Source organism: Panicum hallii, chromosome 3 (genome assembly GCF_002211085.1).
Source record: "Panicum hallii strain FIL2 chromosome 3, PHallii_v3.1, whole genome shotgun sequence".
NCBI classification, from domain to species: domain Eukaryota; kingdom Viridiplantae; phylum Streptophyta; class Magnoliopsida; order Poales; family Poaceae; genus Panicum; species Panicum hallii.
In genome coordinates, this window is record NC_038044.1 from 28169245 (window position 1) to 28240799 (window position 71555).

General features: G+C 46.4%; 2 protein-coding genes across 9 annotated transcripts; one reads left to right on the forward strand and one right to left on the reverse strand.

Annotated features, from left to right (window-relative positions):
* The first annotated feature begins 27308 nt into the window (after positions 1 to 27308).
* LOC112883851 (protein NRT1/ PTR FAMILY 2.3-like) lies at positions 27309 to 38827 on the forward strand. Of its 2 annotated transcripts, XM_025949105.1 has the most exons (4): positions 27470 to 27556; positions 27627 to 28241; positions 28357 to 28925; positions 37865 to 38827. In XM_025949105.1, exons 2-4 carry the CDS (start codon positions 27891 to 27893, stop codon positions 38673 to 38675), a joined length of 1731 nt encoding a protein of 576 aa, XP_025804890.1. In that variant the 5' UTR covers positions 27470 to 27556; positions 27627 to 27890; the 3' UTR covers positions 38676 to 38827. The 2 variants fall into 2 exon arrangements, with proteins under 2 accessions (XP_025804889.1, XP_025804890.1); XM_025949104.1 differs by having other exon boundaries at positions 27309 to 28241.
* On the reverse strand, positions 37811 to 50416 carry LOC112883850 (TOM1-like protein 6). Of its 7 annotated transcripts, none has more exons than XM_025949097.1 (10): positions 50119 to 50406; positions 43092 to 43170; positions 42918 to 43016; positions 42150 to 42263; positions 41558 to 41727; positions 41386 to 41467; positions 40954 to 41039; positions 40013 to 40273; positions 39129 to 39925; positions 37811 to 38645 (listed from the first exon to the last, which is right to left on the reverse strand). In XM_025949097.1, the coding sequence occupies exons 1-9, from the start codon at positions 50217 to 50219 to the stop codon at positions 39148 to 39150; spliced, it is 1770 nt and encodes a 589-aa protein (XP_025804882.1). In that variant the 5' UTR covers positions 50220 to 50406; the 3' UTR covers positions 37811 to 38645; positions 39129 to 39147. The 7 variants fall into 7 exon arrangements, with proteins under 7 accessions (XP_025804882.1, XP_025804885.1, XP_025804881.1 ...); XM_025949100.1 differs by lacking the exon at positions 37811 to 38645 and adding an exon at positions 46689 to 46971 and having other exon boundaries at positions 38959 to 39925; positions 50119 to 50404; XM_025949096.1 differs by lacking the exon at positions 37811 to 38645 and having other exon boundaries at positions 38959 to 39925.
* Between the last annotated feature and the right edge of the window lie 21139 nt (positions 50417 to 71555).

A 71555-nucleotide genomic window follows, 5' to 3' on the forward strand; every position in this document is an offset into this window, starting at 1 on the left:
GACTAGTACACGTACACAAATCGGCTCAGCCGATGTTCACTAATTAGCTAATTTTGCTAAAGCATGGATCGGATATGCCGATACGCACGCGATCGGCTAGATACACCGATACTCACACAGATTAGTTAAGACATAGCTGCTTTAGGAAACACCCCTCTGCTAAAATAATCGATACCTTCGTCGATCAATTAGGAAGTCGATGCACCTATCAATCGGCTACACGGGCCAAAGTACACAACCCTAGATCAGTAAGATAGCACAGTCGACACGCCTTTGTTAGGCACAACCAAGGCACATCAATTGGCTAAACCTGATGCACCCTCATCGACTAAGGCAAGCCAATGCACCAACCAATCAGCTAAACAAAAACATGCTGATAACTAGATCCAATCAGCAAGATCCTTCCTTGTTCTATCCTTGAAGCACTGTACCTTTGACATTCCTATCCATATCAGCCAATTTGACCCCAGGTGAACTCAAATCGGCTAATCTCTTATGCTCATATACAGAGACCGCTCCTGCCGATTTCTCTTCCAAATAGAAATCAGCAGATTTCCTAAAACTGTGTAGATAGCTCCCTTCTTTACCAATTATGTCGGCTGAACCCCTGTTGTTTCCAATCGGCTCTGTTGTAATCTTCAACAAATAGCTGATTTTAGTTAGTTGTCCACCTCAAGCTCTATCCAAGTTTAGTTTCAGGTCTTTTTGGTTGTTATATAAGTAATATGTTAAATGAGTGTTGGCTTGCAACTTTATCGTGCATTAAGATAGTTTTATGTGCACACTTTGAATGTAATGTTGCATTGCATGTAGATACGACTACTTCCGCAAACGGTACCTACAAGATCTCCCAGGAGTCTGCAGAGGATGTTTCTGAAGATCAAATGAACGTCACCAAGGGATTATCTGAAACCCCGAACCAAAGTTCGGAAGATAATAATACTAACATCACTGACTCCAGCCCCACCAGTAAAGGCAAGCCCCGGTGCATAACCCAGTATTTTAAATTACTACATTTATGCAATCTTATACGTAAATAGTATATCTTGCATTAAGTCTAGGAGTTGAAATGGAACCTTAGATGCATAAATCCTAGGAACCTATGTATTGTGCCTGAGTCCATATCGAATAGAAGCTCTGCTAATAGGACCGGTAGAAGTCGAGTGATTTCCTGTCACTCGCGCGATATAGGAATTTATTGCTTACAATCCTGCAATCACTATAAGGATGATGGACGGGGTTACGTGCAGTATCATGGAAAGGAATGATACCCCGTCTGTGTTGATGAATTTGGTTAAGGTCACAGTGTGTGGTAGTGGCAGTTAAGCATTTGAAAGTACTAGCCACATGCCGTGAAATATGGTAAGCGGTAAGCCTAATAACCAATCGGCCCGGGAAGTGGACTCGTCCCCCACCACTCGACTTTTATTTTATGTTTACATGTACCGACGTGTGGGAGTATGTTCTGCAGAGCAGACGGGAATATGATCATACAGTCGCGCTGTAGACGTATGTCCTGCACATTGGATGTGCGTATGGTCTTACAGTCGCTTGTGGTGGCATTGTTCCACGACCCGGAATGAAAGGCAAATGGTTGCTTCAGAACGACCTGTTGGTGTTTCAAGCGTGTGAGTTAGGTTTACCTTGCAAGGGTTAAAATTCGATTCAGAATCGTCCGTTTCTCACGGAGATTTAGACTGCTTAATACTTCTGCCACATAGAGTAACAAGCACCATCTTATGATGAGTAATACTGAGGTATGATTTAAAAAGACTCTACCTTGCTTGAGTAGTTATAGGTGCTTACCTAGAATGGTTAAAGGAACTAGAATCTGAAAGCTAAAATATAAATTTAAGGACCTACTTTTTATTGCTTTTCAGCTAAGACAAAACCTAAAACCTCATTAAAGCCTTCATGGTCTAGTTATGGGCTAAGTATACCTAATCCCAAGTGGGAGTACGTTCCGACGTGTCCCCCACCACTCGTCCCCCATCCAAATACATTTTGCAAAAACAACCCTAGTTTTTTCGTAATTATAAAAATACCTCTTATACTTGCATTTAAGTTTTTAACAGCTTCACATAAACACACAGAAGCTTTACACTAACAAGCACATACTTCACACTAACAAATAATATGCCTAGCTTACGAGTACTTGAACTGTCACATATTGTCACACCCGATTTACAAGGACATAAACCGAGCAATCATACATGCGCTAGGATCAAGTCACGCATATATACAATAGAATTATCAAGATATCACAACACATATCACAAAATAAAAGCGTATAAATTGTGAATGAATTCTTTATTTCAACCGAATCAAGAATCGGTTCAAGGAGTGCGGAAGCGTAAAATAAATACATGAAGAACAGGGCGCCACAGGGATGTCGGCTGGGAGACAAACGCCTAGAAGTTGTCGAGTCCGCTGATGTCGTCTTCCACGCCGCCTGGTACTGAGCAGCAGTCGAAGATATCCCAAAGGGAACAGAAGAGTAGAGAAGGCAAGTGTGAGTACACAACTTGTACTCAACAAGTATAACATGAATTATGAGGCTCTATGGTTAGCTGACTCAACTGCATTAGCTTTTAATCTGGGCAAATTTTATTAAAGCTATTTACTACAAGTGGATGAATTACCATAACCCAAATTACTGAAATAATTAATTTAAATTACTCATGAGTCTACTGAAATCCAAGCCAAACCACCAAAATAAACCCCACTAATCAGACGGAGGATTTGGGCCGCTCATGACCGTGAGCACGGCTAGTATACCAGTTTTACACTCTCGAGAGATTGCACATCTTTACCCACAAGTCGTGAGCTACGCTAGTTGTTCATCACACTTCTTTAGGTGAGATGACTAGCAAGCGCACTACGAGACCGTTACAGAGGACCACTTTAGTAAGATGTAACCACTAAGGTTTCTAGATCGGCGACACTGGGGCCCACCTCACGGGGGTACAAGCACACAACACAGACCAAGCCGGAGGAGCAGGGACCATTGAAGCTTACCACCCCTCTTGCCTCGCAGGTAAGTTACTCCCAAACCAAAATGCCCTAATTAGTAAGTCAAGACCGTCCCATTCCAGTCTTGTGGTTGCGCGGTTGTCCTAGGTTGTCGCTCTATGAACCGGTCCTTATGGAGAATGGCCAACCAAGCACTAAGCACCGTGCTGGCCCCTAAACCATGTCTCTATAAAAACATATTTTAACGAGACGTGAGCCGCTCAAGCACACAGCACAGAGGGCCACTCTCAGGATCAAGTTGCACATACCATTAATCAAATTTAATTAAAAAGGACCATAATGTGTGAGAGCGCAGCACCTAGCACAACTTAACCAAAATGCAACCCAAGGTATTTATATATAAAGGATAAAAGTGGCTAGGAAATCCTACAGTATTAAAATGCAGTATGAAATTGTATTTAAAAGTGATAGGATGTTCATGTTATACTTGCCTTCCTCAAACTCTCTTGGCTGCTACTCAAACGCGTCTGAAGAAGGTGGCTCCTGGTACTCCTCTGGTGGCTCAACGTCTACTCACGATCGCAACACCAAAACATGGTCCACACATGCACATATATGCAAACAGCAGAAAAAGATAAAAAATAGTACAAAAATACAATAAAACAGCACACAAAACTGAGCTAAAGCTATTCTACACGTTACAACGGTCGCGTGGGCGGGAAAACTACTCAAAACGGAGCTAAGACGCGAAAACTAGGGCTAAAACAAGGTCTAGGGTTTAACTGCGAGAAAACTGAAGTTTCCCGGGGGTTCTGCAAAAAAACTAGGAACTTAAACATAATTAAAGGGCAGATCTAGGGTCTAACATGCAAAAGCACTGGGGTTGGATGGCGGGTTCCAAAATCTAGAAAGTTCAGGGGCTTCGGTGTAAACACCAGGGCCTAACTGGAATTACTTTTGAACTAACGTGGACTGCGGGTTGATTTCAAGGAAACTCAGGGGCTCTTCAGCAAAACCGCACGGTTGAAGCGGTACCTTCTGATCTCGGCCGTCAGATCTGGATCGGACGGTTCGGACCCGATCTGGATCGGACGGTCCGATCTGGCAGCGGGAGGGGGGAGGGTTCGGACGGTCCGATCTGAACGATGGAATCTGGTCCGCTGGATCTGGATCTAACGGTTAGGATTTGATGAGAGATGAATCGGTACGCTTGGATCTGATCCGTTGGATCCTGATCTCACGGCTCAGATTGAAAGGGTACGCGATCTAATCTTGATCGCGGGCTCTGGATCGGACGGCTCGGGTCAGTTGGGCGCGCAGGGTGGCGGCGCTGTAACGCCGGCGACCAAATCCCGTGGTGGCGCGGCTCGGGGTTCGCCGGACTTCACCGTAAACGGTGCTCCGGGGGTCAAATCAAACGGGGCTTGGGTCTGTCGTGATCAGCGTGACACGCGTGATCCACCTAGGGCACTTGCGGGCCTCGGGGGTGCTCGAGGTTGCGCGCGCGGCGGCAGAGGCGGGTCTGTGCGGCTGCGCTTGCTGGCGTGTGGTGTTCCGGTTGCAGGAATGGGCTAAGGCCTACAACATCTAGCGCAAAAGAACCAGGGGGAAGACGTGATGCTCACCGAGGACTTGGTTCGGGTGGAGCTGCAGCGCAGGGTGGTCGACGACGAGGTCCGAGCGGCGGGTCGGCGTGGAGCTTGTGGAGGGGTCGATGTAGGGCGTCTTCGGGCTTTTGATCCCCACGGGCAGGTTCAGCGCCAAGCTGGGAAGCCAGGGAAGCGATCAGCATGGCCGGAGGAACGCTAGTGGTGAGGATTTATGACGGCGGACCGACTCACCTGCGGCAGCTTCCGGGCGGAATTCCGGTGAGGCACGGGTCGGGGACTCGATTGCAGGGCTCGAGAAGCTTCCCGGTGGTGAGGTGGAGCTATTGCGGGGCTTGGCCGAGGCTGGGGTGCAGCGGGGCAGCCGGTCCACGGTGGAGCAGGGAGCTTAGGGCGGCGGAGGCAACTGGCAGTGGCTTAGGGTTTGGGGCGGCGGCCACAGGGTAGGGGATATGGGTGCAGGGGGTTGGGGATCCTATTTGTGGAGCGGTGGGGTATCCTCGGCGTGCGGGCCCGGCGCCGAGGCTCGCCGGAGATCTCGGGCGGCTGTTGCGCGTCGGGGAAGAAGGAGAAGAGGGGGAAAGGGTGCTGACGAGCGGGGCCAAGCGGTTAGAGGGAGAGAGAGAGCGCGCGGGCCAAGCTGGGCTGAGCGCGGGGAGGAGGAGATGGGCGAGCGGAAGCGGATTGGGCCGGCACGAGGGAAGGAAAGTGGGCCGCGGGGGAAAAAAAGAAGGGGTTGCGGGTTGGGCTGCTGGGCCAGCTGGGGCTGGTTTCCGGTTTTGTATTTTCTAGGTTTTCCAATTCCTTTTCTATTTCTTTTCCTAGTTTTCAAACTCAAATCTATTTGAATTTAACAAATTTGAATTCAAACCCCTATGCACTCAACCAAATAAAATTTATGCACCAGCATGAATGCACAAACATGTTGAACTAAAATAAAATTTTAATTCTTTGTGAATTAAATTATAATTAAATGCAAGCTAAATAAAGAAAAGCCTTAGAAACTTTATGAAAGCCAATTAAATTTAGTATAAAGTAAGAAATTTATATTAGGGTGTTACACATATATATATAAAGAGAAGTACTTTGTACCCAACGCATTGAGTTGGTTGAATAGCCGATGTACAACCATCAACTTTAGAATCTTAATACAGATACATGCAGGTTTATCTTACAAGGAATGACTACAAGGAAGTCTACTGAAGGAACTCATCAATGGTGGCGATGGCCTCAAGACAGACGCGATCAGCTTCAGCAATCACTGTTTCATTATCCTTGTCCTCTCCCGACACCACCTGCCTACTCAAAGCGCTCAGCTCTGTGAGTTCTATCTTCAGTTGGGCAGTCAAGTCTTCTGCTTCTCGTTCGGAGCTGGCAATAAGGTTCTTCTCTTCCTGGATGCGCTGCTCGGTTGCCCAGATCTTAGCCTTGAGGTCCTCTATTTCCTTCTCCAGAAGTTCAAGCCTTTGAGAGTGCACAGATGTATCAGTCTTAGCATCCAGAGTCACTTTCTTCTCATTAAGCAATTGGCACGTCTCGGCAATGTCGGCCTTCAAGGGGGCTTGAGAGCGACGAGCTTCAATCCTTCGCCGAGCCTGTTCTACCCTAGCCCGAAAGAAAGGGAGGTGCCCGGTTGGCCAGAGCTTGATCTGAAGGACTTTCGGAAGTTGAGACTTGATCTCCTCAATAATCTGCCTCACTGCGTCGGAATCCTGGACCAAGGCATCAATCGGAGCTGACAGAAGGCCCTTCATGCGGAGAAATTGGCTGGCAACACCGGTCGAATCTTGCTAATAATCATTGACTTCTAGTATGGTCAAGCTGACGGATGCAGGGTCGAATGAAAGTAACTCCAAGAGGTTCAAACCCTAAAAGAAGACATAAGATTAGTACAGCGCAGGGAAAAGAAGATGCAAATGATTCGATGATAAAACATACCTATTCTGGAGGAGGAGTAATGACTGGTGAAGTGACAATTAGCTCTTGCAGACACACCCTCTTTGGAGGAGCAGTGATAGCCGATGAAGCGATGATCAGCTCCTGAGGATGCACCCTTTCTGGAGGAGGAGTGACAGCCGATGAAGTGACGATCGGCTCTTGCAGGCGCGCCTCTTCTAGAGGAGGACTGATAGCCAACGAGGTGACAATCAGCTCCTGCAGAGAAGGACCAACATCCGACGCGGCAACAATCAGCTCCTGCAGACCCTGAAGGCCGACCGAAGCATCAACTAGCGTTGTGGGGTTCTCTGGAGTCTTCAGGATGGGATCCTGAAGGTTGACTAAGGCATTGACCATCGTCAAAGGATCCTCTAGGGCCTCCAGAGTTGGGTCTTCTTGGCGTGCGGGCTCTTCCCCACTAGAAATATCTACGACATCAGCTTGCAAGAAAGGAAAGAGAAATCAAGTCAAAATATACATGTTCAGAGGATTAATTATAAGAGGGGCGATCTAAACCTGACTTGCGATCAGAGCTTCTTGAGTGGTGGAAGATGGCCCAGCTTCCTTCCGAATTTTCCTGACAATCATCTTCCGCGCCTTAGTTTGGGCTCGGGGGGCAGCAATATCAGAGGACCGCTTCCACTTGGGAGCTTATTTCGCTGAGCCAGGCTGGATCCGCATAATGGCCTTTGACAGGGGAGGTGCATTTCTGCCAAAAAGGACCACGGGGGACAATCAGTGAAAACTGGAAGGTGGAGCCATCATCGTTCCTGGGCTCCGGACCATCTTCCTGCTGCAGAAAGAGCAAATGGAATCAAAGAAGGAATTAAGCGAAGTCAGGAGGAAAACATTGAATTGATGGTAATACCTCTTCCTCAGGGGCTTCATACTCAGCGTGAATCTGCTGCAGCATCGGCCCCAGGGCTTTCCGGAAGACATGAGTCTTCCACATCGACCACTAGTTCTCGAAGTCGATGACCAAAGAGGTGAACGATAGGTCAACAGGGATTGGGATGAGAAGATCTGAAAATAGGCTGTAGCATCTTTGGGTGGTGATGACGTCAGGTAGATCGGCTCTGTTTGTTGGCAAATGATGATGGAAGAAGTGAGGAGGAACTTGCCCGAGGCCAAACTATCGGGCTGCTATGACCGGCTAATAGAACTCATATCCTGCCTTGATGATCCGGTTGGAGGTGCTCATGTCGACTGGAAGGAGGCAAGGGCAAATTATGACAGAATACAGATGCCGAGTGCCATCATCATCAGCAAAATCAGCCAATCTGAAGGTGATTGGGTTCTCAAAAATTTCAAAATCAGTGTAGGGAAGGAAGATAGGGTTGTTCAGGCCCTGTAGAAAATCCTAAACCAGTTTGAAGCATTTGAGGGATTCAACTTGCCGCCAGGAAGGCTATACAAAGCCTGGCCGAAGCTGGTACACCTGATCCGCCTCCCACTCTGATCTGGAAAGGAGTTATCGGCCAAAATAGGGAAGTTTGGGATGAAGTCCTAAAAGTATAGGTGAGCCCACAATTGGATGAACCACCAGGGACCACCGGTCCTAAGTTTCTTCTGGGAAAGTAGGCTCAAGGACATTAGGTGGAGGTATCTATAGACTTCCCCAAGGAACAACTTACCAAGGCCAATAGTGTTACCTTTGGCCAGTTCGTATGCTAGGGGGAGATAATTCTTGGTTGGGGTAAGGGAAGGACCGCAAAATAAGAAGTGTTCCAACCAAAGATTTAGGAAGGCTGTGTGTTCCCTCTCAGTCATAGGGACTTTGGTTTTTAGGTGCTGGTTCAGGTATGCACCCCAGTTTGTGCACGCTGTTTTGGAGGACAACTTGAAGGGGACTTCGGACAGTCTATAGGTAGAGGGGCAGGATGACGAGATGTCCAAACCAGTTATCATCACTAAATCTAGGAGGGTTGGAGTCATCAGCCCATGACCAAATAGGAAGCAGTTCAAGGCATCGGACCAAAAGCAGCCGATGGTTTTCAGAAGGTTCTCGTTCTTCTCAAGAGGGGATAGAGACAGAGACAGAGCATCGGCTATCCCTATGGTCTCCCATGTGGGCTGGTAGGTCTTTGCTACTCTGTTATACCAAGTCACCCAGCCCTCGGGAGGATTTAGCCTAGCACGTAGGCTGTCGGCCCAGGAATCTAAATCTATGTTTTGGCTCACGAACGGAATTTGATTGGCCTCGCAAGAAATCAGATCTACGGGTTTCTCGTAAGAACGAGGCCCGAGACAAAAAGAATTGGGGGAAGAAGGATACGGCAAGAGAATATCTGAAACCTGAAGAATTCATAAAAGCCAAATAACCGGAGAAAGATCATTTAATGGTGCAAGGGATCTAGTAATTGCTGCATTAAATTAGCAAAGGTCGGAGTTTTACCTTCAGACCAAGGACACCCACATCGGCATTCAAAGATCCCGCCATTGCAAATCCCAAAGATCGAGAACCTAGGAACTAGATCTAGGTTTGGTGGCACAAGTTTGAGTTTGTGCTCTAAGGCTTTGGTCCAGGTCTTTGCGGTTAGGGTTTATGAGCAAAGGATTTTGGAGAATAACTTGGATTTGGAGAATCTTCGAAGATCTGTTTTGGGGAGGTTCCGAATTTAAGCGAAAATGGAATTGATTTGAGAATCGACTTAAGATCCGGATCGGCACTTTAAGGAAAGGAACCGATGCATTGCCATCGGCTCCCAGGAGATCGTCTTCTTGACAAGTTACAGTTAAAATAAAGGATTTTATTTATAAAGGGGAAGTGAGTACAAAAGGGGAGCCGATTGCTCCTAGAGCCGATCTATCGGCTTAATTCTACGATCTACCACCAGTAGGTACCGGAGACCCTGCGGCACTTGATCGGAGGAGCCATGCTGGCATCACTATCATCGTCGCTGCCGTCATCGTCGCCGCTGTCGCTACTGAAGCCGCTACTGTCTTCGTCCTCTTCATCGTCATCGTCGTCATCATTATCCTCTGACGATCTGCCAAGACAGTAGCCTCTTGCCACCGAGTCTTCCTCCTTGATGAGGAATCAACTTCTTCCTCCGAGGAGAAGAAGTCCTCCTCCCAGGATGTGTCATCCTCATCATCTTCATCCAGCTCCCCGCCGAGGAGAAGCTGGAGGTCTTCACCATCGGTCAGGGATTCATCGTCCTCTGACCAGGTCTGGAAGTCCCACTCCTCTACATCCCAATGCAGAGGAGCGCAGGCCTCATAAGCGGCTATAGGGTCATATTCTGGAGTAGCTTCTCGGGTGGACTCGGACTCGAAGGAAATGCCGGACGAAGCAGAGGAAGAAGAAGAAGCCATTACGAGAGAAGGAAAGTTGTAACAGGTGCGGTTGCTAATGGCTGAAGGAAGGGGATGAGAGAAAGAAAACTACCGGGGGCAAGTTTAAAAAGATGGAGTGGAATATGAATTGGCACCGCGACGGTTTCCAAGGAGTTTGATGCGGAGCAGTCATATCCCCTGGAAGTTGAAGAGGCACCCTGTACGGATTTTGAAAGTCGAAGAGGCGAGGTGATGAAAAAGAGAAATGGTTTTGGAATAATTATTGCCGAAACCAGGGGGCATGTGTTATCACCATAATTTAGCTGGGCCAGAAAGATGGGCCATGAAGTAGGATGGACTCAAAAGATAATCGTAGTGGGCTTGCGAATCGGCCCCTGCGCGGACGTTTGAGGCCAGGGTTGGCCATGTATCTAGATAGGTATGTGTGTTTAAATAGTTTAGATAGAGATAGCCAAGATTCGTGTCGTGGTCAGTTAGGATTGGTTAGGGAAGGCAAGTCTCCGGACTATAAATATGTACCTTGGATTATGAATAAACAACAATCAGTCATTCACAACAACTCTCGACGCATCGCCACCCCTGTTCTAGGGTTTCTCGGGTAACTCGCGTGATCGGGGCAGCATCGTTACTGCCTATCTACCTTTGTGTTTCTCATACTAAAGCGTCGTTGATGGCGAGTAACACTAGTTATCTTGGCGTTTATAGAGTAGCATCGGCTCTTCCATGCTTTATTTCGTGCATCATTTGTTACCTGTAAACGTTTAGCTGTCCTCGTGCCCGATCTCGGGTGTAAGGGTAGCACCTTGCTCTGTTCTTATTTAGTAGATCCAATCTGTTATGGTTAATCTTTGTTTATCGAAGATTTAGTTTAATATCTGCATGATTAGGCCCTTCAAATAGGTTGAATGTTCCGGCAGTACGCTTGGTGCTTTGTATCAACTTAAAGAGGGATCGTTCCAGAAATCGGCTCTCTGTTGGTTTTTAGGCCTCTGTTTTGTTATTCTATTACCTTTCGTATCTGTTAGGCTGAATCATGTGTAGGATGTTCCGGTTATGCAGTGAAGTTTTAACTATCATAGATTAGGTTAGCTAATTGATTACATAGCAAGTTTTATATTTACCATCGGATATGCGTATTTTATTCAAATACTTAGATCCGATCTGATGTTAGATACAATCGGCTCTTTATAGCCGATATCGGGAGTCACCCGATAAGCCGATCACGGCTCGGACTAATGTTTACATGTGTCTCTGCATGCAGAAAACTAACATAGATCACTTCTACACCTTCCTGATCAGGTATAAGGTCAGGTGGCACGCCTAGCAACCCAGACGCCAAGTCGTGTGCCGGATCTCGAGCCGTTGACCGAGGGACCGGGACCCACCAGCAGTTCCGGGAGCCTCCCGGCTCCTCGTGTTGCCTGTCCCTGCTCGCCGGTGAGTTTTGACCGACAACACAAACCTAGTATGTTCATTATTTTGCATGTAAATGTATCTTTTGGAAAGAAAAATATTAAATTTTCTAAGTTTTTCATCCACATGGTCCACATAAATAGAACTGTAGCAATTACACAAGATAAATGGCTCATAAAATTATGATATATATCAACATAAGCTTAGTGTTTGGCAATTCTGATTATTTTCAGCCGATTCTCTAAGGTGAGAGGTAAGATGTCTGAAGTGTCCCCGAGACTGACAATATCTCATTTTTTTTACTAAATACAAGGAGATGTCAATAATTTTTTTATTTTTTATCCTGAATAGATATACAATATATTTACAAGAAATTAAAATAAAAATTAACAGCCAATCCGTACATCAACTTTGCACTAATGGTCCATTAACATATCTAAAATCTAATGAATCTTTACAGCACCAATAAAATGCAATAATCGTATCACAGTATTAATTGTATTGTCTATTCAGGGAGGAGCAGCTAGGTTGTGTCGGTGTTCAGGAGATGAGCAAGCACAGCAGGGTCGGGTGAGAGCATCCGGGCGGGGTGGCGCCGGGGCTGGCGGGGCGTCGACGGGCCGGGGGGGGGGGGGACGTGGCGACGCCGGGGCAGGGTGGTGCGGGGCAGCGCTGGGGCTGGCAGGGTGGGGCGGGGGGGTGACGGACCAGGGCAGGGCGGGCCAGGGCGGGGTAGGGCGGCGGCGGGGCGGGGCGGGGCGGTGTTGGGGCGGCGGGGCGACGCCGGGGTGGGGCGGCGACCGACCGGGGCTGGGCGGGGTGGGAGGCGCGGGTGGGACGGGGGACGGGAGTCGGACAGGAGGGGGGAATAAAAGTGAACCTTTTTTTATAACTAGTGGCAGGTGGGTAATTTTTTAACCCAAGAGCCACTAAAAGTAGGGGAAAGATGTTTTTGCATTTGTACTATGGTGAAAGCTGTTTTTTAGCAAAAGTACTTAGGGCATTTAAACCATGGTTGGCTTTTGGCTTTTGCAAAAGCAAAAGAAGGTTTAAAGACCAACCAAACACACCCTAAATCTAAGACAAGTAGAAATGTTAGCATCTATTCTTTCCATTCTAAAATGTAGGTCGTTTTAACTTTTCTAAATTCCTAGACATATATTATATTTACGGACTTAGCAAATACTATGAATCTAAGAAGGTTAAAAGGATCTACATTTTTGAACGGAGGGAATAGCTACACTACAGGAAAACGACGAACTTCCGAGGGCCGTAGTTAACTTCCGACGGCCGAGTAGAAGCACCGTCGGAAGCTTCTTAACTTCCGACGGTTTACTACGCGGCCGTCGGAAGTTAGGGGCACGCCGTTAGGGCTCGCGTTATCTCTCGTGCCCTTCTCTTTTTTCCCCAATTCTCGTCACCTCCCGCGCCGCCGCCCGCCGCCCGTCCCCGCCGCCGCCTCCGCCCCACGCCGCCGGCTCCGCCCCGGGCCGCGCGCCCGCCCGCCTCCCGCGCCCGCGTCCGCCCCGGGCCGCCGCGCCGCCCCCCGTCCGCGCCCGCCTCCGCCCCCGGGCCGCGCGGCCGCCCGGCCTCCCGCGCCGCCGCCCGTCCGCGCCGGCCCCCGCGCCACGCCGCCCCCGGCCGGGCCGCCCGCCTCCCGCGCCGCGCCGGGCCGCCCGCCGCGCCGCCGCCGCGCCGCACCACGCTGCCCCGCGCCCGCCCGTCCGCGCCACCGCCCTGCCGCATTGCCGCCCGTTCGCGCCGCCGTCCGTGCCGCCCGCCGCCCGTTCCCGCCGCCGCGCCGCTGTCCGTGCCGCCCGCCGCTCGTTCCCGCCACCGCCCCGCCGCGCCGCCGCCCGTTCCCGCCGCCGCACCGCCGTCCGTGCTGCGCTGCCGTCCCCGCTGCCGTCCCCGCCGCGCCGCCGTCCGTGCTATGCCGCCGCCCGTTCCCGCCGCAGCGCCGCTGTCCGTGCTGCGCCGCCGCTCGTTGCCGCCACCGCCCGGCCGTGCCGCCGCCCGTTCCCGCCGCCGCGCCGCCGTCCGTGCTGCGCTGCCGTCCCCGCCGCCGTCCGTGCCGCGCTGCCGCCCGTCCCCGCCGCCGCCCGGCCCCCCTGCCGCCCGGCCCCCCGCTGCCCGGCCGCTCCGCCCGGCCCGTCGCCGCCCGACTCCCCGCCGTCCAGGTTAGTGCAGCACCGTCGGAAGTTAAATAAAATATTATATTTGATATGCATATTATAGTGATTAAACACTAGTTTAGTAATTAAAGCTTTATAATTTTGATATATCTAATTTAAAATTAATCGTTTAAGATAATTATATTCTAACTTTGCAATTATTTAACTTAAAGTATGGGTGAGGATCGACGATGGATGTACGAAGATTGGCCTAATTTGTCAGAAAAATGGATAGCTAATACGGAGGAATTTGTTAAGCGTGCTTTTGCTATGTCAAAGAATGGAAATGATGTGAGATGCCCATGTAGCCGTTGTCGTATTTGCCATTGTCAAACTAGGAAAGTTTTGTCTTCACATCTGATAAAGTATGGTTTCATGCCTAACTATGAGGTGTGGGTGTATCACGGTGAAGCTTTAGCTCCTCAGAATGCACCAGAAGTCCCAATACCATTAGAAGTGGCAACATCACCACAAGTTCTAAGTAATGATAATGGAGAGTATGATAGAATGGATGAGATGCTTCGTGATTTAGGGGAAGATATGGAGCTCCCATCCGAGACTGAGGATCCACCCACGTCGGAGGCTAAAAAATTTTTCGAGCTCCTTAAAGCTTCAGAAGAGCCGTTGCACGAGCACACAAAAGTGACTGTCCTTGCTTTCGTGTCTCGAATCATGGCTATTAAGTCCAAATTCACATTATCTCACAATTGTTACAATATGATCTTGAATTTGATTGGTGATATACTTCCGGCAAATCACAAGATGCCTAAAGATGTCTACCAGTCAAGGAAATTATTGTCTGGGCTTGGTATGGACTACAAAAAGATTGATGTTTGTCCAAATAACTGTATGCTGTTTTGGAAAAATGATATAGATTTGAAGAAGTGTCGAAAGTGTCAAGAATCGAGGTTCGTGGAGGTTGTAAATGAAGATGGTGAAAAGGTGACTACAGAGATAGCACAAAAGCAACTTCGCTACATGCCTCTTATGCCTAGGTTGAAGCGGTTGTTTTTATCAAAGAATACTGCTAAGCACATGAGATGGCATAAAGAGAGGGTGCGTGCAAACCCAGAGTTGATGGTGCACCCGTCTGATACTGATGCATGGAAAGCTTTAGATGATTTTGATCCAACTTTTGCTAGTGATGCGAGAAATGTTCGGCTTGGTTTGGTGACAGATGGTTTCTCACCTTTTAATATGACTGCATCATCATATTCTTGTTGGCCGGTATTTGCTATTCCGTACAACCTTCCACCACATCTTTGCATGAAATATGATTATATGTTCCTGTGTCTTGTAATTCCTGGTCCGGAACATCCTGGAACACGACTTCATGTGATGATGCAACCTTTAATCGATGATCTAGATAAGTTGTGGCAAGGTGTTGAGGCATATGACTGTTACAAGAAACAAAGATTTACCCTTCGAGCTGCATTTCTATGGTCGATCCATGATTTCCCGGCATATGGTATATTTGCTGGCTGGAGCTGTCATGGACTTTTAACCTGTCCGATCTGTGGTAAAGATACGGACTGTTTCCGCCTTGAGTTCGGTGGTAAGATATGTTACTTTGATTGCCACAGACGCTTTTTGCCAGAGAATCATCCATTCAGATTTCAGAGGAACGCTTTCAGGAAGGATACTATTGTCACGAAGGGGCCACCGAAGCGTATGAGTGGAACAGAGATTCTAGCTATGTTGAAAGATTTAAAGATGAATACAGATGGAAATGGATATGTTGGTTTTGGAACTGAGCACAACTGGACTCATATATGTGGATTATGGGACCTTCCTTACGTCAAATCGCTGATTCTAATGCACAATATCGATTTGATGCACCAGGAACGTAATGTTGGTGAAAGCATTATAAGTACATGCATGGAATTCACTGATAGAACAAAAGACAATGTAAAGGCCAGAAAGGACTTGGCACAGATTTGTAATCGACCGTCCCTAGAGTTGACTGAAAGTGGTGGTAAGCCACGGGCTGCTTTTTGTCTGAAATCCAAACAGAAAAAAGAGGTAATGAAGTGGTTGAAGAATTTGAAGTTCCCCGATGGTTATGCGGCAGGTTTTAGGAGGGCTGTGAATTTGAAGACCGGCAAAATAAATGGGTTGAAGAGTCATGATTACCATATAATTATGGAGAGACTTCTTCCTGTTATGTTTCGCGGATTTGTACATGATGATGTGTGGAAAGTGTTGGCTGAGTTAAGCTACTTCTATCGGCAACTTTGTGCTAAAGAAATCAAGAAAGAGATGATGGAGAAGTTGCAGAAAGAGATACCAATACTTTTATGCAAGTTGGAAAAAGTTTTTCCTCCAGGCTTTTTCAATCCAATGCAACATCTACTTGTCCACCTTCCATATGAAGCTAAGATAGCTGGTCCGGTCCAGTATAGGTGGATGTATCATATTGAAAGAGCGTTAAAAAAGCTTAGTGCAATGGTTGGCAATAAAGGAAGAGTTGAAGGATGCATTGCGGAAGAATTTAAGTACAAAGAGATATCATCCTTCACTAGTGTATACTTTGCAGAGGAACACAATGTGAATGCACCTAAGTTGCGTTACCATGTAGATGAAGAAGTTCGATGCAGTGATCTTTCAATTTTCGAGTGCAAGGGAAAGACCGTTGGAGCCTCTACAAGATGTGACCCTGATCGTGAACAAAATTTATCTGCTTTGCTCTACATGTATGCTAATATTGATGAGATGGCTCCATATTTCAAGTAAGATTAAATTTTTACTTAATTTATGTTGTTAGTTATTGTGGCCGATATCTCATCCGTTTACTTCACAAACAGGGAATTTGAATTGCACACTTGGTCATCTAGGCGTAAATTTTCTTCGAAGCAATATGAAAACATGCTTCGATATGGTAGAGATGGGAAGCCAAATTTTCTTAATTGGTTCCGAGATTACGTAAGAATTTATAATTTCTGTGATATTTTCTTACTATGTTTCAAATATCTAATTGAGTCATATAATTGACAGTGCGACAGAATACCCCACATACACAAGGATTTATGTCAGATGTCGCTTGGTACAGTAACTGTTAGAAGCTATGGTCGGTATGATATCAATGGATTTCGGTTTCGTTCGACAAAATTTGAATCTACTCATCCTTTAGTAGCCACAACAAATACTGGAGTTGTTTGTACGACAAAGGATGATCGGGAAAGGAGGATTAATTATTATGGAATTGTTAAGGACATACTTGTTTACGACTTCACGGGACCGAACAATCTTCAAGTAGTGTTCTTCCAATGTGATTGGTTTGATCCCTATCACGGCACTCGAGAAAATCAATTCGGTATGGTAGAAGTACGACACGAGAACAGAACACGTGCGTGTAACGAATTTGTGCTCGCTCACCAAGTCGATCAGGTGTATTATATGTCTTACCCATGCAGGGATCTAAAAGACTGGTGGGTAGTGTACAAGGTCAATCCTCGTGAACGGATACACATCGCTGACGATCAGGTGTATTATCAAAAAAATTTGCAAGAAGGGTTTGAAGAGATTTATCAAGAAGATGAACTCCCGAGCTCTTTCAACATAGATACAGAGTTGTTGCCAGATGCATTAGTGGGAGATCAAAATGATGTAGACGTTCCTCCAAAAAGAAAACGAGTGTCAAGGAAGAAAAAAGTTACTTGGCGTCCTTCGAAGCGTACAAAACAACTTGATCCTGATTTTGAATATGATTGATAAGTAAATACCTTATGTTTCCTTTATTTTATATGTACTATTAATTATACTTGTATTGATGTACTAACTTCTTTTTGTTAACAGGATGTCAAAAAGGATAAAAAACCTAGCAAAGAGTTTCGTAAAAAGCACTAAGCTATCCAAGAGACAAGATGACGATCTGTTTGCGGGCACTTCTGCGAGAGCTTCAAGGCGTAGACAATTGCTGGAACACTTACCTCCAGAGATGCAGGGGCAGATTGCGTTCCAGAGAGATGAGGTATATATGTAATGTTTATATGTTTATTCTAATTTTGAGATTCAATATAATTACTGCAATATGTTATGTATTTTGTAGAGTGAAGAGGAGACGGAAGAGGAGACAAGTAGCAAGGAGTCGGACGAGGCGGGCCCGGAGAATGACTTAGGTGGTTGGGATAGATGGTCCGAAGGATCTGCTGGTGGAGGGTCGGCAGGTCAAGGGTCAAGAGTTGGTGGGTCAAGAGCTGGAGAGACTAGTGCTGGTGATGGGGGTACAGGAGCTGGTGATGAAGGGGCAGGAGCTGGAGAGGCTGGGGCTGGGGCTGGAGGGTCAGAAGCTGGAGGATCTGGAGGGCAGGGTCGGACACGTAGGCGGCGGTCGAAGATTGGTTGGATTCCGCCGCCTAAACCTCCACGAGAAGAAGAAAAGTGCGTGATCACACCGAATGGAGATGGGTGAGTATATTTTTTCTATATTTTAGTACGTAATCCTTATTCCGAAATGATTCTAATTGTTTTATATACTTGTAGGTCTTGGTTTGAGCCTAATTTCCCAGGTGTTGGTCATCTAAGACAGGTGAACAAAATTCTAGGTAACATATGCCGTATGCTTTGGCCTGGAATGGTAGAACTTGTATCTGGTGAACGGATCCCTGCTACATCTTGGAATCATTATAGATATGGTGTCAACATAACGTTCGGCAATACCCAAAAGGCAGTTTGGGCTGAGTTTTGGGTACGATTGCTCTTATGTATTGATTTAATTTTCTACATACGATGGCTACTGATTGTGTAAAATTTTTGCAGAAATACTACAAGTTGCCTGAGGAGGGAGCTTATGATGATCATGCCAGACGTGTGTTCCACCATAACGCACACATTGTGGTTAGAGATATGATTTCTTATGCCAGAATTCAGGTTGTCGCTTCTTATCTGGAACGGACTCAAGGGATGCGATTTGACAAGAAACGGGATGCTGGGAAATATTACTTGACTGAGGAGCAATACCGCGAGGTAAACTGTTAAAAGTTGCAATTAGTATGATTCTGTTTGTTACCTTGAAACGAAACATTGTTGTGCAGGAAATGATTCCGTGGATGGCCACACGTGAGGAGGCTTATCATGCCTTATGTCACTATTGGACCATGGATGAGTTTAAAAGCATTTCCCAGAGAAATAGAGGAAATCGTGGAACTGAGTCCTATCACACCTACGGAGATGATGGGCACTTCCGATTGGCCAAACGCATTGTAAGTGAACTCTTTAAAATGAATTCTATTAATTTCATTTATCAATGCATGCTTCTTTAGTTTTTTGTTGTATGTATAGGAAGTTCGCACTGGTGTAGCGCCGAGTGATATTCAGGTCTACCTTGAAGGTCATAGAGGACGTGATCCTACAAATCCAGATCAGTTATGCTCTCAGGCGGCTACAGAGCGTCTGGTATATCTAAATTTACCAAATTAGCACTATCGAGTTATCATGAAACCTCTTATGTAATTGTGTGATTTTGTTCTTTGAAGGCGGCATATGGTGACCAAATGATTGCTCGCCATGGAGAGGGTTATGATTGGAGAAACGCGCCTATTGATCCTGAGGCCGTTTACAGTAGTGGTGGTGGAAAACCTCATGGCCGGTTAGATTTCTTTAAATTTCAATCTAATTTTATAATTTAAGCGAAAATACATATTTCGAATTTGCTATATGTGGTCAATATTTGTAGGTATCCATTATTCGACAAAGTCATTGACTCGACTCAGGTGCCGTCGCGTCAAAGAACGGGATCGTTGCGGTCAGCAAGGCATAGCACAAGTAGTGGCGACGACAGCGCGGAGGTTGTAAGGCTGCGTGAAAGAGTAAGACAACAGGAGCTACAGCAGCAATGGTTCCAAGCTCAACTTGCACAACAGAATGCAATACTGCAGGTAAATCTTAATTGTTACAACTTAGGTTAAGCTACATTCTTGCTGACAAATTTGATCTTTCAGCAAATAGCGACGCAACAGAATATACAAGTGCCACCACTGGTACCTCCACCTTTTGCACAGGCCGGTTGGCCATCAGCTTCACCTCAGGTATGATAGTCAACGATTCAAATGTTAGTTCATAGTCATTGCAAAATATAGTCACTCTAAATAAATATTATCCAATTAGTTATCTTTCAAACTAATCTTGTCCATTTATCTTTTATAGCCTTTTCACACCCCACCACCTAACCTAGCGGCACCGGGAGACTCACACGTTGATCCAACATCAAATTGGGCGGATCAATTCATTGGAAGTGGCGGATCAATTCAACCAGGTGATGGAGGCGGCCAAACTTAAGTGAAACATTATTGTTCTATGAATTTGTTCCATATGATACTTGTATGAAGTTTGTGAATTTTGATTATGAACATCTGAAGTTTATGTATGTGGATATATGAATTGTGTAGTTGCGTGCAATTTTTGATTGTGAATTATAATTGTGGATTAAATCTGATTATATATAATGCTTGTGGTTGGTTTGTGGATGAAATTTGATTATATATATTGATTGTGGTTGGTTCTAGATTGGTTTTAGGGTTTGAAGTTGATCTGTTTGCTGGGATAAGCTTAACTTCCGACGGTTTCTCTATGCCCGTCGGAAGTTAAACCCCTCAAACTTCCGACGGCCACGTAAAACCGTCGGAAGTTAACAGACGGACGTCAGCTGCCGTTTGCCGGGCTAACTTCCGACGGTTTTCCGTGGCCGTCGGAAGTTTATTAACTTCCGACGGTGTTGATCTATGCCGTCGGAAGTCTAAAACTTCCGACGATTTTTTTCCGTCCAACTAACTTCCGACGGCCTTGGGCTAAACCGTCGGAAGTTAAATAACTTCCGACGGTTTAGCTGTAACTTCCGACGGTTTAGCCGTCGGAAGTTTCGGTTTTTCCTGTAGTGCTAGTTACAGTGGAAAGCTATAAGACAAACAAAACTGCATTGTAATAGTCAATTAGTCTCTTACTATCAGTAAAACCACGGCCCATGTCATCACCCACGATTCATCGTAGCTTCCTGAACCTCGCTGCACTGATCACCGACGGCGACGTCGTCATCGCCGGGGACGGGTTGCTAGCCCGGCCGTGGCGCGTCTGCACGGTGCGGCAGGTGACCTAGGGACATCAAGACGAGACGGTGCTCTCTCCGCATCCTGCCGCCCTGAAGTGCGGCCATCTTACTCAGCGTCCTACCTCTACCTGAGCACGTCCCTCATTGGCAGAGTCCGGCGCGTCACGGCGTGGCTGCCGGACAACATGAACGCATCCAAGCTGGAGAACCTCTACTGGCTGCTCACCGTGCTGCAGCCGTCAACTTCGGGTACTGCACTACGTGTTGTGTGCGTGGTTGTACAAGTACAAGAAGTAACTGAAGATGCCAAGACCAGGGGTAGGCATCGCTCTCTGTGCTCTAGCCAGTTACTTGGTGTATGCTAGCGCTGTGGGGTATGCTAAACAAACACTACCAGAAACGGGGAGATTCCTGTCGGCTTCCAAAAAACTGTCAGGAAATCAGAGGAACTCCTATCGCAGCGGGTAAACCGACAGGAATTAAGATGCACATTCCTGTCAGTGTCAATCCTACCGACGGGAATGACTAAAATCGTCAGAAATCGTCGAGGCAATCCTGACGGCCACAACAAACCGACAGGAATTCAGGAAACACGGGGGCAAAACTCAGCACGCCAAAACCTAAGCTGGGCGGACTATTCTCCCGTGCCCAGCCCGACTGGGCCCCGGTCCAGTTTGTCCTAAAACCCTAAACACTCACTCTTTTGCCACCCCACCCCCGTACTCAGCCGCCCCCGCACTCAACGGCCGGCCGGAGGCCCATGCGGGGCGCCGGCCTGAAGCCCCCCACGCTCCGCACGGCGCCGACACCTCCCGACCGCGCGGCCGGTTCCTCCCGTCCAGCACCGCCGGCCTCTCGAGTGCAGCGCCGCCGTCTCCTCCAGTCCACGCTGCCGGCCTCCCGTCCAGCGCTACAAGCCACAGGAAACCTCCTCGCTTCCCACGCACCCATCCCCCACCGGCGGCCCTCTTGTCCAGCGGCGCCGGTCAAATTGAACCACACTTTTGCTCCACAAGCCATCCGCTGCAGGTGTTGAAGGGCAATGATTTGTGCCTCCCATTCATTGCTTTAACTTAATCTTTTATGGTTTGGTTGGCTTTTAGGTTTCGTGAAAATTATTTAGGAGAATATTAATGTAGATCTAGTGAGCCACTAAAATGTTCTTCAGATTGACCTCATGTTTAGTTTATTGAGATCTTTATTTAGGATGCAGTACCGTTCCGAAAACAGTATAATGGTCTAATGAGAGAGGTTCCTGTGCCAAATTCTTGCTTGATTGCGGTGTGTTGCCACTTTGATGTTCTCATGAACTCTGTCTATTTTGATAAGAGGTGCAAGGGGAGATCCACAAGGCCTAGGAAGGACGTCTCCTTCAGCTACTGTCTGCACCACATAGAAGCCTGCCCCTGCTGTCTGCACTCTCAGGTGAAACATTATGGCAGTTGCTTTGTGAATTCAACAATTACTTGTTCTTGGCCTTATATCTACTTCTGCAACATTGTGGCAATGAAGGATTACTCACCAAGCAGGAATATGGCATGTATAACCTGCTTTTTTTCTTTAAAATAAGCGTCAAGTTTCTTGATCTGCTGGGCATATAGCATTTATGCAATAGTCCCAATATGTTGGTTGTCTTGTATTTACTCTTTTCCCATGCGGTTAACTGATCTAATATTAAGCCACACCTTTCCCAAACTGAACATTTGTTCTACAAACACAGGACAAGTTGGAGCTATCCGTGTGGGATCCTCAGGGTCTGCCATAATTTGGAACCAGGACCGTGTCCATATATCTCAAAGCAGGTAAAATCAGATTGCTTTCACCACAAAACATGGCTATTTTGTTCAATTAAATTTCCATGCTTTTAGTGTTGCTCTTTGTTGTTAAATCTTTATGCATAGCGCATACTAAATGTTTGGGAAATAGTAATTGCCAATTTGTTTTGCTGCCTCCATAAGGTTGGCAATAGTAGTATTAAACCACTAATTGTAAATTTTTGTTATTGGTAACAATGAAACTAAATTATGGCTGAAAGATTGATGTATAGTGGTTGGAAGCGTGGTAGACCAACCTGTGATTGGTAGACCAAGTAGTGGGAATGGCTTGGCTCATGGCCGTGTGCCAATAGCAAATGGCGCTATAAGGAAATGTGATATGAAAGAAAGTGCGAGGGCATCCAATTCCACAAGGCGATCAAGCTCGGGGTCTTACCAATATCTTGTGAGGCGGAATGCACACTTGGAGAAGGGCTATCAGATTGGACTTGTTTTGATGAAACAAATGCTGGTAATTGAGTCAGTTCAACATATTTTGTAGTCACCTTATAATTCTTCGAAGCATTTCCTAATCACTATATATGTTGTAGGATTTTTATGCCAAGCTGAACATGCCAGTACCAGAAGAAATCGCCACCATTCTGCAAGAAGCAAATATATGTGCACAATCAAGTGAGCAGGTGTACTACCTTACCATGCACTTTTATGATCATGTTCTGTTTATGTTTTGGCATATGATCCCTGCATATCTCAGAGCATCTGACTTGGAATAAATGGTATTATAAATGTTGGGTTAGCAGTTTATGTCAATCACTAGTGAAAGATTTTTCAAACCGATTGGGTATTGCTTCAGTTCTGCAAAATTCCACAACTGACCTGACCTGCCGAATTTTTCAGACCTATTGCATAGTACTGTTTTAATTCTGCTCTATTACAAAACTAACCTGATGTCATGTTGACCTATTCTCATTGTGTGCTGGATTTGTATCTCCCTTTTGATTCCTATCACCTTGCAGGTTACTCAGTCATCACATGCTGAAAATGGTGGTTCTGCCAATGGCAATGGCACTGCAGACAACAGTTCTCCTGGCAGGAACCACGGCAATGACGCTTCTGGCAGTGGCAACTGTGACAATGAAGATGACCCTAATCTGGAATGAAGAAATGGGGAAGGGTACAGCGTACATCTTTTGTGAAGGCTAACCTTTTGTGCAATAGTTAGTAACATGTAGCTAGCTAGAGAGTGAAAAGGCCTCTCTATTTGCTAGCAGTACAGCTGCTGTACTTCCTGCTTTTGTGTAGTTGACATCCTGTGTAGTTGACTCATGACTGTGATCGTGACTTGCTACTGGTACAAGTGTTGGAGTTGGACATGCGGGATATGCATGCTGCTGTGTAAAGTCCTAGCTAGACGTGGTGGACATTTGGATGTCTTAATTTATGTGATCTGGTAGTGCTAATTGAAATGTGGTGACCTATATATGTGATTCATGTGTACTGTGACATGTTGGATGCATAAGTGTTATGGTGTGAACATCTAAATTAAATTGGTAGTACATTTATATACTAAATGCGGCATTGTTTTCGTCCTGACGGCCTAAGCCGTCAGGAACACAAACCATCAGTTCCTGTCGGTTTGTGCCATTTTAGCCTGACGGCTTTGTCGTCGGGGAAATCTGAGAATTCCTGTCGGCATTTCCTGACGGTGTTAGTGCCAGGATCAGGAGTTGACTGGTCAGACCATCACAGTCAGGAGTTTCCCTGTCGGCCGGGCGACAGGAGTTGGGAGGTTTTCCTGACCGGCGTTCCTTGTCGGCTGATTCCTGACGGTTGGCCGACAGGAAATACATTCCTGATGGTTTTCGGGCGTCAGAAATCACCCCTGTTCTGATAGTGAAATGTTTTGTGTAATGAAGCTGCTATGGAGTGCAGCTATGTAATAACACTGCTAGATTTGATAGAATTGCTTAGGGTTGATTTGAGTGGCCGAGGGTGTTGCATTTACTATATGTTTTCCATGCCAATTGCCGACGGTATTTAAGTGTCACTACATCATTTCCCTTTTGGATCCTTGGAATTGAATTCCATTCTAATAATCATAATTTATATATAAATTAATTAAGCTAATATAGTTGTATGTATAATATATTATATATTGTTATTGACCATATGAGAGAGATAGTTCTACACTACACTTCTGTTACAGGGAAGCGAATCGAAGAGTGTGCTATAAATTGTACATTAGAAATATAACATGAGGATCTATAGAATCAATTTCCATCTCCCACCCTATGAATTTAAGATAAGCCTACTCTATTAAGTAGATTCCAATTAATTCAAACAGGGTCTGAGTGAATATCATTTGGCTCTGAAGAATCACCGACCAACATAATCTGACGAGGTGCATAAATAAAGAAGACTCCCGTCGGCCACCTGCAAACCACCTCTCAGTAATTGTGCCAATTCTTGTAGTGTAAGATAGTGAGAGGAAGGCATTGATCTGTTCTTGCATCTTTTTTTTGGGAGAAAAATCTGTTTCTTGCATCTTGGAGTATATACTCAGCCGGCCCATCTGACAGTAGCGATAATGTGATGAAGGGGTATGCATAGATGGGCGGCCCAAATTTGATGATGGGTTGACGAGTTCCAGTGGCCCGGCAGCCCGTTGCTGCTTAGTGTCAGATGTAATCAATCACAATTGTGCTGCAAATCGCTGACACAGAGATGCAAACGCATACTTACATGTCTATTATCTTCTTGTTCGACTCTATGTACCTACTCTTTTTTACATAGTAAAACTAAAACGACCGATATTTTGAAATGGAGGGGCTACCAAGTTGATGTCGCTTGAGATAGTAAGATACGAATAGTTAGCATGCGACAGGCGGCACACTACCACCCACCACCAAGCAGCATCATAGACATCCAGTGAACTTCAAAGGCTTCTGGTTAGAAGGGGGCGATCTCGCCCCACCGCCAGCTCCCCCACTCTAGGTAACCTCCGGCCGTTGCTGCCGCCGCCGGCCGGGTGGTGGCGGTGGCCCACGGCTGCGCTGAAGCCGGCCCAGACGGCCCTTCCCTCCCTTCCCTCCCTCCCCCCGCCTCCCTCCCACTAGCCTCCTAACCTAGATCATGGTCGCCGCCGGCCGTCGGGGTCAGATCCGGCCTCCACCTTGCTGGATTCGGGGTCCCCCAACCCGGATCTAGCCGACCTCCCACCCCTGGCCGGCGCTGCTCCTGGTGGCTCCGGTGGGCGTGGGAGCGTGGCCACTCCACCGCCTTCCCAGGGCGGGCCGTCTCTCATGTGCGCTCCTGGTGGCTCTAGCGTGGTCGCGCCGCCGCCGCCGCTTGGGCGAGGCGGGCCATCCTCTCACGTTCGCTCCTGGTGGCTGTGCTGGCGAGGGTGGGCATGGGCGTATGCCTGCTGTCGCCGCCTTTTGCCCCGGGGCGGGCCGTCATCCCCGAACGAAGCATGGAGCTGGCGCTCCTTCCTTTGCCTTGGGTTGCCGGGGGGCCGGCGCTCCCACAGCTCGATTGCCGGCCTCCGGCCCTCTAGCCTTCCGTCGCCCCTCCTCCGCTGGCATCTGGGCACTCGGCATCTGCCTAGTGCTGGTTGCCCCTTTCCGGTGGCCTTCGGGGTACCGGCTATCGGGCTCGCATGCGCTATGGTGGCGTTGTTCGTCCCAGTGGTGGCGCTCTAGTGGTGCCTAGTGGTTCCTTCGGCTCTGGGAGGGAATGGGTGAAGGCAAAAGCCTTGAGCCTGCTTGCGGGCCAATGACAATGATGCTCTCGGGACCATTTACCTTCTTGAAGGCGTCATTCTTTCCCCCTCTTCCCTCCTTCCCGGTGAGCCTTCCGGCAGAAAGCCCTGACCATGTTAGTCGGACAGCGACAGTGTCGTGGTGTCGCTCCCTCCCTTGAGGCGTTGTCTTGGAAGGTCAGCTGCTCATGTCGTTCGTGGAATCATTGTCGTGCAGTTGCCCCTTGACGTGGGTCCCGGCAGTGGTCGTCCACTCTCCTTAGAGAGTTTCTGCTTCTACGCCTGTCTTTGCTTTGTTTCGTCCGCATCTTCTGAGTTGCGCTGGTCGTCGTCTAGCGGATGCTTTACCACCTCTCTCTTTGCTGGCGGATACTTTGCCGCCATTATGCTCTGAGGATGCTTTGCTGCCGCTGTCGTGTTGGTTGATGATCGTTTCGGGTGGATGCTTTGCCGCCTTGGTTGTATTGATCGGGTGGATGCTTTGCCACCTTTGATGAGTTGTAGACCTTTGCACCCTTGATGTTGTTGTATCTTTTAGCAGGCTCAGTTGTGTGATCGTGTCTAGATTTCTAGGTCCGTGTGAGTCTCCTCCCTATGAGTTGTAGACCTTCACACCCTTGATGTTGTTGTATCTTTTAGCAGGCTCAGTTGTGTGGTCGTGTCTAGGTTTCTAGGTCCGTGTGAGTCTCCTCCCTCGCTGTTCTTGATGTTCTTGTTGGTGTTGGATCGCCTGCCATTTGCTTGGTGGTACTCAGCTTCCGTCTTAATAGCGTCTATCTATTAAGATTTGTAATGGTCGTATTGCTTTTTTTAAAATGAAATACATGCTTAGGCACGTTCGCGAAAAAAAGAAGGGGTCTTTGAGCATGTCCTCTCAGGCAAGTTCGCGAAAAAAAGAGTCCTTGAGGATGTTCTCTCCCTTGTTGTTCTCTCTGGCTTGTCGCTAATCCTAAAGCAGACCAACCCAAGTGTGCCACCATGTCATGTTCCAGGTTCAAGATCCCTCCAACTAATATCTGGGACATTTCTCGGGCAGTTCAAGCACTGAACTCACAACCTAGGGCGTCAAGACCTCCAATTAGTATCAGGGACATTCAATTCAGACATATTTTGAAGCAGATTCTAGACCCTTAGCATTGCCTTCCTTCTATTAAGTAGTATGTTTTGTCTCCCTTGTGAAATTTCAGCTATGAATTCCATCTATTCCACTTTCAATCAACAAACTTAGGGCATTTTGGATCAGCTATATATTATATAAATATTATGGATAGGATTCTAAAAAGTTAGATATTAAAAATCTAGGTGTATTATCTGGTACTAGCTGGATGGAGCCAGATTATACGGTCATAGGAATCTGTTGTTGGATTCTTATTATCTACACAATATTTTGGGCTATTTGGATGAGCTAGAGTTTTTTTCCTTTTTGTTGGTTTTGATAGTCTATAGCTAATCCAAACATTGCCTAAGAGATCTTTTGCATGCGTTCGTCGCTTGCGGATAAATGCTACCTGTTTGAAAGCAATCTTTCTTCAGGCGGTCGGCGGTCGCGGTCTCGCGATCATAGCAAAGCAATGGTAACGACCCTGACTGATCAGCACCATGCAACATTCTTGTCCGAGCTCTGGTGATGACAGATAAGTACAGCCACCCTGCAGCAGCGGGTCCAAGAAATTAGGCTGAATGCCTGAGCTGAACGTGCTTCGAAAGGGATAGGTGGGCCATTCCCAACGTTTACAACTCGTCTTGTCGTCTTCAGTAAACCACAATGGCACTGTCCCTCGCACTAAGGGTCTTGACTTCCGCGCCCATGCTCCTATATAGAATTAGAGTTCAGCCATTTGCTGTTACAACTTGCAAGTACCGATCGAGCAGCTAATAGCTAGCACTCCTAGGAGATACAGCCGCAGAATGGAAGCGAACGGGTCGCAACATCCTCTGCCCAGCCGTAACCTCAGCGCCGATGTGGATCACGAGTCCCTGCAGCCGCAGCCCAGTGGTGCCAGGAGCAAGGGGGGATGGATCACCTTCCCCTTCCTCGCAGTGGCGATGCTCGGGCTGGGGGTGGCGAGGGGTGGCGCGACGAGCAACTTTGTTGTCTACCTCGTGAAGAAGTACAACGTGCCTCGCGTCGACGCGGCGCAGATCTCCAGCATCGCCCTCGGATGCCTCAGCTTGGCCCCTGTCGGCGGCGCCATCGTCGCCGACGCCTTCTTTGGCTGCTACCCTGTCGTCGCCGTGTCCATGGTTTTCTCTGTCCTGGTCAGTACGGCACTTGTAACTTCTTATCTTCCTGCTTGTACCAATGGTCAATGGATACGCATACCGAACATGGCATCTAATGAGCTTTGGTCAATCAACAACTGCGCACGCGCAGGCCTTGGTCATGTTCACCCTCACGGCGAGCCTGCACGACCTCCGTCCGGCGGCGTGCCATCCCGGCGCCGGCCCGTGCGAGCCGACCTCGACCGGGCAGATGGCGGCGCTGTACGCCGCGGTGTTCATGCTGTGCGTCAGCGCGGGGGGCGCCCGGTTCAACCAGGCGACCCTGGGCGCGAGCCAGTTCGACGCCGCGGCGGACCGCGACGTGCTCTTCAACTGGTACTTCGTCTTCTTCTACGCCTCCTCCGTGGTCGGCTCCACCGCCATCGTCTACGTCCAGGACAACGTGTCGTGGGCGCTCGGCTACGCCATCTCCGGAGCCGCCAGCTTCGCGGGGCTCGCCGCGCTGCTCGCCGGCACGCCGTACTACCGACGGCCCGGCGCGCGGGGCAGCCCGTTCACGGGGCTCGCGAGGGTGGCCCTCGCCGCGGCCAGGAAATGGAAAGTCAACTTGGCGACGTCAGAGGAGCTGAGGTTTTACCACGGACGACGGAGCAGTGCCGGTGACAAGGACGGCGACGTCAGCGGCGCTACTAGCCTTGCTGCTCCAAGCAACAGCTTCAGGTAAGAAAACGATGCCCTTCCACACGCCTTTCATATTCAGTGTAGTAAGGTCAAGCGTCATGGTTCATCAAAAAAAAAAGCAAAATTTTGACAAAATTTGTCTTTGACCCGGTGCGGTCTCCTCCCACAGCACGGTCCCACCTTGCAGTGGCACGAGGGTGTCAAAGATGTCAGCAACAAGCCACACAAAATATCTGGCAGTATCAACTTATTATACATTGGACATACATATGAGTGAAGGTAGTGCACGTTACTAGAATCAGTGACCAGAGAAAACGGAGGAATGATGTTAGCGTCATTCATATCGGTAGATTTGATAATCTGGTATCGTTGTCCGATAGATTTGAACAAACTTTGTTCCAAGATCACGTTTGAGGAAATGTCAGAGGAATTACTCCATCAGACCCAAACTTGCAGGGCAAATTAAACATGAAGAAACATATTTTAGTCATGATCAATCCTCATGGTACTTTGCACATTGTAAGTCGTATTGATATATATATATATGTATAATTTGCGATCTTGGTGGCCTTGGGCTTAGAGTGCATAGAGGTAATATCAGATCGGTTGTGGACAATGACACATAGAGTAAGGTTCGCTGCTTATGAGTACAGTGAGGTGGCCACCCTACCTACTCACCCGCGAGTACTAGTATCTCTTAATTAGGATATGTCTACCGAGTTCTGGTACCTAACCCTATGAACATCGACAAGAATAAAGACGTCGCTTTCAATTGTTGCGGTTATCTACATGTGCTGATCAGCCTCCCCTACTGGGTTGAATTGAAAGGATAGCACAGTCAGCACATGTAGAAACCCAACGAGCATCGTCCACAGCCAACGATTCGATCCTCAATTTCCCGACGTCTCTCAGCGCTCCTCTGTCTCTTTTGATTCTTAACTCTGAACCCCTAGCGTTGCATGGGCAACTACTCTCTTTTAGGACTACGCCACTATTCTCCTAAACTAGAGTGCGGCTTCACCGGATGTGGAATCTCAGTGGCCCCGTGCACCGCTTGATGGAGGAGACGAGAATGCAGGTGCACGTGCCAGCAGCTCGCTTAGCCAGCGAAGTTGATGAAGATCATGCTGCTATTTGTTCTTTAAATTTGAGGTACTCGTTGTCGGAATAAATGAGAGTTTCGGTTTTAATGTAATCCGAAGATAAATCATGACTATGACGATAATTGCGTACAGAAAACGAATAGATCTAAACATGCTCATAATATAATTTAAGATAAAATATTGCAGCAGCAAGATCAACCCTAACCAGATCATAATAGGTATGAAAGGTATATTTAAGGACAGAAAACCGTACGTTTCTTGTGTAACTGGAATAACCAGGCAAAGATGACGACGGCGACGATCAGCACCTCTGCGCGCTTGACGACGCCGAGTCGCGCCCCACTGACGAGGAGGTAGACGAGCCGTGGTGACGAGGACGTAGAGGACGGCGATGTGGAAGCGTTCGAGCAGTCGCGTGGAGCGCTTCCCAAAAATCTTATTCGCCCTCTCCCAGGGCAGAATCGCTGAGGATGAGATTCCGAAGATCTGCTCTCCTGATCGCCGGTGCACGCCAACGAACGGGATGAAGTAGCGTACGCGGCGGCGCAACAGGCAGGTTGAGGCGTATTGTGCGTTGTAGGTTCTGTCTCTTTTTCTTCTATGTCGGCACCCGTGCGTATTTATAAGGAGAACCGCTAGGGTTTTTGGCGTCCCAAAAACCTAGCCGGTTACGAGTCCCAAAAATTCCGCGCGTGAAATCCGTAACAGATTCAAAGTGGAAAAAGCAAGCCGGCGAGGAACAATCGGCTTTCAGCCGATTTCGGGACCTTTCACGCGCACGTTGCGCGCCCTTCGCTCGAGACCGGAGAACAGATCGGCTCTTTACCGGAGAGCCGGTCATGGGGAACAATCAGCTCTTTAAACTGATCGGCAAAAAGAAGCCGCATGCCCGCAAGGTTTGGACCCAGATTTTGGCGGACCATTCACGCGCACGTCGCGTGCGCGCGCCCTTCGCCCGAAGCCCGGCGAGGCGAGGCGAGCAAGCGCGCGCGTGTGTTCTTCCTTCTTCCTCTCACCCACACTTGCAAGAGCATGGAGAGCATCCAACTTTTTAAGTTAGGTTCCCTCCACCTCCACTAGCAAGGTGGGACTAACTTGTTGCCAAGCACCTATGCACTAATGGGCCTTTGAAATTTTATAGGAATTATTTGGAATTACATGGCTAGGCCAAATATTCCAATAATCCTCCACCAGATGTCAAAGTCTCATTATGACTTTGCCTCAACCCACTGTTGTTTGATATAACAGTATTTCAATGGAGACTGTTAAGTTGAACTTCCATCTAGAACAGCAAATTACACTTATTCACAACTTGAACAATGGACTAAGCCTTGAATTGCAAGTTTTGTGCAAATAAGTTTCACTTACAGTTAAACTGATACTTGACCTCCAGTAGGCTACTTCGCGGTTGGAGCATATAGGTCATACTCCCTGGTCTCTTCATGAGCTTAATAGAGATCACCCGAATCTCACAGACTGCGACCGTTCAACAGTCGGGCTCATATAGGTGTATTCTTTCAAGAACGTTCTGCAGAATAATGTCTTTGCTAATTAAAGCCAACAGAATACATTAAGACCAATACCAACCTGCCATGCAGTAATCGAGAGTATTGCGTCCTTCTCGAGTGAGTATAAAAGGTTACTCTCAGGCTAACCTCTAGCTTGTTCTTCCTAGATCCTAATTCACGGGATCTCCGATCACATAGGTTGGGTTACCACTAGGGAATAGCTTATACAGGTCTCAAACCCATTTCCTTGGATGCATTGTCTATCACATTACGTGACAGCCCCTTGGTGAACGGATCAGCCAGATTTTTCTCAGTGTGGACATAACCACAGTGATAACTCCGGAGTTTCTCATTTTTCTGATTGATTTTAACCGTCTCTTGATATATCTTGAAGACTTCATATTGTCCTTTGAACTGTCTACTTCGACAATCACCGGTTGATTGTCACAGTTCAGCATTATTGCCGGCAATAGTTTCTCAACAATAGGCAAGTCCATCAAGAGCTCACGAAGCCAATCGGCTTCCACTGTAGCTGTATCTAGTGCTGTGAGTTCTGCCTCCATAGTAGACCTCGTCAGGATCGTCTGTTTGCATGATCTCCATGAAACAGCGGCACCGCCAAGAGTGAAAATATATCCACTAGTGGCATACAGCTCATCTAGATCCAATATCCAATTAGCATCACTGTATCCTTCCAGTACTGCAGGAAAACCGGAATAGTGAATCCCGTATTCCATAGTACCCACTAAGTAGTGCATTATGCGTTCAAGCACACGCCAATGATCATCTTCCGGATTACTAGTAAACCGGCTCAATTTGCTAACAGCAAAAGAGATGTCAGGCCTCGTTACACTCGCAAGATACATTAGTGAGCCAATCATCTGTGAATATCTCAATTGGTCTCTGCCAATTCTTTTGTTCTTTCGAAGGATCAAGCTCAGATCATAGGGAGTTGGACTAGATTTGCTATCCTTATAGCCAAACTGATTCAATATTTTCTCCACATAATGGGATTGTGAAAGGGTAATCCCATTCTCTCCCTTGATCAGTTTGATGTTGAGAATAACATCAGCCTCACCAAGATCTTTCATATCAAAACTTTGACACAAGAATATCTTGACCTCGTTGATTACATCAAGACTAGTGCCAAAGATCAGTATGTCATCACAATATAACTCCTTGACCCCCCACATAGCGGTAATACACACATCGATCAGCCTCATTGACACTAAAGCCTGCTGATATGAGTGTCGAGTTGAATTTCTCATGCCATTGCTTAGGTGCTTGCTTCAGTCCATACAAAGATTTATACAACTTGCACACCTTGTCCTCATGACCCTCTTCTACAAAACCATCAGGCTGTGTTATGTAGATTTCCTCTTCCAGCTCTCCATTGAGGAAAGCTATCTTAACATCCATCTGATGGATGAGAAGACCATGCAAGGCAACCAGGGAGAGTAGAACACGAATAGTAGTCAATCTCGCAATAGGTGAGTAAGTATCAAAGAAATCTTCGCCTTCTTTCTAGGTGTAACCCTTAGCCACAAGATGAGCCTTGTACTTGACAATAGTACCATCAGGCTTAAGCTTCTTCTTGAACACCCACTTGCAACCCACAGGTTTGCAACCATACGGTCTTTCGACCAGCTCCCAAGTTCCATTGGAGAGAATGGAGTCCATCTCGCTACGTACAGCTTCTTTCCAATCATCCGCATTAGGAGATGAGAATGCCTCAGTGATTGTTTTGGGAGAATCATCTATGAGATAAATAGTGAAATCATTACCAAAAGACTTAGTCTTTTGCCTCTTGCTCCTCCTAGGAGCATCACTGTGAATCTCCTCATGATTTGATTCAAGTGTGTGTTCATCATGCTCAGAAAATTCAACAGATTCGGAGTTGTATTCACTGTTTCATTCAGAGGTGATGAAGATATAACATGCGAGTCTTTCATAGGAAAAATATTCTCAAAGAAAGTAGCATCACAAGACTCAAGCAGTGAATTTACATGCATATCAGGCACCTCAGATTTAACTACTAGAAATCTATAAGCAATGCTATGATGTGCATAACCCAAAAAGATACAATCTACAGTTTTAGGTCCCAACTTGCGCTTCTTGTTGATTGGCACATTCACCTTGGCCAAACAACCCCATGTGCGCAAGTAAGAGAGTGAAGGTCTTCTCCCAATCCACTCCTCGTAAGGAGTCTTTTCCTTATTCTTCATGGGAACTCTATTCAAAACATGACATGCAGTCAATACTGCCTCCCCCCACCATACCTTAGATAATCCAGTGATGTCTAACATGGCGTTAACCAAGTCAGACAACGTGCAATTCTTCCTTTTAGCAACCCCATTTGATTCGGGTGAATAGGGAGGCGTCCTCTCATGAATAATGCCATGTTCCGCACAGAATAAGTCAAAATCGTTAGAAAAATATTTACATCCTCGATCGGACCTAAGTCGTTTGATCTTTTTCTCAAGTTGGGTTTCTACTTCAGCCTTATAGATTTTAAAGCAGTTAAGAGCCTCATCTTTCGTTTTCAACAAGTACACATAACAAAATCTAGTTGCATCGTCAATCAAGGTCATGAAATATCTTTTTCCACCTTCTGTTAACACGCCATTCATCTCAAAGATATCTCAATGGATGAGTTCTAGAGGTGCCAAATGCCTCTCCTCTGCTACCTTGTGAGGTTTTTGAGGTTGCTTAGATTGCACACAACTATGGCACTTAGAACCTTTGACTATGGAAAAATTCAGAATTAAACTCATGGTGGAAAGTCAAAACATAGAACCAAAATTCAGATGACATAAATGCGAGTGCCAAACAGATGCATCGCTCTCATTTATACTATTAGAAATTAAGTTCATGGACTTATTACAGTAGTCTAAAATTGAAAAACGGAACAAGCCTCCGCACTCAAGGCTATTACCAATAAATTGTCCACACTTAGACACGACAAATTTATTGGACTCAATCACTACTTTAAAACCATCACTACACAAAAGGGAGCCACTAACTAGATTCTTGCCGATAGTAGGGACATGCTGCACGTTCTTCAGCTGCACGATCTTTCCTGAAGTAAGCTTCAGATCGACCGTGCCAACGCCACGAACAGTAGCATGCGACCCATTGCCCATCATCACGGTAGAATCCTAAGCGGTCTGGTAAGAAGAAAATAAGGTAGCATCAGAAACACATGAACATTTGCACCAGTATCAAGCCACCAACTAGTAGATTGAAATACTGAAAAAGCCGAAGGTATAGAATTATACCCACTGGTTTCCACTCCAGCCATGGTGACCGTGTTCGCAGTCTTCTGCTCAGGTGAAGGCTTCCTTCCTTTGCGGTGTGGGCACTTCTTTGCCCAATGATCGGTAGATCCACACACAAAATAGCCTTGACCTTCCTTAAATTTCTTCTTCTTGAAAGTAGTGGTAGGCTGCAGCTTGGTCTTCTTTCCCTTGCCCTTGCCTTTACCGTGAGACTTTTGCACTATGTTGGCACTAGTCTGGCCCTCAGCAGCCTTAGATCGCCCATCCTTAGCCCGAGCTTTTTCCTCAACATCAAGGGATGCTATCAGATCAGACACTGATATCTCCATCCTCTTGTGTTTGATTGTGTTTGAGAGTAGTAGCGAAATCCCTCCATGAAGGAGGCAACTTGGCAATGATGCCACTAGCCACAAACTTGTCGGGTAAGTTGATCTTGAGGTGCTCAAGCTCCTTGGCCATGCACTGTATCTCATGAGCCTGCACGACTACAGATTTCCCATCGGTCATCTTGTAGTCATGGTACTGCTCCATAATGTACAGCTCAGCGCTAGCATCTGTGCCACCATAATCGGCCTCCAGGGCGTCCCACAACTTTTTAGTGTCTGTGTGATGAAGGTACACATCCTGTAGATGATCTACAAGTGTACCGATCACAGCGCCCACAAAAAGTGTGTTAGCCTCAGTAAAGGCCTTCTCCTGCTCAGAGGTAAGAGGCCCCTCAGGTTTGCCCTTGGACAGCCATAGCACGTTCATGGCAGAGAGCCACAGAATCACTCTCGTTTGCCATCTCTTAAAGTGCCCGCCAGAGAACTTCTCGGGCCTCAGAGCATCAACAAATTCAGCCATGAAACTGAAATTCCTATAATAAGGTTTTTGGAATGTTGGAATAAGTAAGAGTTTCAGTTTTAAAGTAATCCGAAGATAAATCATGACTATAACGATAATTGCGTACAGAAAACGAATAGATCTAAACATGCTCATAATATAATTTAAGATAAAATATTGTAGCAGCAAGATCAACCCTAACCAGATCATACTAGATATGAAAGGTATAGTTAAGGACAGAAAACCGTACATTTCTTGTGTGACTGGAATAACCAGGCAAAGATAACGACGGCGACGATCAGCACCTCCGCGCGCTTGACAATGCCGAGTTGCACCCCACTGACGAGGAGGTAGACGAGCCTTGGTGACGAGGACGTAGAGGACGGCGATGTGGAAGCGTTCGAGCAGTCGCGCAGAGCGCTTTCCAAAAACCTTATTCGCTCTCTCCCAGTGCAGGATCGCTGAGGACGAGGTTTTGGAGACCTGCTCTCCCGATTGCCGGTGCACGCCGACGAACGGGATGAAGTAGTGTACGTGGCGGCGCAACAGGCAGGTTGAGGCGTATTGTGCATTGTAGGTTCTGTCTCTTTTTCTTCTGTGCCGGCACCCGTGCGTATTTATAAGGAGAACCGCTAGGGTTTTTGGCATCCCAAAAACCTAGCCGGTTACGAGTCCCAAAAATTCCGCGCGTGAAATCCGTAACAGATTCAAAGTGGAAAAAGGAAGCCGCCGGGGAACAATCGGCAAAAAGAAGCCGCATGCCCGCAAGGGTTGGACCCGGATTTTGGCGGACCATTCACGTGCACGTGCACGTCGCGTGCGCGCGCCCTTCGCCCGAGCCCGGCGAGGCGAGGCGAGGCGAGGCGAGGCGAGCGAGCGCGCGCGTGTGTTCTTCCTTCTTCCTCTCACCCACACTTGCAAGAGCATGGAGAGCATCCAACTATTTAAGTTAGGTTCCCTCCATCTCCACTAGCAAGGTGGGACTAACTTGTTGCCATGCACCTATGCACTAATGGGCCTTTGAGATTTTATAGGAATTATTTGGATTTACATGGGCTAGGCCCAAATATTCCAACATTCGTTCGTCTTAAAAAGGTTCCACTATGATGTCCATCAGATTTTGTGCGGTTATAATTTGTGAGAATACGTGGGGTCTTTTTGGCAAGGCTCCTTGATTGGCTTCCTCAACGGCTTCTCCAGGACCCCTACCAAATGAGTGTGCAGCAAACGGCTCCCGTGGCGAAGCGAGCGGTGAGGCGGATAGTGGGTGCTAGGCACCAAGGCCATCGGTGGGCGAGGAAGCGAAGCGGTCGGCAACTGTAGTGGAGGCAGGTGCCGAGGTGGGCGCCGTCGGCAGCTGACGCGAAGCGGCTTGCAGCGGGCCTGGAGGAGCGCGGGCGGCGAGCAAGTGTGGGAGGTGGTGTGGAGTCAGGTGACCGTGGTAGAAGAAACGATAAGGTAGAGTGCGGGAGGCGGGGTGAAGTCGGATCTGGAGGTGAGCGTGGTAGAAGAAATGATAAGATAGATTGCGGGAAGTGGGATGGAATTGCATCCGGAGGTGACCGCAGTAGAAGAAACGATAAGGTAGAGAGAGAAGGGAAGGAAGAAAAATAACAAGAAAAAGTTAAATAATAAGGATATTATAGTCATTTGATTTTTCTATATATTTTAAACAACTCGGAGAATCTATTGCTTTGGCTCCATCAGAGGAGACACGGCCGAAGTTATTTTAGTTACACCGGAACTCTACCAAATAGCCCGCCGCGTATGTGTTCATTTTGTGCTTCTGGTTTAGCTTATGGTTCTAGCGACGAGCAGGTAACGGGCGGTGGTCGGAGAGCAGCTAAATGGAGTGGTTAGCATGCAGTGAAGGGGGATTTGTGTCGGGTCCATTGAGATGAACACAATTTTCAGACGCTCGAAATTTAGCATCTCCAATTCTTATTCATGTTCATAATGGCAATAAGATAATATAATAAGAATACAAATAGATTTTTAATTTGATTTTTTCTATAGTATATTGTAAATTAATACAAAATCAACATCAAGCTAATGGTGTTTTAAAATACGAATATATTGATACAACTTTTATACACTTGTCTCTTATAAATTTGACTTATTGGTCGCCTTACTATGTTAGTTATTAGTTATTACTACCACTATTTCCTCTCAAAAAAAATATCACCACTATTTAGTTACATATATGAAAGCTTGACTAAACTGACGATAGTGTTATCTGCTTCGACATATGCACCCGATCGTAGCTTCCTGAACCGCGCTGCACTGATCGCCGACGGCGATGTCGTTCCGGCGGATGGGTCCGTGTTCCGGCCGTGGCGCATCTGCACGGTGCAGGAAGTGGAAGACTTCAAGGCGGTGGTCCGCATCCTGCCGCTCTGGAGCGCGTCCATCGTCCTCAGCGTCGCGTTCGGCACGCAGATCAACTTCACCGTCCTGCAGGCCCTCGCCATGGACCGTGGCCTCGGCCGCTTCACCGTGCCGGCGGGCTCCATGAGCGTCGTCATCCTCATTTCCATCGTCTTCTCCCTCATCCTCCTCGACCGCGCGCTCCTCCCGCTCTGGCGACGCCTCACCGAGCACACCCCGACGCCGCTGCAACGCATCGGCGCGGGCCACGTGCTTGCAATCCTCAGCCTCGCCGCGTCCGCCGCCGTCGAGCGCCACCGCATGGCGACCGTGCGCACGCACGGCGAGGAGGGCCACCAGGCGTGGGTGTCGTCGCTGTCCGCGATGTGGCTGGTCCTGCCGCTCGCGCTGGCCGGCGCCGGCGAGGCGCTGTACTTCCCCGGGGGCGTGACACTGTACTACGAGGAGTTCCCGCCGTCGCTCAAGAACACGTCCACGGGCATGGTCGCCGTGATCATCGCGCTCGGGTTCTACCTGAGCACCGCCCTCGTCGGCGTCGTCCGGCGCACCACGGCGTGGCTGCCGAACAACATGAACGCGTCAAAGCTGGAGAACCTCTACTGGTTGCTCACGGTGATGGCGACCGTCAACTTCGGGTACTACCTGTTATGTGCCAAACTGTACAAATACCAAAACGTTGGTAAGTAGCTCGATCAAGTGTGCAGAGCGTACTTTGAACAAATGTGCCGCGTGCCATACTTGTTTAAGCTGTAAACAATGCAAGGTGTGGGCTGTAAACAATGCAAGTCACACCTTGCTCTGTTCTTTGCTAAAGTGGAATGGCGAAATGTGGGCATCAACTTCACACGCTTTCATTTTATCAATTTACACCTTTTCCTTTCAGTTTTGCTATGTATCATCACAAAATCTTAGAATAATCACCTCCTGCCATTCGAAATGTTTGGCCAAAAAATAGGTTGATACTTTCATATAGCTTTGGTTTGGCATAAATTATTTATTAACAGGTCAGCAAGTTCCCAGCCAGAAGCATCAACCAAATCATTCTAAGCTGAAATGGGGAAACCCCCCAAACTTGCAGGCAGGCTGATAACAGGAAAACCCAAGATAAGCGAACAATCTAGCATGATAAATATTCCTTACATTTTATTTTCCATAGTCATCACTGTGCCTTGTATGGACTGGACGTGCTACTGCCAACTGTACTGCCTAATTTCAGGCTACCATCTGAATTTCTGTCAAACAAGTCATCGAAGAACTTGTTGGAAGAAACATAAGATGGCCTGCGAGCCCCAGCAGAAAGTGGTTGCTTCAGGTTCCGATTTATTGGTGAGTCTAAACTTGCAGTTCGAAGTGGCACTGCAAAAGAATGTGATTGCTGTAGGGGTCTCAAGTTTGGTGGCACGTTAATAGGCGAGTTGGAGCTCGACTGATGCTGAGACGATGCTACCACAAAAGGGTTCGACTCGATGCTGTCATGGGAGGCCCATGGTGGCGGTGGGTAAGCTAATGAGTTGTAGGGCAAATGTGACGGGGATGATGTCTGTTGCTGAATGGTTGCGGTTTGAGACTGAGGCTGTGCCCATGGAGCGACATAATGTGCAGATGCATGTCCTTGATTTACATGATAAGGCTGTGGATAGCCACTAACTGTTGAGCCACCTTGATTCAAGGCTGGTTCAGGTGTTACTGGGGTATAGGGTGGTGATGAGTTTGAGGATATGGTGAGTGCAAGAAGGTCGCTCATAACCTGGTCTTCTAGAGAAGTCCTCACGGGGGCTGGAGGATCTGGTGGAGACAATGCATTGCTTGGAATGGATGAAGAAGTTGTAGAGGGAACAGAAGCTTCTGAACTTGGTATTCCCTCATGGATGGTTGACGAAGATGTGCCTAAACTAGAAGAGGCGTTCTCGCTGTTTGTGGGTCTGAATCTTGAGTTCCTGATCAAAAGTAACTGTCAGCTCTAGATGGTGCAAGGAAAAGAGGTTAACTGCAACATGTGAAAATTGGCATGGCGGCAGTGTGACCTGCGAGCTAGCAGAGAGAACTCGTCGTCTTCATCTTCCTCCTCATAATTCAAAACATTGGTTGATACTATCTTTGGAGCAACGGCAGCTGTAGGAGCAACTTCTTGGCCTAGGTTTGGAGTGGTTCCTACTGACAATTCACTCACCACATCTGTTACTTCGGCTGGTAGAGGAGATCCTGATACCATTGCATCATGTTTCTCAAGCAGAATTTGTAATTTATCATTTAAGTCAAGAGCTTGGCCCAAGAGTTCCTCATCCCTGAAATACAGAAGAACTTCAGGCAATTAATTTGACAGACTAGATTGACAGCAGATACCACAATAACATATTTACATCTACCATCCAGAAAATCATCTCTGCCTAATGAGTGGTTGCTAGTAGTCAACACTGGTGTGCTATGGGAAGAGTTTTCAGATCATAAGCTTTCTATTATTATACAACAAAGAGGCTCATTATGATGGCTTCAGAGTTCAGACTAGGAAGTAATAATGTACAGCGATCAAGGTGCCTTGTTTTTCTAGTGAGCAAACTCCGGAGAAGCTAGCTATTTGAAGGATGCCATAAACTAGAACTAATGCGTAACAATTTTATATTTATCATATTCAGAACTCAAAAAGGCTAAGAAACTACAATGAACAGTGTCATTAGTGTTATCTGGACCCATGCTTTGGAGCGACATGTTTACTTAGGTTCAAGAAAAAAAGACATGCGCACTAAGCAAGATGTAACTAATTGGTGGCGATAATGTTTGTCCCTAGCCTCCTAGATTTATAGAATAATCTCAGTAACTTCAAACTGTAACTTTCATATGCAAATCAAACAACCCCGGTGTCCCAAAAACAGCGTAGTAGCCAAAACTGATGGTATTCCCACTGGTACAACGTCTCCTTAAGAAACTGATCATAGATGAAGAAGAAAAGGGTCATGCAGTCACATACCTCAGTGAACTTACCAAACTCAAGACCTTCTTTTGGTCTGACCTACATTGGTTCACAAGTTCCGTGATAATTTCATCGTTGACAGCCTAAGCATTAAAAATATGTCAATGCTACTTTACACATGCACATTTATTTCATAATAGGGTCCATAAATATACAAGAGAGATAGGTCAGATGATTGGCTATACAGGTTCTGCACAAATACTTAATAAGAAACATAAAATAGGTACCAACCAAATTACTTAGTCACTTCAACACCAAAACATTAAAACCATATGTACATTGCTTGCAAAATGCAGAGTCGTGAACTCAAGGATACAGAAGTAATGGACTTAACAATCTACTTAGTTTATTACTTAACAATATGAAACCTATTAACAGAAAACAATGTCACATACTCACATATATAAAAAATCAAAGGCATATGCTTACATCATGATCATTTGGATCCACAGCTCTCAGCATCTCACTTAATAGTTCCACAGCTCCCAGCATACGTTCCAAGTCTAGCATGCTAATCAGATATAAGCATGTCATGTATCACCAAAGACAAAAGAATACTACCACCCAAAATATCTTCTTTTTTTCTTGGAAGTAAGGTTACCTCAGAGAAGCTCCATTAGATGACATTGCCACATCAAGCCTTGATGAAGAATTGACTAGCATTCCATACCCTGCTTGAAGATATGATGGCAAAGATGCTGGGTGTGTGACTGGAGGAGTAAATATCGGTGCAGCATCAGGTGAGCGCTTAGGAAATTCCACACCAGATCTCTGCAAGTAAAAAGATTCATTGGCTCATGCAAAATATGCTCCCAAGCTGAAGTAAGACCTCCTTAAAGGAACACTTTATAAAAGTATCAAAATGTACTTTGAATTTCAATGTAAACTCAAGTAGTTTAAATTTCTCCTAAATCACACACGGAATTATTTTACAATATGGTTCTTAACGGTTTTTCAGAAAATGTGGTTCTTGAAAATTTTTTACTAGAGTACAAGACACTAAGGTGAAGACAGTAAAGTTGGTTTCCATTAAATTATCTTAGTGATAGTTCTACGTAACTTGTTGAGCTTTTTATGCACTCGAGGTTACAGTTGGCACAAGATAGGATAAGAAATCAACTCTATAAGGCTAAAAGTAAATGTGTTTTGCATGTAATTTAGCTATCTGATAATGCAAGAAACCTTAACCACACCTTCAATTCAGCATATGCCCAGTAATAATGAGGGTGCTTTCCACCAGGCCCACCAAATGCTTCTTGCCAAGAATCCAGGAGTGTTAGAATTTTGTCCCTCACTTGCATGTCTGCCTGGGACAGCAGTCAACAAACTTAATTAGAATGCTGAAAAATAAATAAATAAATAAATAAATAAAAAGGAGCTCATATTTACTGTACATATGGCAATTGAAATGGATAGCACAAACTCAGAGTGAATCTAGCATTTAGCAAGTTATGTCTTTCTTCAAATATCGGATAAATAGATGATAGCCAAAAAGGGAAGAACAAAATAATAATATTTTACTATAAAGTGCAAAATATTATTTTTAGAAAAACTGAAATTTCAGAAATATACGTGATTTCAAATAGAAAAAATGGTTTCTTTCAGTGATAGAAATACCAAAAATTCATTCTGTTGCATCCAAATGTATACTGCTTGTAATAGTCCTTTTAATTTTGAAGAAATAGGATATGCATCTTTCAGTACACCAAATTTTAAGTTTATAGAATTGCCTCTGCAATCATGTTTAGCTTGAAAGCTAAATAGATCATATATACCATGCAGACATATACTTACGGAAGCAAAACGATATTTTTCAGCTGTGAAACACATAAAGTTCCATAATTCAGAACTACTGACACTCACTGAGTATAATGCTGTAGGTTGTATTTTTCTCTACTACAAACTTGCATGGTATGTAGCTCAAATCCCAAAAATGCCATAAAGGAACACAGAGAACTGACCTTTTTCTTCACAATTTTCATCATTTCCTCCAGTATATTGCGCTCTATGACTTGAACATGCACGTGATCCCCACAGTTCTTTATTAGAGTCTCTAAAAGCTAAAAAGCAATTTCAGAGCATTCATAAGGACAAACACCATAGCACTGCAAAGTACTTCAAGCTGGGAAGCATACCGTCAAAGCAAGAAATTGAACATTCGCATTCTTGTGCTGAAGACGTTTTTTCAAAGCTTTAATCACCTCTTTTGCTTGCCTGAATATATGAAAAATAGCATGTTGACCTTTACAGATGCTAACATTCCAATGGAGTATGGGGGTTGTGGTTGGCCAGAGGTGTGGGTGTACAACACAGATTTGAGCCATATTCATCTTGAATACGCCCATTTCATCTGAATAAAAAGTTGACTACTTCCTCCTAAATAGTCTTGGATTTGGATTTCTTTATTCAGTGGTCATAGTTTTCTGATGCAATATCTTTCCATATCTAATTGAAAATGCTACCCAAAACAAAGAGGATTTTATCATATTAATTTTTCAGATTAGGATTATAGACCTAGTTCTGAAAAAACGTAGTTTTAGGCTTTAATTAAGAGTATATCTAAAAATAAAAAACTTATGATCCCTTCTAATTTTCTTTTATGAAAAATTAAGATCCCACCAAAGCTGGCAGCTAGAACAATCGGCAATGGGCAATGGGCAAAAAAGTCCTCGGCACTTAGGCAACTCGAGGTTGGACTCCTGGTCAATGCGATCTAGGGTTTCTACGTTCTCCACCATCCTTCCCCAAACTTCCTGAGTTGGTCACGGTTTGTGATCGGTCGTCGAGTCCACGTCCCATCCATCATTCATGTCCACGTTGTGATCCTCCCAGGGGGAGCCAGCCCAATCTGCTAACCTATTGTAGTGCCGACCTGGTAGGGTTTTTTTTCCTCCCGGCTGTTCCAACAACCATGGAATCAGTGGAGGAGATGATGAGGTGGATGAATTTGACGGCAGCGGAATGGAAGGGGATCAAGATCGGCAAGGAGGTGGCAGCTAGGCCTGTATCGCCGGATCTGAAGGCAGTTGGGAAGGTGTTCGCTGAAAAGCCAGTCAATGCAGATGGTCTTGCGCAAGCGCTTGGAAGGATCTGGTGCCCCATCAAGGGGGGTTGGTTGTAGAGATCTGGGTGAGAATCACTTCCTCTTCACTTTCTTTCAGCATGCAGGGAAAAGGAGAGCATTCGAGGATGGCCCATGGATGTTTGGGAAGGACCTTGTGGTGATGATTGACTACAATGAAACAATGCTTGTGGACGAGATGGAATTCGCACATATCCCAATCTGGGTGAGAGCTACAAAAATGCCTTTGGGCATGATGAATAAGGCAGTGGGGGAGGCGATCGGAGAGGAGATTGGAGAGTTCGTGGAGATGGGGAGATTCCTAAGGATTAAGATCCGACTTGACATCTGCAAACCCCTGATGCGAGGGGTCATACTGAATGTGGGTGACAAGAATAAAGAGATGTGGTGTCCTCTCGTGTAGAGTATCTCCCAAACTTTTGCTATACTTGTTGACTAATTGGGCACAGGGATAAATCCTGCAAGAGGGTCTTAAAGGGAGAAATAGAGCAATTTGGGAGGCAGCTGCGATATAGTCCTGAGAAGAAGAAGGTGGAGGTGGTAACCGACAGATACAGGGGGAGTAGGGGTGCTGGTGTTTGGAGGTCAATGAGTGGTGGAAGCCATGGCAGTTTTAGTGGGAGTGGCAATCGATCGTGGTCAGGTGGAGCAGGAAGTGATGCACCCTCATGGAGGAAGTCATGGGAGGATGGGAGAAAGGATGCTTTTCGGCGGCGTGGGGAAAAAGATGAGGTTACAAGCCCGGAGAAACCAAAAGACACCGGCAAAACTGGTGCCCGCTCCAAGAGGTCACTCTTTCCAATGGCAGGGGAGAAGGTGGGAGATGAGAGGGGAGATGATGTACTTGGGGATGAAGTGGAGAAGGAGGCTCTGGAAAAGAAGGCGGCAGCTGTAGTGGAGGTTGCAGATGGGGGTGACGTGAACAGGACCCTACAATCCATGCACGTCGATCGCAAGGCGGCTGGTTTGGAAGAGGATAGTGAGAAGGTGGAAGGGAGTAAGAAGAGGGGTACTTACAAATGGAGGGAGAGGTCTGTTACAGTGTCACAAACTGAACAGATTGACAAGCGTGCTGGTCGGAAGAGAGGGTCGGAGGATATTGTCATGAAGGAGGGAGAAGAGGAAGTTGTGCTGGAGGAAGGTTTTGGAAAAAAAAACAAAAGAACGCGAGGCTGGCGGACCAGCCTTACAGGACCCAATGAAGGTGATTGCTTGGAACTGCCGGGGGTTAGGTAAGCGCCAGGCAGTTCGGGGACTTCTGTCGTTTGTAGAAGTCGGAGAACACAGATATTTTGTTCTTGTCAGAAACAAGATTGGACAAGTGCAGAATGGAAAGATTTCGTTGGCTGCTTGGACTAACAAATATGCTAGTCCAGGAAGGGGAAGGGAAGGAGGGGGGAGGGGGGGAGTTGCTGTGTTTTGGCGGAGTGGGGTTGATGTTTCATTGCGGAACATGTCGCAATGTTAAGGAGGATGGCTTTTGCTGGAGGTTTACGGGGGTATATGGGGAGGCTCGGAGTGAGCTAAAATTTCGCACATGGCAACAGCTGAGGAATTTACATGTCAATCCAGTGAAGCCTTGGTTGTGTGCGGGAGATTTTAATGAGATACTATTCTCTCAGGATGGAGAGCGCCCTCGGAGTCAGTCATGTATGGATCGATTTCGAGAAACACTTGAATACTGTCGGCTGCATGATCTTGGGTTCGATGGAGATATATTCACATGGAGAAACCATAATCACATTGCAGCTGATTACTTAAGAGAAAGATTAGACCGTGCAGTGGCTAATGAGGAGTGGAGGAGGAGGTTTCCATGTGCACGAGTAATTAATGGAGACCCACGTCATTCGGACCACAGGCTGGTCATAATCATGACTGATCGACCTGTAGACCGTGAAAGGAGGGAGGGGGGCAGGAGTTTTCATTTTGAGGCTGCATGGTTGCAAGAGGAGGAAGTGTGGGCAGGTAGTAGAAGAGGCTTAGCAGAGAGGGATGAATAATACGCAACCAAATGCACATACTGCTCTAAAGGTGGTTACAGGAGAGCTAATGGATTGGAGTACAAATATTCTTGGCGATTTGGAGAAGAGAGTTAAAAAAATCAAGAGGGAGCTGGAGACGTGTAGAAGGATGGCTATATGTCCAAATCAGGTGGTGAGGGAGGAAATCCTCAGGTTTAAATTGGAACAGCTGGAGGAACAAATTGATCTCTACTGGAAGCAAAGAGCCCATGTCCGATGTCTGCAAGAGGGGGACCGAAATACCTCCTTTTTTTCAGGCAGCCTGCGCAGAGAGGAGGAGGAGAAATAAAATCGGGATATTGAGGAAGGAAGATGGGAGTTGGGTGGAGGAGAAGGAGAAGAGAAGGTTTATTGCTAACTATTTCTCTGACCTTTACAGGACAGGTGGTGGACAGGCCTCACAGCAACTTATCCATGCTGTGCAGGCTATGGTGACGGCTCAAATGAATGAGAACTTGTTGGAGGAGTTCACAGCCGAGGAAATCAAACAAGCGCTGGACGGAATTGGTGATCTAAAGGTCCCGGGACCTGATGGGATGCCAGCGCTCTTTTACAAAAAATTTTGGCCGGAGGGATAGAACGAAACCACTATTGTTCTCATCATGAAGTGTGTTTCGTCGGTGACATACCATATACATGTTAATGGTGTGCTCAGTGATATAATTCATCCACAGTGAGGGCTACGTCAGGGCGACCCGCTGTCACCCTATCTGTTCTTGCTATGTGCGGAGGGCTTCTCAGCATTGTTGAGCCAGGCTGAACAGGAAGGAAGGTTGCAGGGTGTGAAGGTGTGCCAGAGAGCTCCTAGCGTGTCACACTTGCTATTTGCCGATGACTCGTTGATCTTGTTTCGTGCAAAAGGGGAGGACGCGCAGGAATTACAGCGTATTCTTGATTTGTATGAGGAGAGTTCTGGCCAAATGATCAACAAAGAAAAGTCAGCCATTATGTTCATCCTAATGCCACTTCTACTTTGAAGAATGAGGTAATGCAGGCCCTGTCCTTACAAAAGGAGACAATGAGTGAGAAGTACTTGGGATTACCAGTCTTTGTGGGGAAAAGCAAGACAAAAGTGTTTGCTTATCTAAAGGAAAGAATCTGGAATCGTATCCTGGGGTGGAAGGAGAAGATGTTATCCCGAGCTGGGAAGGAAGTGTTAATCAAGGCTGTTGCGCAGGCAATCCCGACCTTTGCGATGGGATGCTTTGATATTACTAAGGAGATATGTGATCAAATTAGCACAATGATATGTAGATATAGGTGGAGTAACCAGGACAGTGAAAATAAAATGCATTGGATTCGCTGGGTGAAACTTACTGAACCGAAAGGAGAAGGGGGGCTCGGCTTCAGAGATATTCACGTGTTCAATTTGGCAATGCTAGCCAAACAAAGCTGGCAATTAGTGCAGAATCCGGAGTCCTTGTGTGCTAAGGTCCTGTCAGCTAAATATTATCCTGAAGGAGATGTGCTGAAAGCAAAAACACACAGTAACATGTCGTACACATGGCATAGTATTCTCAAAGGGCTTGAGGTGCTAAAGAGAGGTTTAATTTGGAGAGTTGGAGATGGAAGAGGGATCAAGATATGGGAAGATCCATGGATACCTCGTGAATGGACCAGGCAACTGGTGACTCCGCGAGGTAACAATCTTCAAAGGCTGGTAGATGAATTGATTGACCCGGCCAGAGGAGAATGGGACGAAAAGCTGGTGTGCCAAACCTTTTGGCCACAAGATGCGGAGGTGATCTTTGCGATTCCAGCACATGTGGATATGGAAGATGTGGCTGCATGGCACTATGATAACAGAAGGCTGTTCACCGTGCGATCAGCGAATGCAGTACAGAGAGCACACGAGAAAAGAACAAGTAGAAGAGGCATACCTTCATCGTCAGGATCTGCTGACAGCAACAAAGAGGGCTTTTGGAAGAAATTGTGGGGCTTGAAATGTCCACGGAAAATCAAACATCATCTTTGGAGGTTTGCACATAATAGCTTGGCCTTGAGAATAGAATTGAAAAGAAGAGGGATGGAACTGGACACTAGATGTGCTCTTTGTAACAGGCTGGATGAGGACGGTGCTCATCTTTTCTTCAAATGCAAGCATGTCTGGAGTATGATGGGCTTGGAGCAACACCGAGCCAGCCTTGCCGGAAAATGTTACAGCTATGGAGACTACGCAATATATAATGGGGCTGGAAGGAGATGTGCAAATGAAGGTGATCACACTGATTTGGCTCTGGTGGCAGGAGCGAAATAGAGTACGTGAAGGAGAGAAGAGAAGATCAGCTGGAGATCTAGCTTTTATCGCTGCAAGCCAAGCCACTGAATATCTTAGTTTGTATAAACATGAGGAGAAGAATGTGGTCGCAGCAAAGCAGAAGTGGAAACGGCCTGGGCAGGAGTGGCTAAAAGTAAACTCTGACGGTGCATTTTCTGCTGACAGAGGTGAAGGGGGCTGGGGTGTAGTTATCAGAGATGCGGAAGGAGGACTTGCGATAGCTGAAGCTGGGCGATTACCAAATGCCCTTAATGCACTACATGCAGAGACTTTGGCCTGCTTGGCAGGGGTGAAGCTAGCAATTGATCAGGGGATTGGGAGACTGATAATCGAGACGGATTCACTGATACTGAAGCAGGTCCTGGCGGATTCTTCCTATAGGCTGGCGACGATGGGAGGCTTGATATGCGAGCTGCAGTATCTCATCTCGACAAGTTTTATTTCTCATGTAATCAATTTTGTCCCTAGATGCTGTAATAAGGTTGCACACGCCCTAGCGGCGTTGAGGTGCAAGTGTCCTCAAGGTGACATGCTCCATTGGGAGAGTACACTGACTGAGGTCGAGGACCTGGTGGCCAGCAATATCGCTGAGTCTATAAGTTAAATGGAAAGCTCTTTTCCACTCAAAAAAAATTAAGATCCCGCCAGGAGTTTTGCAGGAAGCGGATAAGTTGTATGCTGTATATATTCCCATTAGCCCAGTAACTACGAAAAATGAGATTATGGCCACTCAGAACATGTAGCTAATGTGGATTGTCACAAAACAATGAATCGCTTCAAGTTCTTTGCTGGATGCTGTGATGATTTAAAAATAACTATCCACAATTATTTTCAGAAAGTGCTTGAAGAGGGCCCTTGGGAGAAAATGTTCTGATAATACACTTTTAGTTTGATCCATTCCTTATCTATTTGACCTACATATTTCAAACCAAACTATTGAGTCTAATGGCTTAATTTCCACCGTTAGCATAAACTTCAGCAAAGTCAATGCATGTTAGGGTCAAACACACAATCAAAGATCAAGTACCTTTTTATCTGAAACATTTCTAGCATTTTTTCCCTTGTGAAAAAGTTAGTTATGGTATTTTGGACCACGCATGAAGAGAAAAGGTTAGAAAATGATTATGGCTCAATTCCATCTTTAAATGTATTTTACAAGAAAAATCTATTGCATCCCCGTCAGGCAACAATGCGTGATACTATATTCTATTGAGGCGACTGCTCTGAACAAGATTTTCTTATGTTGCACTACAGGAAATACTAAACGGGTATACTCAATATATTACAGAGTGCAATCATGAGAGCAAATTACTAAATTTCAGGCGACGTGAAGAAAATACTGGGAAATGGAAACCATCATGGATTCGATTGGATAATTTTTCCCCAAGAAAAGGTGAAGCGTTATCCTTTGAGTGCAAAGGAGATTCCAGAGAAAAATTGGTAGATTGCGCCGTTACTGTCTGTGATGCTGATGAGAACAGAGAGACCAGGGGAAAGTAAAAAAAAAGATGAAATATTGTGGGGAATAATCGACTGTTGACATCAATCGCAGCCACGCAGCGTGATCATCCCAAGATAGAATAGAACACAGCAGAACAAGAATAATTCTCCTATCAACAATCAAAGGAGCCCACTTTTCCGTTCGGTTCGTAGGGTGCCAAGAACACGAACCGTTCGCCATTATTGCGGTGGCACAGGAACCAAGAATTCAAAACAGAGCCTCCCAGGTCTCCCCGAAAGACGAAGAAAAAAAGCTGATGGAGGGAGAAAAGACGACGTACCCGTGATCGGAGTTGACGGCGTCGCAGATGTCTATGTTGAGGGTCCAGTCGGGGCCCAGCAGCAGCTCGTTGGTGGCCTTGTCCACCCTCACCGCCGCCATCTCTGCTCTTGCGATCGAGCGACCTCCTGCAGGTGGAGAAATCCAATCCCCACGGCAACAACGGGGAGAAGGGAGGAGGATGAGGAGGAGACGCGGAAAGGGGGCGGCGGTATTCGTGGGACGGTGGTGGGAGTGGAGAATGGAGACGGATCAGTGGCAGACGTCTGGGTGGCGCGCGGTAAACAACAAAAACGGGCGGCCATTATTAGGGGGCGCAACCGCCTAGATTCTGCCCTTTCGGTCCACGCGAGGCTCGCCGCCCGTCGACGCTGCGTGCACGCACATCTGGCTGAAAGCGAAGGGGAAAGATGGCGGCAAGCACTTTATACTTTCGGAGCTTATCTGCGTAAAAAATTCTGTTTTTCTTTTTTATTTGCGGAAGCCGTTTTTTGCATATTTTTTCTGTGTATTGCAATTCTGACACGACGAACAAGGCGACTGGCCGAGGTTGCAATAAAAATGCAGGGGAAGTTAGGATTATCGAAGCCATTAAAAGAAATTCCTGAGGCCAAGAAAAAGGAAGTCACTTATGAATCTATATATTGTGAATGCATTCTTGTATCTTTCATTCTTCTATGAAATCAATGTCTCCTTTTATCGGCATACATGTCTTCATTTTAGCCAGAGGTCGATTTATATTCCAGTTTACAACTTTTTAGTCGCTGTGGAAATTCCTGAAATTGCAAATTTTAGAATATTTGTTTACGGCTCGTGAATGGAATTTTTGTTAGTTAGAGAGCATTCATTACATTGCAAATTCCACCTTGGGACTCCTCCATTAAAAAAAAGAGAATTTAGGTAAACGTATATATTTTAAATTTTTCTAGTACTAACTATTTCATATTAATGTCATGTATCGTACCCTAGTGCCTCGATCACATTTATCCCACTTGTCAGTCACCGAAAGTTAGAAATAGAGCAGTTTACGGTATCAACGCATGCACTTTAGTTTTGGTAGTAGAAAATAAAATAGCATCCAACCTACTCCTTGGTCTCAAAATAGGTGCACTTTTAGTTTTGTAATAAGTCAAACAATCTTAAGTTTGATCATATTTATATAGAAACGTATGGATTTTTATAAAATCAAGCAGGTATATTATAAAATATATATTTCATGATAAATCTAATAGTAATTTCGGTATCATATATATGGTGTATTTTGGTCTAAATTTTGTTTGACTTAGGAGAAAGCCATTTTTTATTGTATATTTTCTTTTTATTCCAAAACCGATTAATTTACTCCTACGGGTAATACGTCTAACCACTAGGCTAGAGACCCTTTCACTTAGGAGAAAGCTATTAGTGCACTTATTTTGAAACACATGGAATATATAACCTCAATTAAATTTACAGAATCCAAAGTTTTAATTTATAAAGTAGAAACATAAAAAATTGGCAAATTTCACCGAATTTTAGCATCAATTTAAGAGCATGATTTTGGTGGCCTAGCTCCCCGAAGTCTTTGTGTCATGCATGTATCTTTTGCCACTAGGGATGTAAACGGATCGGATACGGATGGATATCAGTGATATTGTATTTGTTTTCACATTTTCTATCGGATTTGGATTCGAACGCGGATAGACTCGGATACACATACGAATATGGATTGCTTATGTATCGAATACGGAGCGAAGCGGATGCGGTTACTATCAAATATGGATATTTCTTCGGATATCGAGTAAAGGCAACATTTATTCATATCACACATGTTGTAACATTCAAACACCCTACGAGTCCAAATTTTAACTAGATTATGCTTAACAAAATAAATTAACAAACAATTGTATGACATTTCTAACTTACTATGTAGATTACATGACATTCTAACTTACAATATAGCATAGATTGCAGACACTCAATTAACAGCATTATAACTTATTATATTGATGATACTTCACAAGCACTCGAATCAATTCATCTGTTCAAGGAGGCCAGATTCAAACTAAAATCAAGCTTGATTAACCAAATTAACAAAAGATAACATACCATTTTGGGCACTAAATTACACGATATTGACATACATGCATAAATATATAGAAGCAGTTAAATTATTGCTAGAGCTCGAACTATTATACGATATTGAGTTTTAGAAAAAAGATGGAATAAATCTATTTTTTATTGTTGAATTATTACTAGAGTTCGAGTTTAATTCTCAAACTAGGAATAAACAAGATTCAACTCCAATATAGTACCAATAGATAGATTATATTTTTAAGAAAATTTTGGTGCTAATTTTATATTTTTCTAATTAGAAATGAATTAGTTATAAACTTTTAGAGATTAAGTTAGATTTTTTAATGTATATATTGGGAATAATACAACTATCCGAATCTAGTATCCGAATTGACTATCCAGATTATCCGACCGAATATCCAATTTCCGCCGGATATTGATCATATTATATCCAAATCCGATATCCAATTTAAGTATCCGATTTCTGGAACAGCATCCGGATATCCGCGCCATTTACATCCCTATTTGCCACCTCATCATTCTCACTAGCTATTCGATCTGGCCTCGAATCATATACATTATTTGCGTGCTTGGTAAAATGGGCAACTAAGGATGCAGGTTGGGCTGGGTCGACCCAGCGACCCAAAACCCGATCAACAAGAAATGGTGTTAAAACTCTATGGAGCCAACCCATAAATTTTCAGTGCTATTTTGGGTCTAACCATGTGGTTTAGTGGGTTACCCAAACAAAACACCAGACGTGAGTGAAAACTGAAGAAGGCTACTCATGTACCTGTAGTTGGCAATAAATAATATCATGCCCATTTCTTGATTTGCATATAACCTATGGGCATGTAAAGAGTAGCAAGCAAAAGTATCAGAAATGAGGCACCACCGTGCATTTTGATTGTTGTTGTGGATTCAACTCATTAGTGCGTGGTTATCCAAGCAAGATCAGCTAGGTTACTTTAGATGAATCAGGAAGTTTTGTACTTGCTTTTGATCACGTGTTGTCATCTAAACCAGCAGATGTGTGTTTTGTATGTGTCATTTTTCATTTTCTTCTCTCCCTTCTCTTTGCAGTACTATTGTTCACTAAGATGGCATGCTAGCGGTCAATCTCATGGCATGGCGACATACGTTTTTCCTTGCCGGGCAAATTTTATTGTTTTTTTCATGGCCTAATCTCTTTAGGTCAGATCAAATTAATAGAATTTGTAACGAAACTGTAATGTTTTGTACTTCCAAAGTATGTTAATTATGTGTGTGAATGACCTTTCTGAAATGTAGTGACAAGACCGTTAAAGCCTTAGTGGGGCTTTTTTTTTATCTTTGTGGATAAATAGTTTTTTTAAACAAGATATGTATGAGGTGAAATGAAGCAGTAAGATTTTAGTGTTCCTGTTATGTTCGCTTTATTAGTTGATTTTCCTGAAGTCACTTTTTTGTAGTAGTGAAACGTTTGTTTTTGCTAAATCTTTAAAGGTGCTATCGGTGATGGACTCAACCAAAAATATATTAGCTGTAGTGGACTCAAAGGACAAGCCGCAAAATATGGGATCAATGTATGCGCATCTTAGTAATAATAAACCTAGTAGCCTACACATACTACATCTAAAGTTCAAACTCTCAACTAATGACTAAGCATGCTTTTATTAAACCGAGCAACAATGCTGGTGAACCTTATATTACATTTGTACCAACATTAGCAATTAAATAAAAAGGGACTAATTGAAACAGTCGACTGAACTAAACTGATCATGCACACTGCCATGAAACTTTGATATACGTGCATATCTATTGGGCCATGAGCCTCACTTTCATTTTATTCGGTTGATTCAGATTTGGATTTTCAGTGGAGGGAAAGATTTTTCCCTCGCAGGTTTGGTAGGCAAATCGATTGATTTTTTGGATTTCTTGTCACTCAATTTTTGTTAGCTGGAAATGCTACATGTCTTTATCCTATTAGTCTAAACATTGAGTGACGCCATTACAAATTTTACTTGATTATTGTCGAGTTATTCCCATGATCAAATCATGTTAAACCTTCACATATATATGATGTAACACCGTCCAACAAATGGGCCACACAACCATCCAAACATTAGCCAACCAGCTCATGCAGCGCTTCCAGAGCCGCCCCCCCCCCCCCCCCCCCCCCACCCAGAATTTTTCGGAAGAAAAAAATCTTATTTATCTACCAATGTTTGAGATTTGTGTTGAAGGATTGGATGGACCAGATTCGCGGATGCGCATAGGCATAGCAAACCATGCAGCCAGCCAGCCATGTAGGCGTAGCTCGCGCAATAGTACCCACGTAACACAACGACAGACTGTTGTTGGAAGACAGGTCACAGGTGGATGGCGTTAGTTGAATTTCAAGATTCAAAACCATTTATCTCCTAAACTGTTCTTTTATTCTCGAAACCGTTTGAACCATGGTATTCTTAAGAATCCATATATTAAAATAAGATCTAATATGCTTTTTTTAATTTTTTAAATATTTAACAATTTGAAATAACCGTTTCAACATTTTGAACTTACCGTTTCAACATTTCTAAGTATATTATTCCGATATCTACACAAAATTGTTGAAATAGTTTTTGCAAAATGATGAATTAAATTTTAAGAAAAGTTGAATCTAATATTTTCAAATTTTGACTAGCAATCATACACTTACCAATTATTTGGCATTATTTTTAACATTTTCACATAAATGTGGAACTAGCGTTTACAAATTGTTGAATAGGGTTTTGAGATTTGTTGAATCTAGTTATTCAAAATGTTGGAAGAAAAAACAACCTGTACCCGTGGCCTCGCCGTGGATTATGGACCACAAGCTTTACTTTTTTTGAAACTGACCACAAGCTTTTTTAGGGCTAAATTGACCACAAGCTGTACAACTACTAGTCTTCTGGATGCGCGCGTACAGGAGGGCAAATGGAACAGGCAATGCAGGAGGGACAAACTTCCCAGTACAATGTGTTTCGGTCCGTAGCAAACTCATGGGCTGCTCAGCGTCAGCGCTGTAACGGCCCGTAGTGGGCTGTGCGACGTGTAGCCTCCTCCTGTCTTCCGGAAGGTAAATAGGCGGAGATCCTATATATCTTCCGGAAGGATGGAAGCCCACTTATCTTTCAAAGTTTGAGATTCATGCAAGCACATATAATCTATCGGATCTTTTCTTCCTTCCTCCTCCATGCGTCTTCTCTCTACTCTCGGGCTCGCCATCACGCACGCCGGAGTGGCGGAGCCACCGCTGTGGGGGTCTTAGGGTTTGGGTTCCGGTTCCGGGGGCCTCTCCGGTGTCCGCGGCTTTAGAAGGAGCTTGGGGCGGCCGGTTGGCCCGGCGGTGGTGGTGGGCGAGAGGGGGGGGGGGGGGTCGGCGGCAAGAGACAATCAGATGGGCGGGGTCGGCGGTAGGGGCAACGAGCAACACAGTCGTGGGCTCGTGGCGACCATGGTGAGAACTAGCCGGGGCGGCGGCGGGGCGGAGGCGGCGGCGGTGGGGACTAGGCAGGGCAGTAAGGTGGCGAGAGCTGCCGACCAGTGAGGCGCCCGTGGTGCGATGGAGGCGGTACGATGGGGTGGGGCGGGGGCGATGGGAAATGAAGCTCACGGAGTAGAGAAAGAAGATGAACAGTGGACCTTTGATGGGCTGGAAGATGACTTGCTTATCTATCTTCCATTTAATGTACTGGGACCTCATAAATAGAGCTCCCCCAGGCCCACATCCCCCTCCCAACAAGTGAAGGCTTACGCGGGCCAGGTTGAAATGTTGCCCACCTTTCCAATTGTTGACGCTCGTTACAGACCAATTTTGACCGTCAATTTGATTAGAAAATTAGGAGAATTAGCATTCCTCGCCCGCATATTTATCTAAGAATAATGCCATTTCCATATGTCCCTTGGAAATTAGTGCTATGCAGTAAATTGAGCAGAAATGGAGGAAAAATATACCCTTGAATTCAAGGCAAAAGCTATCGACCAATCAGAACGCACCATTTAGTCTCATATGGATCAAAGGGCCCACCAGAGCAAGGAACCGCCTTAAGACAGCTCCAAGCCTTGCACAAGAGTGACCAGGGCCCACCTATCAACCACTTAGCAAAGGCTGAGTTCAGATGGGGCCAAGCCTAGTTCGATCGAACCAGGTGGTTTGGCCGAACCAGCTCAAGCTCCACCGCCTTACCTGTTCCACGTGGCACCTCCCCATTGCACCTCAATGTCGGTTCTCCATGGCTTCAGATATTTGCACGGTACGAAGATCCCATGGGCACACTTATAAATATGAGAGGAGGGGCTCCAAATGAAGACACACCTCAAGTTGCTCTCTCTCAAGTTCCTCTCTTGCTTAGTCCTTAGGATAGTGGAGTTGTTATCGCCATATTTTGGACGGGCCAAAAGTGGGCCGAGGAGCAAGATGGGCCTAAGAGATAGTTACGGTAAGCTTGCGGATCGGATCCTGTACGAGTGTTTGGGGCCAGTAAGGCCGTGTAAACTCTGATTTAGGCGGTTAGGATTCGTGTCGTGTTTGGTTAGGGTTAGTTAAAGAGAACAAGTCTACGGACTATAAATATGTACCATGAATAAACAAGAAAGGAGAATCGTTCATCAACAACTCTCGGCGTATCGCCTCCCCTGTTCTAGGGTTTTCCATCGAGTAAGTGCCATGCGATCCCAGTCACGTTCTGCGTGATCGGGGTAGCATTATCCTTGCTCATTTATTATATGTTGCTCGTTCTGAAGCCTTGTAGATGGCGAGTAGCATTAGTTATCCTAGCACGCATAGAGTAATGTTATTATTTTCGCATCTTAACCATGCTTTGTTCGTTGCTCTCGTGTGCTTGATCCTCGTGTTCGTTTACGGATGCGATGGTTATATCTTGTTTCGTGTTTATCAGTAGATCCGATCTGTTATGGCTAGTTTCTGTTTATTTAGAGGCTCAGCTCAATATGTGCACGATTAGGCCTTATAAACGAGTTGAATGTTCCGGCAGTATGCTCTGTATCGGCTTATCGCTTGAATAGAGGTTGCTTCAGGAATCGGCTTTTCAGTTGTTTCTTTAATCTCTGTTTAGATCGTTGTAACACCCTAAGGTAAATTTCTCATATTTTAATTAATTTATTTGGGCTTGAATAAATTTTCCAGGGTTCTCTCTAAATTATCTCGTATTTAAAGTAATTTATAACACAAGGAAATAAAATTTATCATAGGGTTAAAGTGGTTGTGCATTCATGCCGCAGCATTATTTTATTTGTGTTGAGTGTGTAGATTCGAATTCAAATTGTATTTGAATTCAAATAGTTTGTTTGAATGTTTGAGTATAGAAAAGGAAAAGGAATAAAAGAAGGCAGCCCAACCCAAACCCTTGGCCCAGCCCAATTCCCCTTTTCCCTCTCCCTCCCTCTCAGCCCAGCCCAAAACCCTCTCCCTTCTCTCCCTCAACCGCGGGCCCTCTCTCCCTCTTTTCTTTTCCCCCCCTGGCCCACTTCCTCCCTCGGGCCCTCCTCTTTTCTCTCCTCCTCTCCCCGCACGGCCCGGCAGCCGGCCCGTTTTCTTCCTTCAGCGCCAGCCCGAGCGAGCTCTTCCTCCCTTCCCTTCTCTGACCTGCTGGCCCCACGGGTCAGACTCCTCTCCTTCCCCGTGCTCCTCCTCTGTTTTTCCCCCTTCCCCGGTCGGGTCGTTTGGCCGCTGGATGTGGCCCGCGCCACCGCATCCCGGGCCCTCCCCTCCTGCGCAGTGCTCAGCCAAGCTGCACGCGGGCCTAGCCCCCCCGTCTGGATCCTTCTGGAAGCCGGCCGCGCTCGGATTGGATCGGATCGCGGCAACCCCGTGAGGAGCGGAGTTTCCGTTGAACGAAGGACCGCACGCCGAGGACCGCCCCTTCTTAGCCGCGACCCCTTCCTCACGTTTTCCCCTCAGTCGTCGTTGCCTCTCCCAGCTTTTCCCCACTTGCCCTAGCGCCGCCGTGCCGCCGCTCGGATTTGCGCCGCCGCCAACCAAGCTCCTGCGCCACCGCGAGACGACGCCGGCGCCGCTAATCCTCGGCCTCCAACCGCCGTCGCAGTACCCCGGCGAGGTAAGAAGCGCGCCGTGCCCCTTTTCCCTCCCTATTCCCCTCTGTACGTGCGCGCCCCACTTGCCGCCGTTACCCCGAGCCGCCCCTGTCGTGGAGACCCCTACCCGAGCCCTAATCAGCCGTCCCAAGCCCTTAGACGAGTTCCCCGCTGTCCAGCCTCTCTCCCCGGCACGATCCCGACCACCCAGAACCCCCGGAGCACCGATGTTGGCAAACTCCGGTGAAGCGCCGCCACGGGGGAGGTCGCCGGCGAGCAATCGCCGCCCCCGGGGTCCCCGTTCTCTCTGGCCGTCCGATCTGGTGTTCACGGATAAGATTAGATCGTGAAGCCCTTCGATGAGAGCCGTAAGATCCTGATCCGAGCGACCACGTCCGCGCGTACCGGTTCGCCCTTATTTTAAATCCAGGCCGTCCGTCTTTGATCCGGCGCGTGGGGTTGAATTTCCGTTATGATCGGCTCTGGCGCGTTAGATCCCGATCGGACGGGTGAGATCTGCGCGTACCCCTTCGCGTAACAGATCTAATCCGAGCCGCCCGATTTAGATCCGAGGATCCAGATTAAAACATACCGCTTCATCCGCCCCTTTTGCTAAAGAGTCCCTGCCTTTTTGGGGAATCAACCCGCCGTCCACCCGTGAGTCAAAAATAATTGCAGATAGGTCCTTTTCCTTCCGTTTGACCCCTGGGTTTCCTGGAATTTGTGGCCGCAGTCCATGTCTCGGGTTTTCATGCGCTAGCCCCTGAGTCTAAGCTTTAATTACGTTCTAGCCCCCGGGTTTTGTCCAGAAGCCCCTGGTTGCTCAGTTTTTCTTACAATTAGGTCCCTGGATCCTGTTTTAAGCGTAGTTTTCACGTTTTAGCTTCGTTTTAGGTGTTCTTTATATCCACGCGATCGTTGTAACGCGTAGATTAGTTCTAGGCTAGTTTCATGTGCTGTTCTGTTGTTTTGGTGTACTGTTTTCTTATGGTTTGTTCTTGTTGTGCATGTGTGTATGTGTGGGCTATGTTTGATGATCGTGAGTAGACGCAGAGCCTTTGGAGCAGTACCAGGAGCAGCCGTCTTCCGAGCACTTCGAGCAGCAGCCGGGAGAGTACGAGGAAGGCAAGTATAACATGAACCTCCTATCATTTGTAAATACAATTTCATACTGCATTTAATTCTGTATGCCTATAAGGATTTCCTAGCCACCTTTATATCCTTTATATATATCCTTTGGGTTGCATTTTGGTTAGTTGTGCTAGGTTGCTGCGCTATAACAAATCTTGGTCCTTTGTAATTAATTTGATTAATGGTCTTATGCAACTTAATTCTGGGGCCGACCCTCTGTGCTGTGTGCTTGAGTGGTTTGTGCGTCCTTAAAAGATGTTTTTGTTAGAAACATGGTTTAGGGGGCCAGCACGGTGCTTAGTGCTTGGTTGGCCACTCTCCATAAGGACCGGTTCATAGAGCGACAACCTGGGACAACCGCGCAACCACAAGACTGGAATGGGACGGTCTTGACTTACTAATTAGGTCATTTTGGTTCGGGAGTAACTTACCTGCGTGGGCAAGAGGGGTGGTAAGCTTCAATGGTCCCTGCTCCTCCGGCTTGGTCTGTGCTGTGTGTCTTGTACCCCCGGAGGTGGGCCCCATCGTTGCTGATCCAGAATCCTTAGCGGTTACGCCTTACCAACGTGGTCCTTTGTAACGGTCTCGTAGTGTGCTTGCTAGCCATCTCACCTAAGGAAGTGTGATGAACCACTAGCGTAGCTCTAAAGTTGTGCAACCTCTCGAGAGTGTAAAACTGATATATCAGCTGTGCTCACAGTCATGAGCGGCCCAGATCCTCCGTCTGATTAGTGGGGTTATCAACCTTTGACGAGGGCGATTCCCCGGGTGGTTTGGTTTGGGTGGTTCTCAGTAGTTCTTAATTAATATTGATTAATTCTTATGCAATTTGGGTTATGGTAACCAATCCACTTGTAGTAATTAGTTTTAATAAAATTTGCCAAGACTAAAAGCTAATGCAGTTGAGTCAGCTAACCTTAGAGCCTCATGCTCGTGTTATACTTGTTGAGTACGAAGTTGTACTCACACTTGTCTCTCTACTCTTCTGTTCTATTCCGGCTATCTTCGACTGCTGCTCAGTGCCCGGCAACGTGGAGGATTACGTCAGCGGCTTCGACGACTTCTAGGCGTTTGTCTCCCAGTCGACGTCCCTGTGGCGCCCAGCTCTTCATGTATTCATTTTACGCTTCCGCATTCCTTGAGCTGATTCTTGATTCAGTTGTAATAAAGATATTCATTTATTAATTTATACGCTTTTATTCGTGACATGTGTTGTGATATCTTGATAATCTGTTGTATATATGCGTGACTTGATCCTGGCGCATATATGATTGCTCGATTTATGTTCTTATAAATCGGGTGTGACAATCGTTCATCCTGATGCTTTCGTGTATTTGTTAGGCTCAATCACGTGTAGGATGTTCCGATTGTGCAATGAGGGTTTAGTTGTCGTGGGTTGGATCAGATTGATATTTATAAAGCAAGTCTTATTTAAGTATATTTATATGTTCGTATGCTGCATGTTCCAAAGATCCGACCCGGTATTGATGCAATCGGCTCCCTATAGCCGATATCGGGAAGGAGGTGGTGAGCCGATCACGGCTCGGACTAATCTTTATATGTGTCTGTGTACGCAGGAGTTTGACACGTCACACCTTCCTGATCAGGTATAGGGTCAGGTGGCACGCGTAGCAACTTCCAGCCAGGGTGCGCGCCGGATCACTGGGCCGTTGACCGAGGGACCGGGGCCCACCAGCCGTCCCGGAAGCCTCCTGGCTCCTCGTGCTGCCTGTCACTGCTCGCCGGCGGGTTTTGACCGACAACACATTCTGGCACGCCCGGTGGGACCGTCTTCATTGACTTCGTCATCGTTGACACCATCTGCATCGACTTCATCACCTTCATCGACTTCGTCAATCATAGACGGTGGAATGGCAAGAGATGATCCAATCATCTACGAGGAGCTTTCTGCCGAGCATAAGCAGAGATATGACGAAATCAAGGTTCAATTTGAAGCCGACCTCATCGGCTCTTTCGAAAGGACTCGCAACCACGGTATCAGGTGGAGAGGGTTTTCACCTGAGGGTGCTCTTGATGGAGTGGATCTGTCTACCCCATCCGAAGATCGTACCAGAGCTTTGCGGCAAGAGGTGAATTATGCGGTGGCTCATTCGTTGCACCGGCATTCTGAAAGTTTGGTCAACGCTTTCGAGCGTGTAGCTTTGCGAGTGGTCCAAGAAATTATGAAGCATCAACATTCTCCGACTGGGCCTACTTTGGGAAGCCATAAGGGAGAGTTGCCATTCCAGACCAGACCTCCATTGCCTTATGCGCTTGCAGCGGCGGAATCACGTGGTGCTCCAGCTTATGTGGTTTACAAAGTGGGGGGTGATCCCACGGACCACCAGTTCTTCAACGAGCCACCCAAGGAAATTCCACATGGTTACATGTGTGCATACATTCCGGACAGTAATAACCCGGTACATTCTGCACAGAAAGTAGCTGGAGGGGTTTCTGGAGCCGACGCGGTTAAACAAGCATGGCTAGCAACTTATGCTACAGGGCCGAGTCACGACAGTATGCAGTACTCGGCCCCCGGGTTGCAAACAGCGAAGCAAATTGGTGCCATTCTGAGGGATCAGTTTGGCATATTACCAAAGAGGAGAGCGATCGGCTATACAAAGCCGTATCCAAGCGATTATGATCTAATTCCTTTGCCACCCAAGTATCGGCTCCCTGAGTTTACCAAATTCAGTGGGGCAGAAGGTTCTAGTTCTATCGAACACGTGAGCCGATATTTGGCACAGTTAGGTATGATTTCTGTATCGGATCCATTGCGAGTAAGGTTCTTCTCGCAATCGCTCACGGGACCGGCTTTCGGATGGTATACGTCATTAGGTCCTGACTCTATCCGTACATGGAAGCAGCTGGAAGAACAATTTCATATTCAGTATCATTCAGAAGCTGCAGAAGCAGGGATTGCCGACTTGGCGCAGATGCGACAGAAGCGTGGAGAAACTGTGGCAGAATTCATTCGACGCTTCAGGGAGATGAAGAATAGGTGTTATTCAACACGGATTCCAGAAAAGGAAGCTGTAGAATTGGCGTCACTAGGGTTATTGAAGCCGATTAGAGATCTGGCTTTTCAATTGGAATTCACTTCGTTGGCACATCTCGTCCAGAAGTTGATGACGCACGAGCAGCGTCACCCTGAGCTGTACCAAGAAAAGTTTAAGCGCCAAGTAGCGCTAGCTGATACCGAAGAAGCCGATGACTCCGGGGAAGAAGCTGAAGTATCGGTTACAGAATGGGCTCGCGGTGTAAATCCCGTATCGTGCAAGTGGGTAAAGCAAACAGGACCGGCAAAGGGGTTTGATTTTGATGTGAGCAAAGTGGAACAAATTTTCGATTTATTATTAAAAGAAAAGCAGTTGAAGTTTCCAGAAGGATACAAACCCCCCACGGCGCAGGAGTTGAAAGGAAGATCATATTGCAAATGGCATGATTCTTTTACCCACAGCACAAGCGACTGTAAGGAGCTCCGTCGGCAGATCCAATCGGCTATTGAGCAGGGCCGATTGATCCTAGGCCAGACCGCCATGAAAGTTGACACTCAGCCGTTCCCTGGTGTTAATATGGTGGAAAATCACGATCGGACCGCAAGGTGACAACTGGACTTCGCACTTGGCATCAACATGGCGGGGGTGGCATCACGCCGCCAGAGCAAGGACGGAGAGGCTGATCCTAGTGATCGGCCCCAAAAAGAAAAGAAGGAATACGTTACAGAAAGGCAAGTAAGGTACGTAAGGAATCAACGGCCAACTTCTTCTGATCTTCTCAGGAAATACGAATACCAGTACCAGCAGTGCCTCCATCGGGAATCTGAGGTAGAGGAGTATGAGCGCCGCACCGGGAAGCGCCTGAGGAAGCACGAAGACGCCCGCGATCATTGGCACTGCCCGTTCTTCAGGTACTGTTGGGATTCAGGTATGAGCCGACTGCCTACTATCAGGGATTGCCCAGAGTGTGGACCAAGGAGGTCAGAAGCAAGGGATTCGGTTTTCCAGCGGATAGGACCTGCCCCAATCCGGCAAGTGCGGGTTCGGTCACCACGAAAGGTAGACGAAGAAGAAGATAGGTATCATCATCCACGTTGGAGCCCCGATGGACTTAATCGTTACCAGAAGCGCAGGGTTCAGCGGCTGCGTAGCTTGGAGGAGGCCGAGGCCAAGTACATCGAGACTTTAAGGAAGGCGCGACCGGATTTGGCAGAGCAAGTTCATTATGTACAGGAAAAAGAATCGCGCCCACCAGGAAGGAATGGCGGCCCAAGTCAGCAAAAGCCGATAAGAAGGTATCGGCTGATGCACACATGGTTTTTATACTTCCCGCAGAGTTCCATGCTCGGACCCAGGAGGAGCCGTCGGTAGCCCAACTCGATTTGGGACCATGGCCGGTGATATTCGAGAAGCCACAAGCTAAGAACTACAAGCACCTGAAGGCCTTGTATCTTAAAGGGTTTATTAATGGTCAGCCTGTTAATAAAATGTTGGTGGACACAGGAGCGGCAGTCAACATCATGCCGTACTCAGTTCTGCGCCGTTTGGGGCGGTCTACCGGAGACCTAATCAAGACCAACGTTACACTAAGTGATTTTAATGGGCAGACTTCGGAAGCCCAGGGCGTCCTCAGTGTGGATCTCACTATTGGAAACAAGACCGTCCCGACGTCGTTCTTCGTCGTCAACAGTAAAAGCACCTACAATGTTTTACTTGGCAGAGACTGGATTCACACCAATTGTTGCATTCCCTCCATGATGCATCAATGTTTAATCCAGTGGGATGGGGATGAGGTGGAAGTGGTCCAGGCAGACGATTCGATCGAAATTTCGCATGCTGCCATGAGCATTTGAGATGCAGAGGATCAAGAGCCGATTTCAGGGATGAGCCTAGAGGGGTGTGACCGTATTGAGGCTACAAAAAATGGAGTAAGGCTGGTCTTATCCACCGGCCTTACAGAGTAAAGGAGCTGCAAGGAGCGACACGTTGTAGCAAAGCCATAGAGGCCGATTCCTGCAATCGGCCCCAAAAAATCGAATTTGTAAAGACAAGTGTTTTACATAGTTGTTATGAGATGGTCAGCGCTGGCAGCCAGCCTTGTTCTTTTTATAAAAACTTGGAAAATAATGGGATGCGTGGAACGGCCGACCTTAACGATCGGCCGAGTTTTTGTGTATTGTATTCCTTTTCCACCTGCAACATCGATCTAACAGAGGAAGGGAAGCTAGGGTATGGTTTCACATCGGCTGACGAACTTGAGGAGATAGATATTGGTCCTGGGGATAAGCCACGACCAACGTTCATAAGTAGGAAGTTACACCCATCACTACGAGAGCCGATGATAGCTTTGCTGAAGGGATATGCCGATTGCTTTGCCTGGGATTACACAGAGATGCCTGGGCTGGATAGGAGTATAGTCGAGCATCGGCTCCCTCTTAAGAGTGGATTTTGACCATTCCAACAGCGGGCTCGGCAGATGAAAGCCGAAGTCCTGGTTGAAGTAAAGAAAGAAGTAGAAAAGATGTTGGAAGCTGGATTTATCAGGACTTGCAGGTACGCTGAATGGATCTCCAGCGTTGTGCCCATACAAAAGAAAGATGGCCGATGGAGGGTGTGCGTGGATTTCAGGGATCTCAATAGAGCCACTCCGAAGGATGAATACCCGATGCCCATTGCAGAGACATTGATCAATGCTGCCGCCGGCCACAAGATTTTAAGTTTCATGGATGGTAATGCAGGTTATAATCAGATCTTCATGGCCCCTGAAGATATACACAAGACTGCGTTTAGAGTGCCTGGAGCGGTGGGTCTGTTCGAGTATGTGGTTATGACTTTCGGCTTGAAGAATGCTGGTGCTACGTATCAGCGTGCTATGAACCACATTTTCCATGATCTGATCGGCAACCTAGTGGAGATTTATATCGACGACGTCGTGGTAAAGTCAGCATCGGTCGAGGGATATCTGGATGATCTGCGGCAGGTTCTGGAACGAACTAGAAAGTTTGGGCTCAGGATGAACCCAAAGAAGTGCGCTTTTGGTGTGTCGGCCGGGCAGTTCTTGGGATTTCTGGTTCATGAACGAGGAATAGAGATTGGCCTAAAAAGTCAGGAAGCTGTACGCACTATGGTGCCACCTACCACCAAGAAGGAGCTCCAGCAGCTTATCGGTAAGATTAACTTCGTCAGGAGGTTTATTTCTAATTTATCTGGGCGAATGGAACCTTTTATGGAGTTAGTCAAGACCAAAACCAATGATGAGTTCCGCTGGGGGGCAGAACAGCAGTGGGCATTCGAGGAAATTAAAGAATATTTGTCGAGACCGCCTGTGTTGGTGCCACCACAACAGGATAGACCATTTTACATATATTTATCAGTTGGCGACACTTCTATTGCTTCAGTGGTGGTGCAATTATATGATGGCAAAGAGAGGGTGGTCTTTTATCTCAGCAGAAGGTTGTTGGATGCAGAAACAAGGTACCCCGATATGGAAAAACTTTGTGTTTATTTTTTACATGCACCAAGCTTCGCCATATCCTGCTATCGGCTGAAGTAATCGTGATCTGCAAATCGGATGTCATAAAACACATGCTATCGGCTCCTGTATTGAAAGGCCGATTGGGGAAATGGATGTTCGCGTTATCAGAATTTGATATCCGATATCAACCTGCAAAAGCGGTTAAAGGGCAGGCGTTAGCGGATCTCATTGCTGAGAGGGTTAACACCAATATAGCAGCACTTTCTATACGAGCCTAGGCTATGTACTTCGACGGATCAGTTTGTGGAGATGGATGCGGCATTGGCGTCTTACTGGTATCGCCTCGGGGGGCAACGTATTCTTCCTCGATCAGATTACCTGTTACCTGTACCAACAATCTTGCAGAATATGAGGCGGTACGTAAGGGCATGGAATTGCTTCTAGAGGCCGGAGCCGAAGCAGTGGAAGTTTTTGGAGATTCAAAATTGGTTATCTCCCAGCTTACATAAGAATACAGGTGCGAAAGTGAGCTGCTGTTCCCAATGTGGGTCCAATGCCAGGAGCTAATAGCTCAGTTCAGGTACATTAATTTTTATTGGATACCTAGGGCTCGGAATGCCGAAGCCAATGATCTAGCGCAGCTGGCTTCAGGGTATAAAGCCGAGGGGTCAAATCATCAGGCATATTTCCTAGACCAGGGAGATTGGAGAGCTGATATCTTCAATTACTTGAAGGATTCGGCTCGGGGGGCACCCAAAAGGATACGATACAAAGCTATGAAATATGTCCTCATAGGGGATGATATGTTTTACAGGACCTTAGAAGGGTTACTGCTTAAGTGTTTGGGGCCGGTTGAATCCAATCGGCTCCTGCATGAAGTTCATGAAGGAACGTGTGGGACTCATCAATCGGCCCACAAGATGAAGTGGCTAATTAGGCGATCAGGGTACTACTGGCCCACCATGCTTGAAGATTGTTTTAAGTATTATAAAGGGTGTCAAGCATGTCAGAGGTTCGGAAAGATCCAGATGGTGCCAGCGTCCGTAATGAACCCCATCATTAAACCATGGCCGTTCAGAGGCTGGGGTATGGACATGATCGGCAAAATTAATCCTCCATCTAGCAAGGGTCATCAGTTCATTCTAGCTATCATAGATTATTTTACCAAATGGGTGGAAGCGGTCCCGATGAAGTCGGTGGCATCCAAGGATGTTATTCAGTTCGTCAAGGAACACGTCATTCACAGATTCGGGATTCCACAGACTATTACAACAGATGGTGGCTCGGTTTTTATTTCAGAAGAATTCAAGAAGTTTGCTGCTGATATGGGAATCAAGCTGATTAGATCGTCTCCATATTATGCTCAGGCAAATGGACAGGCCGAAGCGTCCAATCAGAGCCTTATCAAGCTGATCAAAAGGAAGATTGATGAATACCCCAGACGCTAGCACGAGGTCTTGACAGAAGCACTCTGGGCATACCATATATCATGTCACGGGGCGACAAAAACTTCTCCTTATCACTTGGTCTACGGGCAGGAGGCCGTGTTACCATGGGAGGTTACGGCCGGGTCAAGGCACGTAGAATTCCAGAATGACTTATCCGCTGAAGAATATGCTACTCTGATGAGTGATAATGTGGAAGATCTCACGGAACTCAGGCTATGGTCACTAGAGAAGATTAAGGAGAATAAGGCTAAAGTGGCCCGTGCATATAATAAAAAGGTTAAGCCAAAGGAATTTCAAGTAGGAGACTTGGTTTGGGAAGCAGTATTACCGTTGGGAACTAAAGACGCGGCATATGGCAAGTGGTCCCCAAACTGGCACGGGCCGTACAGGGTTGATCAGGTCCTACCTGGGAACGCGTACATGCTTGAAGAATTGGACGGCGTTAAGTTTCCAGTAGCAGTCTGTGGCAGAACCAACCTGAATTATACCGGCTCAAGTACGTGAGTCCACTCCCGAGGGCTCCAATGTGCTTCAAACGGTATAATCCCTTGGCCTGTCGGGTAACGTCCCGATAAACCACCGATACACAGGATCAAATAAGGTTACCTACACGAAGGTGAGTCCAGAGATACAATCACCATCACATTTTACATCATAGAGAATTACATTACAAGAGTTTCCAAAAAGAAGTATGAATTTTTCAAATTTAGAGAAAAGATTACAAACTGTAAAGCTAGGGTTAAAAGCAGCGGAAAACATACGCGAAGAATCACAACACGTCATCAAGGTGGATGTCATGCTAAGCCCAGACACGACATCACTCGAGATCACCAGTATTGGTCGGGGACGGATCCCATTCCTCGGACCAATCTTCTGGAAAAGCACAGGGCCATGACAAGGAAAGAGTAGGGTCTTCAAAGGCTTTACCTGAAAAACATAAAGCTAGCAAGACTGAGTATACTAATACTCAGCAAGGCTTACCCGGGATTGGGTATACTTTAGCCCATAACTAGACTTATGAAGGTTTATAATGGTTCTGGATTTAGTTTTAGCTGAAAAGCAACTAAGAGTGGATCCTTAATTTCAACTTTTAGCTTTCAGATTCTAGTTGATTATCGATTCTAGGTAAACACCTGTAACTACTCAAGTATGGTAAAATCTTTGATCAAGCATCATCTTTGATAATCATAAGATTGCTCTTATTACTCAATGTGACAAAGGAATTAAGCAGTCTCAATCATCGTGAGAAGCGGACGATTCGAATCGAATTTAACCTTGCAAGGTAAACCTAACACACACGCTTGGAACACCACAGGGGTGTTCCGAAGCAACCGTTTGCCTTTCATTCCGACTCATGGATCAGAGCCACCACAAGCGACTGCAGGTCATACGCACTTCCAAAGTGCAGGACGTACGTCTGTAGCGCGACTACAAAACCCGTACTCCTGGTTGCCCAGCAACACGTATGCCTACACGTCGAACATAAGTAACCAAAAGAAGCAAGACGAGTGGTGGGAGGTATGTCCACTACTCGGGCCGATTGGCTACTAGGCTTACCGCTTACCATATTTCGCGGCATGTGGTCAGTACTTTCAAACGCTTAATCCCGATCACCACACGCTGCGACCTTATCAGAATTTTAACAATACAGACGGGGTATCACCTCAACCATGATACCTCACAAAACTCCCGTCCGTCATCCTTATAGTGATAACAGGAATGTAAACATTACAACTCCTATATCGCGCGAGTGACAGGAAATCACCCGACTTCTACCGGCCCTATTAGCATGGCAGCTAGCCGGACTCAAATACTAGTATTCAATACCTCGGTTTCTAGGAGAATGCAACTAGGGTTTCAAGCAATTCCTAGAACTTAATGCAGAGATAGACATAATAATATAAATTGTAGAATAAATAAAGTAGGGTTTATGTCCGGGGCTTGCCTTTACTGGTGGGACTGAAGTCAGAAATGTTAACATCTTCCGAACTTTGGTTCGGGGCTTCAGTAGATCTCTTGGTGACGTTCACTTGATCTTCAGGAACCTCCTTCGTAGACTCTGGGGAGATCTCGTAGGTACCGTTGCCGAAGAAGTCGTATCCACATGCAATGCAACATTACATTCAAATGTGCACACAAAACTATTTTACTTCACAACAAAGTTGAAATTCAACACTTATTTAACATATTACTCACATAACAACCAAAAAGATTGAAACTACACTTAGATAGAACTTCAAGAGGACATCTAATTAGGATCGGCTACTTGTTGAGGGTTATAACAGAGCCGATTGGAAAGGTGCATCGTGTTCTTAGATGATCGATGAAAGCATCGATTACTTTGGCAGAAGGATGATTCCTAAAGCAATTGTCTTAACGGAGATGTGCTTAGGTGTTATCTTAGATAACTAGGGGTGGTTGCATCGGTTCGATTACGTCAGCACAACAATTGAGTGACGTACTGCCGACGGGAGTGTGGTTGAGGATACCTGACCGATAGATATAGATAGCCGATCTCTTAGTCGATAAATCGGCTGATAGAGGTGTGTGAATATGGATGGGAAAACTAAGGATCGATCGGCTCTATGTGACCGATATGGAGAGCAACTAGAATCGGCTTAGGTCGGCCGATGGCAAGAACCCTAAGATTGTGTGTGTCTCTCCGATATAGCGACTCTGTGTAGTTGATGTAGGACAGACCAGAAGAACTGTATCGGCAGTAGCTGATACTAGAAAGGTAACAATCGTATCAGCTAATCAGCCGATGGTAGAAGTATCGACTGACAGCTGTTACATGGGAACATCCTAGACTCAAGGGAAACGGATGCTTAGCGGCTGAGCTGATGGCCTGACATTGAAGCACAGATGCCGAGATGTAGTGGCTGAGCAGCAGATGCACATGGACTAACTAGGATCTTTATACGAAGAGAACCTTCATGAAATGGCAATCAAAACAAGGACAGGGTCTGGATGGCAGGAATTTGAGTACTCGTGTAAAAAGATTAACTAGAGATCACCCATCTGCACTTAAGACATATATCCTATGATCTATATTCAGTTACAACACATGCATACAATATATATGGTACAAACAAGCATTCATTCCCTAACATTTAACCTAGACCACAGATCAAGACTTTCAATTCAAGAGCATAACACAAACTTGTAAATGTTCACTGATTTGAAACAAAGAAGGTTTTGAAAATTTTACAAAGGACACCCTAGAACTTTCTAAAACATAGCAATCAAGTCCCTGGTCCGGGAAAACTGTTAACAGGAAGTTAACGACGATATTCCGGCAAAGGAATCGCCGGCATTAAGAAGATTCAGAGAATCAGGGCAAACCTTGGGGTAGCCTTGGTTATGAAGAAGAATACGCAGAAAGTAAATTCCCGCGGTGAATAGGATTGGCGACGATAAGATGAGCTCGACGATGACGAGATCCTAAGGATGACGAAGAAGTTTGCCGGGGATTGTTGCCGTGGGTGGAAGATGGCCTGTTGTCTTGTACATGCACGCGCTTGCTGACTCGAGTCGAGCCGGCCACTGGTAGAGCACTCTCGCTCGTATCCGTGGACGTGCTAGTCCAAATCCGTCCGGACCTTCGTTTTCGCCTTGCCGCGCCACACTCGCCTTCTCTGCCTCTGCGAGGGCCATGGTCTGCTTGCACCTGACCACCTCCAAACCCTCCACGAAAAGTTCATAGTGCCGCCTGATCTCGTCCACTGCTTTCTCCTCAACGGCCTTCGACGTCTTCTACGCGCGGCCCTATTGCTCCCTGGGTGGGTCCGCCCCGAATCGTCGCACCGCCGCACCTCCCGCACTACGTGCGACCTTCCTGCACGCCGTTGCAACATCCGCCCGACGGCGTCCTGCACCCTTGACGCCTCGTTCAACAGCAGGACCCTCGCGTTCTCCAGCACCACGCGTATCGACATTTCGTCGAACACCTGAGCTGCGTCCTTGAGACGGTCATCACGTTCCTGCATCTCGCACAACAGTTCTCCACCACAACTCCTCCTGCGCGGCCGTTGCTCGGCACGTCACACTTCAGTATCGCCTGCTCGCGCTCATGGGCCCGCTCTGCTCTGGCCGCCTAACACTTGCACACATCGCCAGCTTTCGTGCGTCACCGCGCGCACGCTCGCGTCACCCGCTCGGCGTCGCTCAGGTTCACTCCTACACCGCCCGCGAACCGCTCCAGCGCCGCTTGGCTCATGTGCCACTCACGCGTCAGCGTCACGCCTCCCGCGCGAGCAGCGTCCACACC

What these genes read in the sequence shown, in the direction of transcription:
- LOC112883851 (XM_025949104.1), top strand. Translation starts at nt 27,891, where the DNA reads ATGGAAGCGAACGGGTCGCAACATCCTCTGCCCAGCCGTAACCTCAGC. An exon ending in CCATGGTTTTCTCTGTCCTG is followed by an intron (nt 28,242 to 28,356) that starts GTCAGTACGGCA and finishes GCGCACGCGCAG; the next exon opens with GCCTTGGTCATGTTCACCCT. An exon ending in GCTCCAAGCAACAGCTTCAG is followed by an intron (nt 28,926 to 37,864) that starts GTAAGAAAACGA and finishes ACCCGATCGTAG; the next exon opens with CTTCCTGAACCGCGCTGCAC.
- LOC112883850 (XM_025949097.1), bottom strand. Translation starts at nt 50,219, where the DNA reads ATGGCGGCGGTGAGGGTGGACAAGGCCACCAACGAGCTGCTGCTGGGC. An exon ending in TTCAATTTCTTGCTTTGACG is followed by an intron (nt 43,017 to 43,091) that starts GTATGCTTCCCA and finishes ATTGCTTTTTAG; the next exon opens with CTTTTAGAGACTCTAATAAA. An exon ending in TCTAATGGAGCTTCTCTGAG is followed by an intron (nt 41,468 to 41,557) that starts GTAACCTTACTT and finishes ATATCTGATTAG; the next exon opens with CATGCTAGACTTGGAACGTA.